General features: G+C 46.9%; 4 protein-coding genes across 4 annotated transcripts; 2 read left to right on the top strand and 2 right to left on the bottom strand.

Annotated features, from left to right (window-relative positions):
* The first annotated feature begins 1,709 nt into the window (after window positions 1–1,709).
* On the top strand, window positions 1,710–5,011 carry LOC125550328 (protein yippee-like). Its single transcript, XM_048713299.1, has 5 exons — window positions 1,710–2,119; window positions 2,254–2,297; window positions 4,289–4,397; window positions 4,483–4,538; window positions 4,641–5,011. Exons 1-5 carry the CDS (start codon window positions 2,024–2,026, stop codon window positions 4,729–4,731), a joined length of 396 nt encoding a protein of 131 aa, XP_048569256.1. The 5' UTR covers window positions 1,710–2,023; the 3' UTR covers window positions 4,732–5,011.
* Window positions 5,012–31,489: 26,478 nt separating this feature from the next.
* Window positions 31,490–34,987, top strand: LOC125550327 (zinc finger CCCH domain-containing protein 24). Its single transcript, XM_048713298.1, has 2 exons — window positions 31,490–31,844; window positions 32,129–34,987. The coding sequence occupies exon 2, from the start codon at window positions 32,155–32,157 to the stop codon at window positions 34,390–34,392; it is 2,238 nt and encodes a 745-aa protein (XP_048569255.1). The 5' UTR covers window positions 31,490–31,844; window positions 32,129–32,154; the 3' UTR covers window positions 34,393–34,987.
* A 1,640-nt stretch (window positions 34,988–36,627) lies between these two features.
* LOC125550326 (alkaline ceramidase) lies at window positions 36,628–40,845 on the bottom strand. The gene is made up of 3 exons (XM_048713297.1): window positions 40,691–40,845; window positions 39,554–39,896; window positions 36,628–37,479 (listed from the first exon to the last, which is right to left on the bottom strand). Exons 2-3 carry the CDS (start codon window positions 39,820–39,822, stop codon window positions 36,963–36,965), a joined length of 786 nt encoding a protein of 261 aa, XP_048569254.1. The 5' UTR covers window positions 39,823–39,896; window positions 40,691–40,845; the 3' UTR covers window positions 36,628–36,962.
* Window positions 40,846–67,815: 26,970 nt separating this feature from the next.
* On the bottom strand, window positions 67,816–68,725 carry LOC125553432 (oleosin 18 kDa-like). Its single transcript, XM_048717216.1, has one exon. It carries the CDS (start codon window positions 68,639–68,641, stop codon window positions 68,063–68,065), a length of 579 nt encoding a protein of 192 aa, XP_048573173.1. The 5' UTR covers window positions 68,642–68,725; the 3' UTR covers window positions 67,816–68,062.
* Between the last annotated feature and the right edge of the window lie 3,013 nt (window positions 68,726–71,738).

Here is a 71,738-nt window from a genome sequence, read left to right as displayed (position 1 = left end):
TCAATCTCGTTACCGGCAAGTCTCTTTACTCATTCTGTAATACATCATCTCACAACTAACATATTAGTTGTAATGCTTGCAAGGCTTATGTGATGTACATTACCGAGAGGGCCCAGAGATGCCTCTCCGACAATCGAAGTGACAAATCCTAATCTCGAAATACGCCAACCCAACATGTACCTTTGGAGACACCTGTAATGCTCCTTTATAATCACCCAGTTACGTTGTGACGTTTGGTAGCACCCAAAGTGTTCCTTCGGCAAACGGGAGTTGCATAATCTCATAGTTATAGGAACATGTATAAGTCATGAAGAAAGCAATAGCAACATACTAAACGATCGGGTGCTAAGCTAATGGAATGGGTCATGTCAATCAGATCATTCAACTAATGATGTGATCCCGTTAATCAAATAACAACTCATTGTTCATGGTTAGGAAACATAACCATCTTTGATTAACGAGCTAGTCAAGTAGAGGCATACTAGTGACACTTTTGTTTGTCTATGTATTCACACATGTATTATGTTTCCGGTTAATACAATTCTAGCATGAATAATAAACATTTATCATGATATAAGGAAATAAATAAAACTTTATTATTGCCTCTAGGGCATATTTCCTTCACTGTGAAGATACGAAGACCGAAGACTGCACCCGTGTCTGGATGGGACTCTCCTTGACGTGGAAGGCAAGCTTGGCGACCGAATATGTAGATTCCTTTCTTTGTAACCGACCTTGTGTAACCCTAGATCCTCCCGGTGTCTATATAAACTGGAGGACTTAGTCCGGAGGGAGAGAGAGACATTATCATAGCCATACACGCTAGACCTCTAGGGTTTAGCCATTACGATCTCGTGGTAGATCAACTCTTGTAATACCCATATTCATCAAGATCAATCAAGCAGGACGTAGGGTATTACCTCCATAGAGAGGGACCGAACCTGGGTAAAACATTATGTTCCCTGTCTCCTGTTACCATCGATTTTAGACGCACAGTTTGGGACCCCCTACCCGAGATCCGCCGGTTTTGACACCGGCAGCGAGCGCTTCCGCGTCGGCTCCGGATCCGGCTTGGGCTCGACAATGGGCAGCGGCGGCGGTGGCGGAGGCGGGTCGAAGAGCGGGGCGTGGACGGAGCACGGGAGGATGAGGCGCCAGGGGTGCACTTGCCCTTGCCGCTGCTTGAGCTGCTGCCGAAGAGGCCCACTGCTAGGGTTTGGGGTGTCGCCGATGAGGAGGCAGGAAGGGGATGGTGGGGGCCTAGATGTGGACGAAAGTGGATGAGGTCGGCCCCCGCCGCGCGCGTGGGTTAAAAAAGGACGCTTCCACTGGCTTACTAATGGGCCCGCTATCGGTGATCGTCATAAATTAGACGACGAGCGGTAGTTGGGTGGCCGTCAAGTGAGACCGTGACGGACACCGAGGAGACGCGTGGCGCATCCGCGCCGACGCATTTCAGCCGCAATTTTGGGTCGGATATGGGTCGGCGCGGACGACTTTTGAGAATGGGTCGGCGTGTGGGGCTGGTGTTTTTGTCAGTGCTGATCCAAACGGATATGGGCGGACGAAATGGGTCGTTACTCTAATAAACCCTAAAATCTAAAGATATTTCAGGAAAAAAAGTTAGTACAAAGCCGTAGGCCTTCGTCGTCGTTGGGCGGCACCGCTCACGTGGCCGGGCCGTAGCCCCTACGTATGCGTCACACGCACACGGCACACTGACTGCAGTGGTGTACTGCACGGCAGCGCTCTTCCTCCTTCTCATCCCTTCCCGTCCATTCCCCACCCCCATCCCCATCCCCGCCACCTACCTGCTTCGGCCTCGGCCTCGGCGAGAGCGCCAACGCCAAGCCCACCACTCCCAAAACCGGAGCACGCCTCCCTCCTCCCGCTAATCTTGGGTCCGTCCGTCCGTCCGTCCGAGGCAGGGGGGCGCGGGTCCGCGATCGATCGCGACGGGAGTGCCGATCGCGCCGCCGGAGGATCGAGGGCGGGCGGTTGGAGCCGGCCGGGGGAGGAGGCGATGGGGCGGCTCTTCCTGATGCACCTCGAGGGGAACGCCTACAGCTGCAAGTTCTGCCGCACCCACCTCGGCCTCGCCGCCGACATCATCTCCAAGGTGCCCCTCTGCCCGTCCCTTCCCTCGTCCGTCCCCTTCTCGGCTCTCGCGAGCGAATCCCCTTCTTGATTGCTTGTTGCGCGGGGTCTCATGGCGGATGTGACTGACAGCGGCGTGTTTTCTCCTCCTTGCAGAACTTCCATTCCAAGCACGGCAAGGCGTATCTCTTCAACAGGGTGTAAGTGTCGCCCTCCCCTTCCCTGCCCCTTGATTTCTTCCTCTGCTTTGCTGAATTTTGAGGCCGGGGGCTGCGCGTCTACCGGAATTTGTGGGGGAAACAATGAGAATCTGCCAGGCGGTTGCTCGTCTCGTCTGGGTGATTCGGCGTTGCTGCAAAACGGATTCGGACGCGGGGAGGCTCGCCTGCTCCGTCCTACAACCGCCAAGAACAATGAGGAATCTGGAACGTGTTGCCGATGCCAACGCATACGCTGCTACTCATAGGCCACAGCCGCTTTTGGGACGAGGGGAAAGTAAATCGGGTAGGACGTTGCATAGGATGGGATCTCTCTCTTTCTCGCTTGACAAGAAATGGTAAAGAATCCAAGGGACAAGGAATGGTGGTTTCAGCCTTTTCGGTCGCAATTTCCTCTCATCTTCTTTTCATGGAGCGATTGATATACCTAGTACTATGTTAGACATTCTGAACCTGCCAAATAAGCATTGATGTTCCAGGAGTAGTTCAGTCAGGCTGGCTCGGATGCTGATTCTACTCTTAACATTCTCCATCCTGGATATAATTGACTTCCGATACAGTCGTTAACGTAATTTGCTTGCATGAACAACACTCCATATGTTTGATCTCCTGTGTGATCCCTAGCAGCTAAAGATACTTCGTACACAACCACTCAATATGTTTGTAGTCGATCCCCGATTCATGCAACTGCAAATCGCTAAAGTTATTAGCATCCAACAATACAGTGATTAGATGTCCATGGACCTTCAGGGCCAGTTTGTTGATGAGTAAAAGATACTATGTCACAACTCACCTAAACTTTTGCCTCCATCTTGTTTGCTAGATCAACAAATCAAGTATCAACTATGTAACCTACTAGTTACCACTGAATACTGATACTTGAGGCTCGCTAGTGGAAAATGGAAGGCAGAGGCAAAATATGCACAGTTTTTCTGCATTATTTGACTCTTGTTCGCTATTTACACTTGCTGGTTGCTTCGGTAGGAAAGGAGTAGGGGAGTGCTCCAACAAGATGCCATTGGGGTCAAAGAGGTTGCCACCTCAACCAGAATTATATCACCCATAATAGTTTAGGTGCCTTGTGCCGAGTTGTCCCCTTGGGTCTCTACCTGGCCTTTTTTCATTTGTTACCTCCTGACCGATTTAGGGGTTTTTCCTGAGCTCAACTCTGTTACCTCAGGTCTCCTTAACTGATTGATGTATTGGCAAAGCACATCAAAAAATACATTGGCAGTGCCCTGTTACCATTGAAACGAGAGATCTGATCTGGGTCATTAAACTGCAAATCAAGGATCTTCCATCAGATACACCAGCTCTCTCCTCAATTTGGATCTTCGATATAAGCTCATCCCTAACCAGGAGACAAAAATGATAGCTTAGTCATAGGCAGGAAAACACATATCTCTGTAGGCTTTGAAAAGAAATACATACCTGAGATATCCATCCATTGCCACTGTGAATACTCCAATGTAGTAGCCTGATAGATAATAATTGGCGGTTATTGTTGAAACTTCAGACGTTGTGGGGACTGTCTATCCCTCAATGAACTGAGAAATGAGAAACAACTACTCCCTCCGTCCCATAATATAAGAACAATTTTAATACTACACTAGTGTCGAAAACGCTCTTATATTATGGGACGGAGGGAGTAGTTCACAGTTGCAATCTTGTGAACTCTGACTTTCTATGTAACAGCTTTGGAAGTGTGCAACTGGCAGATATAGACTTTCTGTGCAACTATTGACTTGATAGCGTGCAACTTGGTCAAGTGAGAAATAAGTGTGGTTGGAAATAGCAATTCCACTAAAATATAAGTGGTACTGTGCTCTTTAATAAGCAGTGATCTAACATTTTAGTGCTTTCTTCACCGGTTTAGCCCAGTAACAAAACGCTGGTATTCTGAGATGAGTTGTACTGTTTACAAAACGCTATCCTCCAGCAGATTTGTGATTAACTCATGTATCCTGTGGCAGTGTCAATGTTACATCTGGTATAAACGAGGATCGCATGATGATGACAGGGCTGCATACCGTTTCCGATATCTTCTGTGTTGGTTGTGGATCCATTGTTGGATGGAAATATGTAAGATCTTGTGATGGTTATTTTGCGATATCCTGTGCATTGCCTGTCCGTCCATCCTCTAAGCTATATGGTGCCCCTGCTCTAGGAGGCTGCACATGACAAGAGCCAGAGGTACAAGGAAGGAAAGTTCATTCTGGAGAGGTGACCACCTTAACTAACATCTTTGTGATGGTGTTGAAACTAACGAATTCAGGTACTAGAGTTTCTAATAGTTGAACCTTTTCTTTGTGGCGGATTGAGCAGGTTTAAGGTGTCGGGCCCTGATGGTAGCCACTACTGGGGGGTGACACATGATGCTCATCATGGGGGTGGAAGCGACACCGACGACTTATGAAGCGCGACGGGCGTGCGAAAACCTGCAGTTCATCTCTGTAAATAACCCTGGAGTCGGGCCTTAGTTACTCCGGGGGGCTCGCTTCCATTCAAAAGCGCGCCCCGGCGTAAAATTGTTAATTCTAGGTGATATTCTCCCAGCAAGCTGTCTGGGAGACCTAATACCTTCTGTATATGAACAAATGTATCATTGTAGCCCCCAAAAGCTGTTTGTTGTGTTGCTGGAATGCCAATAAATTCTGTTTCTGAAGTGATCTAATCTACCAGGCGGTTCAACTGTGTGTTCTATTCTTTTTCTCGAAAAGGGAATTTCGGGCATGTTTGGTTGGGGTGACTTAACTTTGCCACACTATTTTTGCCGCACTTGTCTCTCTTTTTAAGAAGCTTCCTCTTCGATTTTATTTAACTGAAACCAGCATGTCTTTTTACAAACTATCAAAAGAAAGCAGGAGTAAAAGTAGGATACCTGGAGCGCAACATAGAACTCATGTTTTGGGCATCCACAAGCCGGATCATCGCAACATGAAATGGAAATACCCAGGTTTAACAGGCATAACAGGCAACAATTCAGACACTGCCTCTGCAACCATGAGCAAGTACCAAAAACTATACATTACTCCCTCCATTTCATAATGTAAGACGTTTTTTTTTTAGTCAAAGAAAGTCTTATATTATGGGACGGAGGGAGTAGTACATTGCCAACAAAACATTCCCTAAAACGCCAGCACATGAAGTCTATAGCAGAGGTACTGTAACAGACGTACTATAGGAAGAAGCAGCAGCACTTCAGAACCATATACCGTTTTGAAGACTTCACTTGCTATCCGTTTCGAACACTCTTGACTTTCCTGTTTTTTCTGCAAAATCACCCAATCGTTAAATCATCATCTACTTCCTCCATTTCATATTACTTGTCACTGATTTAGTACAACTTTGTACTAAATTAGCGACGGGTAATATGGAACGGAGGGAGTAGCAATCATGTTAACAACAACACAAGGTCTGTCATTATCAGACGCAACACTATTTCTCGATTTCTCAAACTGTAAAAGGACAGATGGTTTCAGTTAAATGAAAATTAGAAAGGAAGTTCTCTTTATTACTCCTTCCGTCTGAAAATATTTATCAAAGAAATGGATGTATAAAAAAAACAGATGGTTTCCAGGCAGCGCGTGATGGTGCGCGCGGACTACACCACTGTGACGGGAGATTGTTCGTGGACGGCTGGTCCTATGTCACTGAGTTCTTGCTCCGACAAAAATTGTAAGGCATCTCTAAAGCCGACCCATAAATCGTTCACATTCGTTCGAATAGCGGAAACCATTTAACGTAGATCTATATCGATTTGCATGACAGCTTGGACGCGTTTTCTCTCACATACCGGAAACAAATGTGGGGGGTTTTGCAGGAGTCCGGATCACTCCTGCGCCTGCTTCTAACCATCCTGGCCCATCAAACCCTTTCCTTCCTCGCCCGCATTCATATCGTTGTAGAGCGCACCGCTCCACATTAAAGACGGCTCAGGACGGAAGCGACCTCTCATTGCGTCCGCCAATTGAAGCAGCACGCCGGCCGAGGGCGCTGCCCGTGACGCGTCTCCGGTGCCCGCGCCTGTTCAGCCAGAGACACATTACTGGGCAGGATGAGACGGATATCTACCACGCACGTTCAATGCCCCATCCGCCCGTATGCCGTCATTAAGCAGGCTCGCCGGCCGAGAAACACACACTTCGGCCGCACATTGAGCACCCGTAAGTCTGGCCTCACCGGAATCCGCTATTTAAAGGCGGCCACATCCGGCTACTCCATGCCACAACACAAGCCCTCTCCCCATCCTCGTCTCTTGCACTGCATCCGTCATGACTACAGGCGGCCAAGCTCTATGGGCGAGCCTTTCCGTAAAGATGAAGCATGCGGTGGTCACCCTTGTCGCCGCCTACCAGAGCCGTTGTGCCAGGCAGATCAAGGCCGGCTTGCCGGCCAGCTCGCCCGAGGTCTTCGACGACGAAGACGACACCACGATGGAGACGGGTTCCGACGACAGCGCCTTGGCTCCCGCGCCGACTTCACCATGGAGCAGGCACACTGTAACGCCACCACGACGGAGGTGCAGCCTGCACCGGCGCCTATGTCGGCGTTCCAGCAGGCGCCGGAGGAACATCGGTGTAGCATGTTTCTCCTGGAGCATCACCGGCTGGTGGAGGGCCAGATCTACGGCGAGCGCATGGGCGAGGAGGCCGTGGCGGCCATGGCCGCGACGAACCCCAACTTCGATGTGAAGCAGCTTGCCATCTATGATGTCGTCCGCGCTCAAGCCGTTACTCGCCAGGAAGCGACCACCGCGAAGGCGCAGCTCCAGAAGGTCGCGGAGGAGAACAACACCAGTTGCGCCTCCGACGCGTCGCTGGCGAACCGTCCGGCGGCCCGGTGGGACGACGACAGCGCAGGCGCCACCATTTCAATCGTGGACCTCATGTCCACCGGCGACGTTCAAGACACGGACTCCTCCGAGGATGAGTAGGGCATGGGAGACGGCAGGGCCTTGTGTTGTCTCATGTGAGCCGGTCCGTCTCGTTCTTCTCTTCCTCGCCTTAGATTGCAGCTTCACTTCATCGGTCTTATCGCTAGTGGTCATAAAGACGATGGATGGAGGACGGGAAGGGCTTGGACGCCGGGCGCCGCCGCCGCAGGATAGGTTTAGGATCGGGTCGTTTTTCTTCTAAATGTTCAAAATCTAATGAAAATGCGCCGTGTTTGTATAAAATCTGACATTTTTATATGAAATCGTGTCATGTTTGCATGAATTTTATCCGGTTTGCTGAAAAATTGTTTGAACCGTATACGGGCAGAGTTGGATGGCAGCATCTCGCATCCATGTCTGTGGATTGACTCTTCCCTGTTCGCGGATGGATGCCAGAAGAAATTTGCTGGTCGCCGTTGGAGATGCCCGTAAGTGATAAGTGATAGTTCGAGGGAAGGTTGCCTGAATTGTGATACGTAGTATTTTTGTGAAATATACTCTACCGCCCCGCCAACGAGCCAAAGAAACAAAAAAGGTTTGCCTTGTGCTTTGATCCAGTGCTTCTCATCGAGCGTTCGGCGACGCATCCATCATACGCTTGGGAGATCTGGTCCAAGAAAACACGCCGTGCCGTGTGCACGTATCCGTGTCTGCACGAGTAGCAGTGATGCATCGCCATCAGGGATGGACACCATAATGCCCTGATGGGGGGCAGTGACGCCGTGTCCCTGCCCAACCCAGCTGCACACATGTCAACACCGCCCCGACCCAGCTACGCTACGCTAGATCGGATGATTGAATGCGGCGCTCTTCTATTTTTGGTGCTTAATGTAATGTCTGCCTCCGCGTACGTACGATGGACCGCGTAGCATTTTGAAAGCAACGGGGAACACTTGAATACACGGCAACATGGGTGGGTCTTGCTGTCCACCATCTAACGTTCAGGCATGCGCCAGTGTTGCTAACCTATAAGTACAAAATGGAAATTTAGGTAGGATAGAACTATAGCAAAACGCATGCGTGCGCACTTAACAAAATTATCCGGCCATGTCGTGCATCTCCAACGCGGATCACCACATAGACATCACCAAATGTCCGCAAACCGTTCAAAACTTGTCTGCAGATATCCGGCTCGACTCCCTACGAGGCCACCAGCACCGCCGCCGTCATCCAAGCCCTCGTCGACACCGCCACATGCGCCGTTGTTGTCGTCGTCGTTGTCATGGCGTCGGTGGTGGAAGGCCCTCCAGGCATCGTGACATCCCTCTTTGGTCGTCGCCTTGCGCCGCTTGTTCTCGGTTTGGAGACAGATGGCTCACTTAGACTCCTCCAGCCCCACTTGGAGGAGTTGGGTGTTGATCCGACGTTGATGACAGCGGCGAGTGTCCGACTCGAGGGTGTGGTACACTGGTACTGGACTGATCAAGGGCCCAATCCTTCGCAAGCGTGAGCTCTACGAGCACCCAAGTTGGCGCCACGTGGGGCTTGCGAATGCCACCAGGCGCCTTGCCACTTGGACGCCAACCCCTTTTGAGGTAGTAGTGGAGCCATGGTGACGGCTTCGATAGTAGGAAGGACGGCTCCACCTTCTTGACAGTTGGGAGGATAGGGCGTCGTGTGCCTGGCTGGCAGTGCGGAGGGGACGACGACTCCTCTTTGATGCGGCATTTGATCTGGACTCCACGGTTGCACGGAGGAGATGATGGATTCTCCTTGGCGCAACGTCCAATGTGAGCCGCGGTTATGCATAGGGGACGACTGACGCAACGCCCGATCTTGATGTCGTGATTGTGCGGAGGGGATGGTGGCACCTCCTTGACGCGACGTCCGATCTAGACGTCGTGGTTCAACGGAGGCGACGACGGCGCCTGACCATGGTCGGTCATCGACCGGCGCATCACCTCCTCCATCTACTACGTGAACTCCTCTTCTGATCGGCTCCACCTTCACAATGGACGGAGCCCTGGATGACGACATGCCCAACGACCAGTGAAGGTACGGGCAGGGACGGATTCAAGGAGGGACGGGGGGGGGGGGGGGGGGGGCGAGACCCCCCTACCGATCACGTTGCCTCGTTAATAGCGATCAATTTTTTGCTATTTTTCCTGCTACCCAACTGTTCATCGCTTACGCAGCCCATCATAGGTGACAAAGGGGCCAATTAGCGGGTAGTTGCACGCAGCCACGCGGTCACGCACACACAGTTCGTGCTATGGCTTCGTTACACAGCCGCCTGCTGCGATTGAGATTCACATCTGCCGCCTGTCGTTGCCTGCTATCGCCTATGCGATCTCTACGCAACTTTGTCGCACAACCATCAAGAGAAGCGGAGAAGGGACGGCTGCGGGCGAGCGCCGATCTGCAGGCTATTTGCCGGTAGCCGGTAGGCTAACCGCGAGGATGAGCCGCAATAAAATGCGAACAAGGTACTTTATTTCAATTGATAGATTCAGGCCTTGATGGCCCCTAATCTCGGGAAGACAGCTTACGAATGACGTTGAGGATGTGGTGACATGGTCATGGGAGAAGGACGGACAGTTTTCGGCTAGATCTGCCTATGCCGCAGGTTTCATGGGGCGTGTGGTCTCCCTATCAGCGACGTTCACCTAGAAGTCGAAGGCGCCCTTGCAGTGTTGTTTTTTCGCCTGGCTTGCCCTCAAGAACAGATGCTGGACATCGGACCAGTTGGCCCGCCGTGGACTACCTCACCAGGACGTACTCCTGCCCTCTTTGCAACCAACATGACGAAACCATTCAACACCTCCTAGTTGGCTCTGTCTTTGCTACGCGCAAAGCCCGAGGGATTGCCCCAAGATTCGACGGACTTCTCGGTTCCCGCCACGGCCGAGATGCCACGATCCGGTTTCAGAGAAAACCGGCACACAGTGGGTGTTGCCGGACCCGACGCTCGCAGAATCCACCTTTCTTAAGGGGGAAACTGTGAAGGCCCACTCATCTGAAGACGACGGACCTTCACAGCTTCGGGGACTACTGTCGGAGGGATGGACCCCGGGCAGGCAACGGAACCCGGATCCTCTTCAAAAAACAATGGGGTTGGCATCGCCCCTCAATACCGGCACGCGCTTGGCCGGTCGCTCGACCCGGCCAAGCCCCGCAAGCTAGCCAGACTAGCCGATCCGGCAAGACACGTCGACTCGGTCCCAACAACTAGCGCAAGACAGCCGAACCCGGCACGACCAAAGCCTCCTCAACAAGCCAGCGCCACCCGTGGTGTGCTACGCAATCTAGCCGCGGGTCAACTCACGTCCCATACAGGCCGTATGATGGGGATGAGACTTCAATCAACAATGACCGAGGCAACAGTGCCCCGCCCATGCCTCTGGTCAGCGGGTACGTGGCAACAGTGCCCCTCACCTACTCGCTGACCAGGGCCGGCGTGGCTACAGTGCCCCCGCCCTCACCGCTGACGACAGCAAGCGGCAACCTGACGGAGAGCACTGTACGTGACTCGACTCGGCCACGCCCTGACGATCGACAAGACGGCGCACAGTCCCCCTAGGCATGGGGGGCCCGCACCTAGGGGAACCCGGCGAACCACAAGCCCTCAGCGGGACCCAGCCCGGGTCCCCGGACACCGACAATACGGACCCACCGACTTGTAACACTACCATTGTACCCCTGGGGGGTTGGACTATAAAACCCCCCGGGAGCCCACGATCATGAGAAATGAATCATCTCTCTGGAGGGCGAGCGAGAGGGCAAACAAAAAACACATACGAGAGAAAAGCAAGTGAGCATAGGGCTAGCCACAAAACAGCAACACCGGAGAGAAGGAGCAGCCCAAGCCTTGGCTAGCTTCCTTCCTCCTCCATACAGCTCTAGGAGCAACATTGTACTATGGATCATCCAACTACACTCGGCAGGACTAGGGGTATTATCTCTCCGAAGAGCCTCGAACCTGGGTATGTCCGGCATCCCGCGCCCGCTCATGCCAACCCCGCCTCTGGAGTCCACCAGCGCCCTTGAGCCTCCTCCTCTCCTTAGCCATCCCTTGGCATCTGCCGTGCGCCCACCACGACATCATTCTTACTATTTAATTCACTGAGCAAATCATTCTGAGCTTTAAGTACTTGTTCTACTTGAGTGGTAACCATAGAGGCATGTTTACTAATAAGATTAAGTTCACCCTTAACACTAGCCATATAATCACTCAAGTGTTCAATCATATCAGCATTGCGTTTCAATTGTCTACCAACATAAGCATTGAAGTCTTCTTGTTTAACCATAAAATTATCAAACTCATCTAAGCATAGGCTAGCAGACTTATAACAAGGAATATCACCTTCATCAAATCTATAGATAGAATTTACGTTTACTACCTGTGTCGGGTTATCAAAACCATGTATTTCTTAAATAGGTGGTAAATTCTTAACATCTTCAGCTTTAATACCTTTTTCTTTCATAGATTTCTTTGCCTCTTGCATATCTTCAAGACTGAGAAATAGAATGCCTCTTTTCTTCGGAGTTGGCTTAGGAGGTGGTTCAGGAAGTGTCCAATCATTTTCATTACTCAACATATTATTCAATAGCAATTCAGCTTGATCAACAGGTCTTTCCCTGAAAACACAACCAGCACAACTATCTAGGTGGTCTCTGAAAGCATTGGTTAGTCCATTATAAAGGATATCAACTATTTCATTTTTCTTGAGAGGATGATCAGGCAAAGCATTAAGTAATCGGGAAGCCTCTCCCAAGATTGTGGGATACTCTCTTCTTCAATTTGCACAAATTTATATATTTCCCTTAAAGCAGGCTGTTTCTTATGAGCGGGGAAATATTTAGCAGAGAAGTAATAAATCATATCCTGTGGACTACGCACACAACCAAGATCAAGAGAATTAAACCATGTTTTAGCATCACCCTTTAATGAGAACGGAAACAACTTAAGGATAAAGTAATAGCGAGCTTTCTCATCATGAGTAAACAGGGTGGCTATATCATTTAATTTAGTAAGATGTGCCACGATAGTTTCAGATTCATAGCCATAAATAGGATCAGATTCAACCAAAGTAATTAACTCAGGATCGACAGAGAAATCATGATCCTTATTGATAATAAAGATAGGTGAAGTAGCAAAAGCAGGGTCATATTTCATTCTAGCATTCAAAGAGTTTTCTTTAAGCTTAGCTAATAATTTCTTAAGATCAGATCTATCATTGTAAGCTAAGAAGTCTCTAGCAATTTCTTCATCCATAACATAACCCTCAGGCACAATAGACAATTCATATCTAGGGGGAGAATCTTCATCATCATTTTCATCAATATTATCAGTTTCAATAATTTCATTCTCTCTAACCCTAGCAAGTTGTCCTACCCTCCCGTGGCAGCGGGGTCCTATTGGAAACTAAGGGATATTAAGGCCTCTTTTAATAGAGTACCGGACCAAAGCATTAACACATAGTGAATACATGAACTCCTCAAACTACGGTCATCATCGGTAAGTATCCCGATTATTGTCACTTCGGGGTAAACGGATCATAACACATAATAGGTGACTATAGACTTGCAAGATAGGATCAAGAACACACATATATTCATGAAAACATAATAGGTTCAGATCTGAAATCATGGCACTCGAGCCCTAGTGACAAGCATTGAGCATAGCAAAGTCATAGCAACATCAATCTCAGAACATAGTGGATACTAGGGATCAAACCCTAACAAAACTAACTCGATTACATGATAAATCTCATCCAACCCATCACCGTCCAGCAAACCTACGATGGAATTACTCACGCACGGCGGTGAGCATCATGAAATTGGTGATGGAGGAAGGTTGATGATGACAATGGCGACGGATTCCCCTCTCCGGAGCCCCGAACGGACTGCAGATCAGCCCTCCCGAGAGAGTTTAGGGCTTGGCGGCGGCTCCGTATCGTAAAACGCGATGAATCCTTCTGTCTGATATTTTTTCTCCCCGAACACGAATATATAGAGTTGGAGTTGAGGTCGGAGGAGCATCAGGGGGCCCACGAGGCAAGGGGTGCGCCCAGGGGGGTAGGCGCGCCCCCACCCTCGTGGAAAGGGTGTGGGCCCCCTGACGTTAATTCTTTCACCGGTATTTTTTATATATTACAAAAATAATCTCCGTTGATTTTCAGGTCATTCCGAGAACTTTTATTTCTGCACAAAAATAACACCATGGCAATTCTGCTGAAAACAGCGTTAGTCCGGGTTAGTTCCATTCAAATCATGCAAGTTAGAGTCCAAAACAAGGGCAAAAGTGTTTGGAAAAGTAGATACGACGGAGACGTATCACTTCTTCATGGACCCTTCATGGGTGGAGCCCTCTGTGGACTCGCGCAACCGTTACCCTTCATGGGTTGAAGTCTCCACCAACGTGGATGTACGATAGCACCACCTATCGGAACCATGCCAAAAATCTTCGTGTCTACATTGCGTTTGCTCCCTCCAAACTCCTCCCTTTACCTTGATGTGCAATGTTTTACATTCTGCTGATATACTCTTAGACTTGCATGTGTAGGTTGATTGCTTGACTAGTGCTAAGTTGCTAAAATCCGCCAAGAATTAAAATTGGGAAAAGGCTAGATTTTTATTTGGTCAAGTAGTCTAATCACCCCCCCTCTAGACATACTTTCGATCCTACATGTGGTATTAGAGCTTTGGTCTCCATTTGCCTTGATTTCCATAGCGTTTGGTGATCACAGCCTTGGTTTCACAACCTAGGAGAGTATGGCGTCTAGTGAGGGAAATTACCACCGTAGAGGTCCTTACTTTGATGGTACTAATTTTGCTAGTTGGAAGCATAAGATGAAAATGCATATTCTTGGACATAACCCCGCCGTTTGGGCTATTGTGTGTATTGGCTTGCAAGGTAAATTATTTGATGGGAGAGAACCAAACCGTGAAGCTACCGCGGAATATTTGAAGATGCTGCAATACAATGCTCAGGCTTGTGATATCCTCTTCAACGGATTGTGCCCCGAAGAATTCAGCAAAATCAGCCGTCTTGAGAATGCAAAGGAAATTTGGGATACTTTGATTGATATGACGAAGGTACCAACTCCGTCAAGGAATCCAAATTGGATGTGCTTCAAAGTCAACTTGACAAGTTCAAAATGAAGGATGGTGAAGGTGTCGCTGGAATATACTCTAGGCTTGCTCTCATCACAAATGAGATTGGCGGCTTAGGAAGTGAAGAGATGACCGACAGATTCATCATCAAGAAGATCCTAAGAGCCTTGGATGGAAAATATAATACCGTGTGTACATTGATTCAAATGATGCCCAATTACAAAGATCTCAAGCCAACAGAAGTCATTGGAAGAATTGTTGCTCATGAGATGTCACTCGAGGATAAGGAAGAGCTTCACAACAAGTCAAGTGGTGCTTACAAAGCCTCATGTGATGCTCCCACATCATCAAGTGAGAAACAAACCTTCGATGAAGAATTGAGCCTAATGGTGAAGAACTTCAACAAGTTCTACAAGAGTATAAGCAAGGAGAGAAGTTCCAAGTCAAGGTCCTACAATGAAAAAAGATCTTCAAGTCGTGAACGAAATTGCTACAATTGTGGAAGACCCAGACACTACTCCGATGAGTGTATGGCTCCCTACAAAAGAAGAGAAGATTCACCCAAAAGGAGAAGTAGAAGAGAAGAATCACCACCTAGAGAGAGAAGGAGTAGAGATGACCTTTATGAACGAAGAACATCATGGAGAAGCAAGGATTCAGGAAGGAAGGACAAATCATCAAGGAGCTACACAAAATGAAGACATCAAGCTCATGTTGGTGAATGGGTATCCGGCTCCGACTCCGACAATCACTCCGAGAGAAGTTATCACTCCGACTCCGAATAAACTCAAGATGAAGGTGTTGCCGATCTAGCACTTGTGTCAACCAACTCCTACGACATATTTGACTCACCAAATGAAGGAATTGGAATATGCTTCATGGCTAAAGGCCCAAAGGCATCACACCCCGAGTATGTTGATTTCAATAGTGATGAAGATGATTTGCTAGAAGATGATGATTTACTTGTTGACAACTATAGTTATGAAAACTATGATGAACTTACTATTAATCATGATAATCAATATAAAACAAATGACGATTATAAGAAGGAGATTGAGCGTCTGACTAAAGAACTAAACACTCTTAAGTTAGCTCATGAAACTACCTTGGAAGATCATCAAGAACTTTTAAAGACTCATGAGAAATTACGCTTTGAAAAGCTCAACCTTGAGCAAGAGCATGAGTTCTTAAAGGCAATCAATGATGATCTTCGCAAGAAAAGTTCTTCTTACATTGCCAAGCGTTTACTCTTGTATACTTACATGCCACAAGTTAAATCTAGCAATAAGAGTAAGAAAGGTTCTTCTCCTGGTAGTAACAAAAATCATGTTAAATCCAATATTGTTGCTTCTAGTAGTTCTCTTGATTCCACTAATGATTCTCTTAGCCAATTTACACTTGAGCAAGAAAATAGCTTATTAAATGGAATTATAGAGAAAGGTGTTTACAAGAGCCTTGTCGGAAGTAAGCAATTTGAGGAAATTGTACGCAAGCAAGGAAGACACCAGAAGAATCAAGGTGTTGGTTTTGAATGGAAGTTCAATGCCAATGAAGTTGAGTGGGAAGAAGATCAATACCCCAAGATGAAGTTTGTTCCTCAACAAGAGAAGTATGATCCTACTTCATTCCAAGGGACACAAGCTCAAGATGATCTTCCACCACAAGACCACAAGCTAAAAGGGAAGGACAAGCTTCAAGAGGAGATTGATGCATTTGAAGAAGCTCCCAAGGCCTTGGTCAAGTGGGTTCCCAAGACTACATCAAGTTCTACCACATCAAGTACGACTACAACTCCAAGGATTCCCATCAAGATGATGTGGATCCCGAAGAAGAAGAACTAGAGAGTTCTTGAGGGTGACTACGCCAACATACTTCACTCATATCTTTTGGCAAGGACATGTGCAAACAACTTCCACATCTTGCACTAGTTCTAGGAGTCACAAACCCTCTTTTGGTAAGACAAGGGACAAGGTAACCTAATGCTTTCATGGACATCATCTTATGTGATCATCACTCTATGTCTATGGATATCCTTGTTTGTTCTTTGTGGGACTAACCCGTGTAGGTATTGAAAGTGCAACCCACTCCACCAGCTTCAACTACATCAACAAATGCCTTCGTCCTTGGAGTTCTCTCTACACCACCTCTCGAAGACCAAGCCTGAGAGATGCATAGCACTATGCATTTTTGAACTTTTTGGTAACTTGTTGCCAAAGGGGGAGAAATGTATAGATCATAGGCTTCGAGAGAGAGTGTGTTTTTGCTTCTTTGTCTCTCTTGATTTTGGTTGAACTTTATTATGTGCTTGGTTGATACTCTATGTTTGTGTGAGATACTTGTTTGATCATATGCTATTTTAATGCTTGCCTGGATGATATTATCTCTTATATCCCTATATGATCATTCACTTTGCTTGGTGATGAGTGCATGTTTTAATTCCTATCATTTTGAGCGCTCCACCAAGATGTATGTGACATGGAAGAGTAACCCATAATCCTAACCGATTGTGCATTTGCATTCAAAAGCAAATTTTAAATAATGCACAAATTTAGGGGGAGCTCTTGCTTATCACATACTTCTCAAAGCGACGATGTACTTTAAATCTTATTATCATTTATCGAAGCTTTAATCTATATGTTGTCATCAATTACCAAAAAGGGGAGATTGAAAGTGCAACTATCCCTGGGTGGTTTTGGTAATTACTAACAACATATAGCTCATTGAACTAATGCTATTTCAAGATGATCATTTCAGAAAGTTCAATGATTGGCATGGCATGGATTAGGAATGTGGACCCCTCAAAATGCTAAGAACACACATTGGCTCAAGCTCAAGACTCTACATTTTCATTTTAGTGATCCAAGATCACATTGAGTCCATAGGAAAAGTCAATACTATTAAAAGGGATGAGGTGTTGCTTAATGGCTTGCTTGCTCAAAATGCTTAGTGATATGCTCCAAAGCCCTCAACCACTTTCTCATATCCACATATGTCCCAAACCAAAAGTCAAACTCGTCCCCACCGAAATGTTCTATCCGACGCCACCGAGTTCATTTTACATAGCCACTGCCACAAACCCTAGTCACTTCGGTCTTACCAATAGGGATCTCGGTCTCACCGAGATGGGATTGCAAACTCAATGTTTCCCTTCATAACGTTTCGGTCCAACCGAGATGAGCGATCGGTCCCACCGAGTTCACAATGCAAACTCTCTGTTTCCCCTTCGTAACGTTTCGATCTCACCGAGATCAGCGAATCGGTCCCACCGAGTTTGCCTGGCCAACTCTCTGGTTAGCTTATTACCAAAATTGGTCCCACCGAGTTTGTGTAATCGGTCTCATCGAGATTACATTATGCCCTAACTCTAATGAAATCGGTCACACCGAGTTGACATGTCGGTCCCACCGAAAAGCCTAACGTTCACATTTTGAACTAAATCGGTCTGACCGAGTTTCATTATTCGGTCCCACCAAGTTTGGTGATTTGTGTGTAATGGTTAGATTTTATGTGGAGGCTATATATACCCCTCCACCCACTCTTCATTCATGGAGAGAGCTATCAGAACATGCCTACACTTCTAACATTCATTTTCTGAGAGAGAACCACCTACTCATGTGTTGAGACCAAGATATTCCATTCCAACCATATGAATCTTGATCTCTAGCCTTCTCCAAGTTGCTTTCCACTCAAATCTTCTTTCCACCAAATCCAAATCAGTGAGAAAGAGTTGAGTGTTGGGGAGACTATCATTTGAAGCACAAGAGCAAGGAGTTCATCATCAACACACTGTCTATTACCTTTTGGAGAGTGGTGTCTCCTAGATTGGTTAGCTGTCACTTGGGAGCCTCCGACAAGATTGTGGAGTTGAACCAAGGAGTTTGTACGGGCAAGAAGATCGCCTACTTCGTGAAGATCTACCCTAGTGAGGCAAGTCCTTCATGGGCGATGGTCATGGAGGGATAGACAAGGTTGCTTCTTCATGGACCCTTCGTGGGTGGAGCCCTCCATGGACTTGCGCAACATTAGAGCATCTCTAGCCGTTGACCCCCCCAGGACGCATAAAAATCGCCCCCTGGGGGCGAGCCGGCGATACAATCGGCGCTGGGGGCGGTTTTGCGCCCAGTCATCGCCCCCAGGCGCCGAAATTGGCCCACTTTGCAGCCCCATTTCGACGAATGAAGGGCCCATATGGGCGAGAATAGGCCCATATTCGGCGTGGTTCGCCGTGTCTCGGCGTTCAATTATCAACACAATTTTTTCTTACCACATATTTCATCATAGAAAAATCAAATACTTCAACAAAATAGTACAACAACAAATAGTTCAATAAAAATTATATAGTTCAACAAATAAAAACTCGTATTTCATCACACGGCGTCCCCCTTGAGCCTCCATAGGTGCTCAATCAGATCTTTCTGCAGTTGATGATGCACCTGTGGGTCTCGGATCTCCTGACGCATACTGAGATAGGCAGTCCAAGTTGCCGGTAGCTGGTGATCAACTTCGGCTAGAGGACCCTGCCTGTAGTTGAAGGAAATATGCCCTAGAGGCAATAATAAAGTTATTATTTATTTCCTTATATCATGATAAATGTTTATTATTCATGCTAGAATTGTATTAACCGGAAACATAATACATGTGTGAATACATAGACAAACAGAGTGTCACTAGTATGCCTCTACTTGACTAGCCCGTTTATCAAAGATGGTTATGTTTCCTAACCATAGACATGAGTTGTCATTTGATTAACGGGATCACATCATTAGGAGAATGATGTGATTGACTTGACCCATTCCGTTAGCATAGCACTTGATCGTTTAGTTTGTTGCTATTGCTTTCTTCATGACTTATACATGTTCCTATGACTATGAGATTATGCAACTCCCGTTTACCGGAGGAACACTTTGTGTGCCACCAAACGTCACAACGTAACTGGGTGATTATAAAGGTGCTCTACAGGTGTCTCCGAAGGTACTTGTTGGGTTGGCGTATTTCGAGATTAGGATTTGTCACTCCGATTGTCGGAGAGGTATCTCTGGGCCCTCTCGGTAATGCACATCACTTAAGCCTTGCAAGCATTGCAACTAATGAGTTAGTTGCAGGATGATGTATTACGGAATGAGTAAAGAGACTTGCCGGTAACGAGATTGAACTAGGTATTGAGATACCGACGATCGAATCTCGGGCAAGTAACATACCGATGACAAAGGGAACAACGTATGTTGTTATGCGGTCTGACCGATAAAGATCTTCGTAGAATATGTGGGAGACAATATAAGCATCCAGGTTCCGCTATTGGTTATTGACCGGAGACGTGTCTCGGTCATGTCTACATTGTTCTTGAACCCGTAGGGTCCGCATGCTTAAGGTTTCGATGACAGTTATATTATGAGTTTATGAGTTTTGATGTACCGAAGGAGTTCGGAGTCCCGGATGAGATCGGGGACATGATGAGGAGTCTCGAAATGGTCGAGACGTAAAGATCGATATATTGAACGACTATATTCGGACATCAGAAAGGTTCCGAGTGATTCGGATATTTTTTGGAGTACCGGAGAGTTACGGGAATTCGCCGGGGAGTATATGGGCCTTATTGGGCTTTAGGGGAAAGAGAGAGGAGAGGTTGGGCGCCCCCCCAAGGCCTAGTCCGAATTGGACTAGGGGGAGGGGTTGCGCCCCCTCCTTCCTTCTCTTCTCTCTTCCCTTGCCTTGACTCCTACTCCTACTACTTGGAAAGGGGGGAATCCTACTCCCGGTGGGAGTAGGACTCCTCCAGGGCGCGCCATAGGGGCCGGCCCTCTCCCCCCTCCTCCACTCCTTTATATACGTGGCCAGGGGGCACCCTAAAGACACAACAATTGATCCTTGAGATCTATTAGCCGTGTGCGGTGCCCTCCTCCACCATAATCCTCGATAATATTGTAGCGGTGCTTAGGCGAAGCCCTGCGACGATAGAACATCAAGATCGTCACCACGCCGTCATGCTGACGGAACTCTTCCCCGACACTTTGCTGGATCGGAGTCCGGGGATCGTCATCGAGCTGAACGTGTGCTAGAACTCGGAGGTGCCGTAGTTTCGGTGCTTGATCGGTCGGGCCGTGAAGACGTATGACTACATCAACCGCGTTGTGCTAACGCTTCCGCTTCCGGTCTACGAGGGTACGTAGAATGGATTTCAAGGAATTTAACTATGAAAATTGCTCTTTGATTGATTGTATTTCCTTGTTGCAATCCGTGCTAAAATCTCCTCATGCTTATAGTCAAAATAAAGCGTTTACTAAACATATCGTTGATGCCTTGATGCAATCTTATGAAGAAAAACTTGAATTGGAAGTTTCTATCCCTAGAAAACATTATGATGAGTGGGAACCTACTACTAAAATTAAAATTAAAAATTATGAGTTTTATGCTTTGTGTGATTTGGGTGCTAGTGTCTCTACTATTCCCAAAACTTTGTGCGATTTGCTAGATTTCCGTGATTTTGATGATTGCTCTCTAAACTTGCATCTTGCGGATTCCACTATTAAGAAACCTATGGGAAGAATTAATGATGTTCTTATTGTTTCAAATAGGAATTATGTGCCCGTAGATTTTATCGTTCTTGATATAGATTGCAATCCTTCTTGCCTTATTATTCTCGGTAGACCTTTCCTTAGAACGGTTGGTGCAATTGTTGATATGAAGGAAGGGAATATTCGATTCCAATTTCCATTAAAAAAGGGCATGGAACACTTCCCTAGAAAGAAAATAAAATTACCATATGAATCTATTATGAGAGCCACTTATGGATTGCCTACCAAAGATGGCAATACCTAGATCTATTCTTGCTTGTTATGCCTAGCTAGGGGCGTTAAACGATAACGCTTATTGGGATGCAACCCAATTTTATTTTTATTCCTTGATTTTTGCTCCTGTTTATTAATAAATAAATTATTTATACTCTGCTTTGGTTGTGTTTTTTGTGTTTAATTAGTGTTTGTGCCAAGTAGAACCGTTGGGAAGACTTGGGGAAAGTCTTGTTGAACTTGCTGTAAAAAACAGAAACTTTAGCGCTCACGAGAACTGTTGTCATTTTTATTTGAAGAGTGATATTTAGTTAATTATTTTTGGAGATTATTAATAGATAAATTCCTCACGTCCATCAATTTATTTTAGAATTTTTGGGGTTCCAGATCTTGCGCTAGCTACAGATTACTACAAACAGTTCTGTTTTTGACAGATTCTGTTTTTCGTGTGTTGTTTGCTTATTTTGATGAATCTATGGCTAGTAAAATAGTTTATAATCCATAGAGAAGTTGGAATACAGTAGGTATAACACCCATATAAATAAATAATGAGTTCATTATAGTACCTTGAAGTGGTCTTTTGTTTTCTTTCGCTGACGGAGCTCACGAGTTTCTACTTTAAGTTTTGTGTTGTGAAGTTTTCAAGTTTTGGGTAAAGATTAGATGGACTATGGAACAAGGAGTGGCAAGAGTCTAAGCTTGGGGATGCCCATGGCACCCCCAAGATAATCTAAGGACACCTAAAAGCCAAAGCTTGGGGATGCCCCGGAAGGCATCCCCTCTTTCGTCTACTTCTATCGGTAACTTTACTTGGAGCTATATTTTTATTCACCACATGATATGTGTTTTGCTTGGAGCATCTTTTATGATTTGAGTCTTTGCTTATTAGTTTACCACAATCATCCTTGTTGTACACACCTTTTGAGAGATCCATAAATAATTTGGAATTTGATAGAACACTGTATGTGCTTCACTTATATCTTTTGAGCTTTATAACTTTGCTCTAGTGCTTCACTTATATCTTTTAGAGCACGGTGGTGGATTTGTTTTATAGAAACTATTGATCTCTCATGCTTCACTTAGATTATTTTGAGAGTCTTAATAGCATGGTAATTTGTTTAATAATAATATGCTTGGTATTCAAGATTTGTAAAACTTTCTTTTGAGTGCGTTGAATACTAAGAAAAAATTGATGCTTGATAATTGTTTTGAGATATGAGGATGGTGATATTAGAGTCATGCTAGTTGAGTAGTTGTGAATTTGAGAAATGCTTGTGTTAAAGTTTGTGATTCCCGTAGCATGCACGTATGGTGAACCGTTATATGATGAAGTCGGAGCATGATTTATTTATTGATTGTCTTCCTTATGAGTGGCGGTCGGGGACGAGCGATGGTCTTTTCCTACCAATCTATCCCCCTAGGAGCATGCGCGTGATACTTTGCTTTGATAACTTCTAGATTTTTGCAATAAGTATATGAGGTCTTTATGACTAATGTTGAGTCCATGGATTATACGCACTTTCCTTCCTTCCACCTTTGCTAACCTCTCTAATACCGCGCACTTTTCGCCGGTATCATACACCCACCAAATACCTTCCTCAAAACAGCCACCATACCTGCCTATCATGGCATTTCCATAGCCATTTTGAGATATATTGCCATGCAACTTTCCACCGTTCCGTTCATTATGACACGCTCCATCATTGTCATATTGCTAGCATGATCATGTAGTTGACATCGTATTTGTGGCAAAGCCACCGTTCATAATTCTTTCATACATGTCACTCTTGATTCATTGCATATCCCGGTACACCCTCGGAGGCATTCATATAGAGTCATATCTTGTTCTAAGTATCCAGTTGTAATTGTTGAGTTGTAAGAAAAATAAAAAGTGTGATGATCATTATTTTTAGAGCATTGTCCCAAGTGAGGAAAGGATGATGGAGACTATGATGCCCCCACAAGTCGGGATGAGACTCCAGACGAAAAAAGAGGCCATAAAAAAGGAGAAGGCCCAAATAAAAAAATGAGAGAAAAAGAGAGAAAGGACAATGTTACTATCCTTTTACCACACTTGTGCTTCAAAGTAGCACCTTGATCTTCATTATAGAGAGTCTCTCATTCTGTCACTTTCATATACTAGTGGGATTTTTTATTATAGAACCTGTCTTGTATATTCCAATGATGGGCTTCCTCAAAATGCCCTAGGTCTTCGTGAGCAAGCGAGTTGGATGCACACCCATTTAGTTTCTTTCGTTGAGCTTTCATGTACTTATAGCTCTAGTGCATCCGTTCCATGGCAATCCCTACTCACTCACATTGATATCTATTGATGGGCATCTCCATAGCCCGTTGATACGCCTAGTTGATGTGAGACTATCTTCTCCCTTTTTGTCTTCTCCACAACCACCATTCTATTCCACATATAGTGCTATATTATGGCTCACGCTCATGTAGTGCGTGAAGATCGAAAAAGTTTTGAAAATGTCAAAAGTATGAAACAATTGTTTGGCTTGTCATCAGGGTTGTGCATGATTTAAATACCTTGTGTGGTGAAGATAGAGCATAGCCAGGCTATATGATTTTGTAGGGATAGCTTTCTTTGGCCATGTTATTTTGAGAAGACATAATTGCTTTGTTAGTATGCATGAAGTATTATTATTTTTATGTCAACATGAACTTTTGTCTTGAATCTTTTGAATCTGAATATTCATACCACAATTAAGAAGATTTACCTTGAAATTATGCCAAGTAGCACTCCGCATCAAAAATTCTGTTTTTATCATTTACCTACTCGAGGACGAGCAGGAATTAAGCTTGGGGATGCTTGATACGTCTCCAACGTATCTATAATTTTTGATTGCTCCATGCTATATTATCTACTGTTTTGGACTATATTGGGCTTTATTATCCACTTTTATATTATTTTTGGAACTAACCTATTAACCAGAGGCCCAGCCCAGAAATGCTGTTTTTTGCCTGTTTTAGGGTTTCGAAGAAAAGGAATATCAAACGGAGTCCAAACGGAATGAAACCTTCGGAAACGTGATTTTCTCATCAGATAAGATCCAGGAGACTTGGACCCTCCGTCAAGAAAGCCACGAGGCGGTCACGAGGGTGGAGGGCGCGCCCCCTGCCTCGTGGGCCCCTCGAAGCTCCACCGACGTACTTCTTCCTCCTATATATATCCACGTACCCCCAAACGATCAGATACGGAGCCAAAAACCTAATTCCACCGCAGCAACTTTATGTATCCACGAGATCCCATCTTGGGGCCTGTTCCGGAGCTCCACCGGAGGGGGCATCGATCACAGAGGGCTTCTACATCATCATCCAAGCCTCTCCGATGAAGTGTGAGTAGTTTACTTCAGACCTACGGGTCCATAGCTAGTGGCTAGATGGCTACTTCTCTCTTTTTGGATCTCAATACAATGTTCTCCCCCTCTCTCGTGGAGATCTATTCGATGTAATCTTCATTTTGCATTGTGTTTGTTGAGACTGATGAATTGTGGGTTTCTGATCAAGTCTATCTATGAATAATATTTGAATCTTCTCTGAATTCTTTTATGTATGATTGGTTATCTTTGCAAGTCTCTTCGAATTATCAGTTTGGTTTGGCCTACCAGATTGGTTGTTCTTGCCATGGGAGAAGTGCTTAGCTTTGGGTTCGATCTTGCGGTGTCCTTTCCCAGTGACAGAAGGGGCAGCAAGGCACATATTGTATCGTTGCCATCGAGGATAACAAGATGGGTTTTTTATCATATTGCATGAAACTATCCCTCTACATCATGTCATCTTGCTTAAGGCGTTACTCTGTTTTTAACTTAATACTCTAGATGCATGCTGGATAGTGGTCGATGAGTGGAGTAATAGTAGTAGATGCAGCATCGTTTCGGTCTACTTGTCTCGGACGTGATGCCTATATACATGATCATACCTAGATATTCTCATAACTATGCTCAATTCTGTCAATTGCTCAACAGTAATTTGTTCACCCACCGTAGAATATTTATGCTCTTGAGAGAAGCCACTAGTGAAATCTATGGCCCCCGGGTCTCTTTCTCATTATATCAATCTCCATCACTTTATTATTGCTTTGCTTTTACTTTTTTACTTTGCATCTCTATATCAAAAATACCAAAAATATTATTTATCATCTCTATCAGATCTCACTTTCGTAAGTGACCGTGAAGGGATTGACAACCCTAAGCGCGTTGGTTGCGTTGAGCTATTGTTTTTGTGTAGGTACAAGGGACTTGTGCGTGGCCTCCTACTGGATTGATACCTTGGTTCTCAGAAACTGAGGGAAATACTTACGCTACTTTGCTGCATCATCCTCTCCTCTTCGGGGAAATCCAACGCAGTGCTCAAGAGGTAGCAACGTCTGCCTTAGCTTCCTCCTCCAGTAGTGCGGCGAGCGCTTCCTCGTCATCCGAGTCCATCACCGAGGCAGGCAAATCGTCGAACACCTTGCGCCCGGTAAGCGTGTACCCGCCGTTAAACTGCTCCTTCGCGGCCGGGAACGGCGGCCGGAAACGCCCAGCTGCTGTTGAAGGGGCTGCCGCTGCGAAGCGCTGCTATTTTTCCGACGGGGAATGGCTATTTAGCGGTGAAGGGCGGCGGGCGGCGCCGGGATATAGCTAGTGGTGGCCGAGGGCGCGGGGGGTGGGAGGCGAGTCGGGGAAGAAGACCTTGACTTTTCCCCTGACGGCATGGGCCAGCCACGCTTTTCCCTTGCGCCGGAGCCCCCAACTGCTCCCCAGTTGGCTTTAGACTTATTGATGTATTACTTTGTGCAGTTTTGTTAAGTCTCGGTCGACCGAGTCTTCGTTATTTCTCAGTCGATGCTATATCCCCCTTGATCTTGCATGGAGATTCATACAATTGTTTATTTTCTTTTTCTTCTTATTATTATATACTATGTCATTTGGCTGAGACTTGATTTAGACCTAGGCACACCCAACTTTATAAGGTCTTGACGAATAATTAATAAAATAAATTTATGCATTACCCTGATGCGGAGACCGGCTTTTCGAAGAAGAAAAACCAGTCTTCAAAATAATAGACTTGTGAAGAGTGATGCCGATATAAAGCCGGACGAAACAGGCGCGCGCACCGATACTTCGACCAACAAAATCCTATGAAGAGACGATGACTTCTTCGAAAGAGCACCCTTGATGTAGACTCGGCTTACGTTACGAGATTTCGGACGTCCGAACGGTCTGACACGATTCGGTGATCCGCGTCAAAATCGTAAAAATGCTCGGACGGCACAGCCCGACCTAAGCATTTACGGGCGTTTTGATGGTTCAACATTGGAGATGCCCTGTGCGTTCATAGGGGTGAGTGTGCGTGCGTGTATACGAGCGCTTGTGTCTGTACTGTGTTTAAAAAAACGTCGGAGATGCCCTGATGTGCAGCTAACCCGAACGCGTCTGCGCTGTGAGTCTGTCGCACGGAGTGGTCGAGACCGCATGAGTGCAATTTGCACCGGCGTAGGTGGAGAAGACTACGGCGTTACGGTCCCTTGACGATGGCTCGAAACCTCGCCACCAGCTGCCGGGCGCGCGCCGGTCCGCGGCCGGAAGAGAGCTCGGTCTACTCCTGCTTGTCCTCGGGTGCCGCCACGGCCACGCACCAACGAACCAGTCACCTACGTAGGCGTAAGCGCCGCGCGTACGCGTGGCGGGCGAGGGACACGCGTCGTCCTGTCTTCACTGCGCCGCCTGTGAGGCATCAATGGAGGAGGCTGACCGGCGCGGCAGCTTTGGCATCGATTCCGCCACGGGGACCGAGGCGATGAGGGCGACGAAGCGGCGAGAAGAGCCGAGTCGCTGCCAAGGAGGGTCCACCGATTTTTGCGCCAAAAATGTTTCGGCTGGCGTCCCCCAGCGCGTCGGGTTCGGCCTGGGTCGGCCAGCGTCAATTTCGACCCGAGCCGGCGAAAAAAGGGCCTTTGGGGGCACGACTGGGCCGATTTTTCGTCGCCGGCGGCCGAAAAATCGCCCGGGGGGCCTTCTTGGGGCGCGGCTGGAGATGCTCTTAGGCCAATTCCACCGCGCGACGCCATCCCGTTCGGTCCCGTCCGTTTGGGGTAAAAGGGACAAATCAGACGGCCTAGCGCGTGACGGCCTTGACCCATCTGATCCGTTTTGTGTCCGGGCCGACCCATTTTGAGCGCAAATATGCGTCCGGTTTGGGTCACGACGGACAGCAAACGGACGCGATGCTCGTCCGCGACGGGGCCGCGTGACAGGCGACCACCTACCTCCCACCCTCCCACATCAATGCGCATGCGTGATCGGCCCTACCTGTCATCCGCCCAGGTGCACAGTCATCGTCCTTCTTAAATGGGGAGGCCGTGGACCGGTCGTCGTCTACACTTCCACTTCCAGCCACCTGCCTCCTCGAAACCCGACACCCCTAAAATCCTAGCCTCTCCCCGTCCTCGAGCTCGTCGGCCGGCCGCCTCGCAGCCATGGGGTTCTGGAACCACGGCCGCAAAAGGAAGCACGGCTGCGAGGCCAGCTTCTCCTCGGGATGCCGTCGCGGCTCCGTGAAAGAGGAGGCCGCTTCGCCACCGTGTAGGGCCCCCGCGCCTGCCCCGTTCAGCATCGCCCCTAGGGCCGCCGGCGAGCGCGACCGGCAGTAGCTGGGCATGGACGTATGCCGGCGTTATTGGGAGACGCGGACGCCGGTCATGTGGAGCGACGTCCACCTGCCCAACAACTGGTACCTCTCCGCCGACCGGGTCCCAATCCCGCCGGCACAGATGAGCGGGCGTGCGCGCCACGATGAGATCGCGCGCCGACGCCGCCTCCTCCCCGACGACCTCTACTACGACGAAAGGTACGCCCCCGACTCCGGGCTCTGGGAAACGTGGCTCCAGGACGAGCACGACGTGCGGCGCGCTTCCTACTTTGACGACACGATGTCAGGGCCGCGGCGGCCACGTCGGGAGGTGCGCGGGCGTACGCGGGTGCGCGGCCTCACGCCCACGCCGTCGCCGTCCCCATCTTCGTCGCCACCTTCACCTCCTCGCATGACTGCGGAGGAGGAGGCCCGGCTCATGCAACGTGTCATGGAGGACTCCATGAACACGCACGATGAGCGCCAATGGCCGGGCCTCGAGGAGACGATGGCCCTATCTGCGGTCGGCGACGTCGCCATCCCCGTGCTGGATATGGCGAGGGCGGAGGAGGAGTTGGTGACCGCGTTCCACCCGGCCCTGGTTGGGCAGCACTGGAGCTGGTTGTGCTCGGCTCCGGAGATGGCCGACGCCGTGGGGTCGCGAACTGGTGCCCCACGCCGCCGCGGTCACCGGAGCGGGACGCGTCGCCACGGGAGGAGGTGGTGCAGGCACCTCCCGCCTTCCAGCCCACCCCCGTCCACCACGCTCCGCCGGCCCACCTCTGGATGCCGCCTAAGTAGCTCGGCCTCGTCAGCGACGATGACGACACCGGTGGCCACTAAAGACAGCGACGGCGACGGCATTGACAGGCACGGCAGGAGCGCGCGGGCGGCGGCCATTTTTATTTTATTTTTTATGTTAATTATGGCAATGTGAACCGTGAAACTGGGCCGTTTTGTGGCCGTGAACCCGAACTTATGTTTTAAGTTTTTTTAACTGCGTTTATTTACTTTTCTTAATCATTTTATTTTAGTTTTTCTGTTTTTTTAATCACGTCCAACACATACATGATTTGGGGTGCGGCCACGCTTGGACGCACCCACGATCCAACGAACAGACACGGACATGGGCGAATCCATTACTGCCACAAAGAAACAAAATCCGGCCAGATCGAATGTTTGTTTGGGGTCGTGCGATGGAGTTGGCCTTAGGCCTTGTACAATGCAAAGGTGTTTAGAAAAGATGTTTGAAAAAATAAATCAGGCTTTTCTTAAGCACCGGTGCTTATTTACACAGGGTAGACGCTTAATTAGGCGTCTCTCCTGTAGAAATAGGCACCGATGCTTTAGAAAACCTGGTTTATTTTTCTAATCATCTCTCTGATCACCTAGCATTGTATAAGGCCTCACGGTCCCTCGACGATGGCTGGAAACAGGTCCGTCAGTCGCCATTGCCGCTGCATGCTCCGGCACCGTGGCTCGAAACATCGCCACCGGCTGCCGGAAAAGAATTGTATGAGATCAGGTCTCACGCGAGGCCCATTCTGATGGTTGACACGTGCCATTCACAAAACCACAAAGCATCCCCCACTCCCCATTTAAAATAGAGGGGAAAGAGATTAGATGCTTTTCCATATGACGGGTCTCACCTGCTAACCACGTGTCATTCATCAGAACGGATTTCACCTGCTAACCATGAGACCTGGTCTCGTATAATTTTTTTCCCCGGCTGCCGGGCGCGCCGGTCCGCGGCCGGAAGAGAGCTCGGTCGGCTCCTCCTTGTCCCCGGGTGCCGCCACGCACCAACCGAACGAGTCACTCGCTCGCCCCTGGCGCGACGTCACGCCCATTGTCACAGGGGACACGGACGTGGACGTGGACGTCCGGTGGAAAAGGCGTCGCGGCGCAGCGCAAGCCGACGAGACGGTGCGGTGCGGACAAGCGGGGCGACGTGAGTTTCGAGAAGGAAGGCGCGACGCGACAGACAGGGACGCCCCGCACCGCACCGCCCGCACTCGCGCTGCCGTGCCGTACGTGGGGTGGGGGATGGCGCCGGTTATGGAAACGTGGGGGTTGCCCCGTGCGGCGGCCGTGCCGGATGCCCATACGCGAAGGAGGCCCAGCTGGTGCAGGGATCAGCGTGCCCCGTCGGTCGATCCGATTGGTATTTTTCCCGGTTCCAAACTGGTTGGTTCTACACAACGTAATAACTTGAGCCTACTGAAAAGTGTAATTCTACATGTAGTATAAACATCCACATGCACGGAAAAATGTTCCTAAGTACTCTCAACCATCCCAATCCTACGAAATCATTTTTTTTTGAATTAAACAGGGACTAGCTCGTACCACCACGGTCGTGCAACCTCCAACCAACCAAATACCTACTCCCTCCGTCCCATAATATAAAAACATTTTTTATCTCTAATATAAGAGCGTTTTCCTCTTGGTCTATTCAATAACGAGCTTGCGGATGAACATAACAAACAAAATTGCAATCCTAAAGAATTAGTAGGTTCTTCTTTGTTGCTTGTATTTTATGGGGTTGTTGCCTTTTCTATATCTAGCCTACCCACTAATACTAAAACACAACAGCTCTTCAAAAAAAACATATATTAAAACACAACATGTTAGCAGAAGTAAGTATATATTTATAAGAAGAGTGAGAATGTTGTACGTGAGATTCTTGATGTAATCATGTCACAGAGAAAGCTATTGCAAGTTTTGTTTTGCTTTGCGCCTTCAGGCACTAGACATACTATAGAGCTGTCAAATTGTGGGAGGCAGGCATACACATCATTTTGGCGAGTCTAGATTAAAGGGAAGAATTCCGCATAGGGCCACGCCTGGCGCGCCATATATTGCCTTATGTTATTGTTACCGAGTACTTATGTCAGAGTTTCCCAAAGTCTTATTTCAAAATGAGTAATAAGCTTAGCATAGAGCTACACAGACCAAATCATAAACAAAGCAAATGATGTTTTAGCTAAGACATGATATGTGTTTTTTTGGCGGGATACTTGCCTAACTCTAAATGCAGCTATTTTTAGCCTGTTAAGCCTAATAAAGACACGGAATATCGTTTGTGAACTTACCGCCGGCATTTATGGAAAACAAAACACTGCACCTAGAACAGCATATGCAACGATGATGATTTTCTTTCGCACCATGCCGAACGTTGTTCATGACATTACTAAATGTATCTTTTCAAGACCGCCTAAATCAACCGATTGTTATTACGGTCTCAACCGGTTATGTCATAACCGTTAGGTGTCAATCCAGCAGCCTCACTGTTCATCTTCTTCCTCACGGCCCCCAACCACAACCCTCCCCCCCCTCTGATGTCGACTGAATCGGCGTTTGCCACCCCCGTGGCCGGCGAGCATCGCCGCCCACACCCCCGTCCTACATGAGCCGCCGCCTTCGCCCACCCTGGACCATCCCCTTATACCCGCCATGACCCTCGTCGCCATCGACCCCCCCCCTCCTCCCCTCCCGAATCGTCAAGTTTCCGACTCGTCTTCACATGCGACACCGTGCGCCGGCCATGACGTCCCCGTCTCTGCCTCGACCGCGGCTAGCAGTCGACCGATGCGGTAAATTTTCATGCAACGAAGGAATAGCCATGCAATTTTGCTAAACCAAGCAACTACTACTTGTGCACACACTCAACACTAGGCAGCACAACCAAATTATCCATTTGATGCACGTTCACAGGGGAGAGGGGGGGGGGGGGGGGGGGGGGGGGGGGGGGGGGGGGTAGAGAGAGGGTGTGTGTGTCGCCGCGAGAACTCCACTCCGATAGCCACACCCCCACTCCCTTTCTCTCTCCTCAACTTTCCCCTTTTTTACTGCCCTCTCTCTCTCTCCTCCCCGCACACACCCCATGCTTCCGCTTCTTCTTCCCCCATCAATCGCGAACCGGATAGGGGATAGTAGATAGATCGCCCCCAAATCTTTGCCCTGAACACCGCGCCGGCCGGCCGCTTCCACCCACCACCACGCCCTCCCGCTCTCCCCAGATTCGGCTCTCCGTGGAGATTTCCGGGATCTTTCCGCCGGCGACGTCGCCCATGGCGTGCTACTGACATGGTCCGCCGCGCCACAAGCTGCCGCCGTGCACAGGTCAGGCTCCGCTCCGTCCCCCTCTCCTCGCTCCGATCTGCCGGGTGGCGGCTCCGGCCGAGGGCCCGAGCTTTGACGGGCTCCTGATCTAGCCAAAGATTGGTTTTTGCTTCCCCGGAGATCTTTCCGTGGATTCGGTCGCCGCGCTTCCATTTTTGTAGCCTCGGTTTTTCCTCCCTTTCCCGTTGTATTTCGCGTCCGATTCGGCAGGTTTCTAGTCCATCTCGCCGTGCTATTTCGGACCTCGCTTGACTGGCTTCTTGACTCATGTTTTTTTGGTTCAGTCGCTTCGATCCGGCGAGCCAAGAAGATGAACGGCGCGCCGATCCCCGCGGCGGCCGGCGCCGACGCCGCGACGACGCCCAAGAAGAATGCGGTCGCCGAGATGGCCAGGCACCTCACCGTCGACACGGACGACGCCTTCGCCGGCCTCCTCGAGCTCGCCGCCGACGACGACGCGGACGGCCTGCGCCGCGCGCTGGAGCGCGCGCCCCCCGCCGCCGCGGACGAGGCCGGCCTCTGGTACGGCCGCCGGAAGGCCCTCGAGCAGCGCACCCCGCTCATGGTCGCCGCCACCTACGGCAGCCTCGCCGCGCTCCGCCTGCTGCTGTCCGTCCCCTCCGTCGACGTCAACCGCCGCTGCGGCCCCGACGGCACCACCGCCCTCCACTGCGCCGCCTCTGGCGGCTCGTCCTCGGCCGTCGAGGCCGTCAGGCTGCTTCTGGTGGCCGGGGCTGACGCCGATGCCGCAGATGCGTCCGGGTGCCGTCCGGCCGATGTGATCTCTGTGCCGCCAAAGATGATTGATGCGAAGATCGCCCTCCAAGATCTGCTTGGGCTCCCAAAGTCTGGGCATGGCGTGCTCCGGGTGGTGACCAGGGCCACAAACCTGACCTCGTCGCCGGTGTCATCACCCACCGCCGAGGACGCCCGGTCTCCATCAGCTGCTGTGATGATGATGTCAAAGTTCCCAGACCTGCCGAGGGTTGCAACCTCAGAGAAGAAGGAATACCCAGTGGATCCATCCCTGCCGGATATCAAGAACAGCATCTATGCCTCTGATGAGTTCCGCATGTACTCCTTCAAGATCAGGCCGTGCTCCCGGGCATACTCGCATGACTGGACCGAGTGCCCCTTTGTGCACCCTGGGGAGAACGCTCGGCGCCGCGATCCGCGCAAGTATCACTACAGTTGTGTTCCATGCCCTGACTTCAGAAAGGGTGTGTGCCGGCGTGGAGACATGTGTGAGTATGCTCATGGGGTGTTTGAGTGCTGGCTCCACCCAGCGCAATACCGCACTCGCCTTTGCAAGGATGGCACCGGCTGCAATCGCCGCGTCTGTTTCTTTGCGCACACCACCGATGAGCTCCGCCCGCTGTATGTCTCCACTGGGTCTGCGGTGCCATCCCCTAGGGCCTCAGCAACAGCTGCAATGGAGATGGCAGCAGCAATGGGCTTGATGCCCGGTTCTCCGTCATCGGTCTCGGCAGTCATGTCCCCATTTACCCCACCGAGGTCTCCTTCTGGCAATGGGATGCCCCCTTCTCTGGGCTGGCAGCAGCCAAATGTTCCGACGCTACACCTTCCGGGCAGCAGCCTTCAGTCGAGCAGACTCCGAAGCTCACTCAATGCAAGGGATATGCCTGTGGATGACTACTCCCTGTTGCAGGATATTGATTCCCAGCTTATAAACGATCTGTGCTACTCGCGTCTTGGTTCATCAGCAGGAGGGAACCACAGTTCTCGGACCAAGAGTCTGAACCCTTCAAACCTGGATGATCTCTTCTCTGCTGAGATGGTCTCGTCCCCAAGGTACAACAATGCTGATCAGGGTGCTATGTTTTCACCTTCCCAGAAGGCTGCTATCCTTAACCAGTTCCAGCAACAGCAGCAACTTCTTTCACCAATCAACACAGGGTTCTCGCCAAAGGCTGTGGATAACCAGCAGATGCATTCACGCTCATCCCTCCTGCAAGCATCACTTGGGATATCCTCCCCTGGCCGGATGTCCCCCCGCTGCGTCGAATCTGGGTCACCGATGAACTCCCACCTAGCTGCCGCCCTTGCCCAGCGTGAGAAGCAACAGCAGCAGCAGCACCAACAGCACCAGCAGACAATGAGGAGCCTCAGTTCTCGCGATCTCGGGCCCAGTGCTGCAAGAGCATCGGCTGCTGTTGGCTCTCCTCTGAGCTCATCATGGTCCAAGTGGGGATCTCCTTCAGGGGCACCGGATTGGGGCGTCAACGGTGAAGAATTGGGTAAGCTTCGCCGGTCATCTTCCTTTGAGCTGAGATCAGGCGGCGACGACCCAGATCTCTCCTGGGTGCACACACTGGTCAAGGAGTCTCCACCAGAGAAGCAAGTGACCACAGCTGAATCCATCAACAACTCTGTTAGACCTTCACCTCAAATGCATCCCGGTGTAAGTAATGGTGAAGGCCCCAGTGTGAGCACGCAGCTGAACCGACATGACCAAGCCGCGGTTATTGGAGCGCTGCTCGAGCAGATGCAGCTTGACGAGCAGATTGGTAGTCTAGCAGCAACATAGACGAACAACCAGACGAGCCCGGGGGGGAGGTGCGAGAAGAAGTTACCATTGTTAGCTAAAGAAGAATTGCAAGTATTTTTTTGATTTTCTGTTCATTGCGGTGGTCAGTCAACAAGCAAGCAAGCAAGCGAAAAGGATGGATGGATAGCTGAAGGCGGTGATTCAGGGATTGGTTTTCGTTAATTTTTGGGAGGTAAATCAATACACAACTATTGAGTTTCCATTTCCAGTAGGAGGTTAAATTAAAGAGTGGAGTTACCTACCTCAGTTTGGGGCCGAACGGAGGTAGAGAGAATCGCACCCCGGCAGCTTCAGTTCATCTCATCAGCCAAAAAAGATTTAGTTGTCTATTCTGTTAATTAACCCTGTTATATTAAATTTTAAAAGAAGAAGGCTCATGTGCCATGCCAGAATTCTTTCCTTTTTTTTTTACCTTGGTGGTTGCTGTTTATTTTGTTTATTGTTGTGATGACATGGATACTTGATGTACTGACGGGGTATAAATGGTTACCCGGGCATGCTATAGTTCCAGGTCCCCAAATATGTTTTAATTTTAATTCTTCCTTCAACATGATTTGTGAGAGGATTTACACCATGGCCTTGTTTTTGGTCAGAAGATGTTGTTGATTCCTCTATTGTTCATGGATGATAATTGCAATGATAATAATGTGAAATCGTTTCGGTTTATTTTTTTCGCTGTCGAATCTTGGTTCATCTCAAGTGCTCCTGAATTTCTTGTGACTGGTGGTCGATGCAACCAGGGTTTTGTTTCTTGACTGGTAGATAGATGGAATTTCAGGGGTAGTGGGGTGCACGTGGTGGAGTCGGTTGTGGGTGCATTTTTATTGGCCAAGTGTGAGCGAGATAATGCGCCGACTAGTCAGTGTGGAGATCGTGGAATCTTATCCCCGTTTTCACCCTAGATCTTGATTCGAATTCGTGCCGGCATTCGGAGGACGCGTAGCCGCGATATGATTCTTATTATTGCACCGGTTTTTGACAGTGAGGCGGTTCTAGAGGTAGAATATTGTTTGGAACGTACTTTTTCTCCAAGGGAGGTCACCAAAACGAACCTCCTCAAATGTCCGGATGTGTTTGCGGACAGCGATGATGGTGCCGGCCTTCCAACAAATATCCGTCCCTTGTCCAATGCAGAGATCACAGAAAAGAAAGATGGAAAATGAGTTTATATGATGGATTCAAGGCTGAGTTCGTGTGTCCGGACTTCCCCAACCCTTCCATAAGTTCGGGGCGGTTTGTGGTTGGTCTGAGGCTGAGTTAGGGTGTTTGGACGCCCCCAAACCTCCTCTAAGTTTGGGGGCTGTTGGTGGGGTTTCAAACGTCCAGGTTAGCATTAGAAATATCCGTCCCTTGTCCAATGCAGAGATCAGAGAAAAGAAAGATACAAAATGAATTTATGATGGGTTCAAGACTGAGTTCGTGTGTCCGGACTCCCCCCATCCTTCCCTAAGTTCAGAGCGCTTTGTCGTTGGTCTTAGGCACAACCTCCTATAAGTTTGGGGGCTGTTTGTGGGATTTCAAACGTTCAGGTTAGTTTACAGATATTTGAGGACTGCCTGTGGATGGCAAAAATGTCCGAACACGCTGCTTCAGACATTTGGCGACTCCCGTTTGGAGTTGCCCTTACGATCCCCTTTCCTTCAATCCCTGTCCCCAAAACTAACTACTGTGTCGATTTCCACTCCTTCCTAGTCGGCAGCCTCATAGACATGGCTCATGGGCTGAAGCATTGATTCGACATTGGCACTCAAGGGTCCCATCATTCCATCAAGACTATCACTAGACAAGTACAGGCATGACGTGCACAGGCCAGAAGCATGGTATAGGGTGATGACACCATGAGCAGAATTTTCTTCTCCTAAACGGAGGCAAAAGTGTTGCCCCATCAATCAAATTAATTAAGAAGAGAATCGCCCAGTTAATTCAAAAACCGGGAGAAAACCAATGGCGAGCAGAAATGTGTGCGTTTCAACCTTCGTTTTCAACTTTCAGCACCTTGATGGCTACCCTTTTGCCTGTGTGAGCAAGTTCAATGAACAATTAGGAAAATAAAATTGCTCTAAGACTCGTAGCCATGCTTCCACAATCAGCAGGTGCACAAAGATCAAACGTAATACACACCAGCCTTCAGGCACTAGTTCACAAATAGCATCGATTAACCAAAGAATCAACTGTTACCACGAACATGAATCTGACACCATCCAACCCCAGCAGTAAGTTAAACTAATACAATTCAATCCCATTTCAAGTCAAATTCAAAGAATAAAAATATGAAGTCCTATAAGTTCGCAAAGACAAACTGCTGCAAGATTGAAAGTAAGAGACGGACACTCCAGCTAATCTCTGGTTGAAATCAAGTATGGTACAAAACAGGGCGTTAGTTAAAAGTTACCAAAATCAATCGAGACATCACTGACTGACATTCATTTGTAGTCCGTAATCACTTGGAAGCCCATTTACAAAAAATGCCACCGCTTGTTTTTTTGCGCGCTTGGTGGGCATTAGATTTCTGGTCCTGGAGAACACCGCTGATCGACTCGACAGATGACTTACTCCCTCTTTCTGGATTTCTGAATCTTGACATAAGGCAAAAATCCAAAGAGGTGGATAATGCGCGGCTCCCACCCACGCTGCTGAGCTCGGCAGAACATCAAGAATGTGTTTGCAAAGTACGAGTTGAAGCCCATAAGCACATGCCACCATGCGTGTCCCTGCGGGTTGATGACCCAGAGCGAGAGCTTCTTACAGAAGATGCGATCAACTAGCCAGCAAACTGTCGCCAGGAATATGGTAAGAACCCACAGCTTCGCGAGCCTCTTGGCAGCCAGGTCTTTCGTCTGAATGTAGTACTTGTACATCCGCGGGATGCACAGAAGGCAGAGGCCAATGTAATGCAACTTGAATACTACTTGGAATCGCACGAAGAAGTGAACTACAGCAAATGCAGCACCGTATAGGACAAGGAAAGTAGGCATGGTGCTCCTGTAATGCCAGTCTGGTGAATAAAGGACATACAGATATAGGAGGATTTCCCACACCATTGGAGTCTCATCACTCTGCTGTAAGCTGGAAAACAAAATATGGCCAACACAAATCAATATGTTATATTATATATTGCATGCAGTAAAGCAAAAAAGAAAGAAAATAATATGAAGAATTTGGCTGAAGTTAGACATGCTGAAACTGAGAAGCACACCAAGAAAATGCCTGTGATGATCCATGAGGAATCAAATGCACAGCCTTTACTCAACAGATTAAGAGAGAATGAATTTTAACTTGCACATCATGGTCTTAATTACAGGAATGCATCCCCTCTACATAGTACTTGAAGCAACTCACTGATTGTGATAGTGATGTAATGGATATGGTATTTATAATTCAAAGTACATGCAGCACAGACAGTTGTTAAGGAGGTAAGTGGTAACTAATGATGTGCATCAGGCTACTTCCAATGCATTGGTGCTTACATGAGGTGCTAAGCACATTAAAAACTTTAGCAACTAAAGCCCCAATGCATAGGTGCTTAACTTGTTGGTGCTAAGCATCCTTCATTTAATAATTTTGCAACTAAAGTTCTTCATGTATTGGTGGGATTCTTCCATTTAAATGTTTTGCCTAGGTTCTCGCGCTTGGCATTGTTTCTTCCTGGGGTCACCACTCACCTCTCTCCTCTTAATTACCTTGCCACATCAGACTTTTAGCCTACATGGCAGCCTTAGCACCTGTACAAGGTGGAGCATTCGGAGGGGCCTCATGTGTCCACCAAAACACGTAAGTTGCTTTATCCGGGAGACTTCCAATTTACTAATTTGCCAACCAAAAGGCAGCTAGATTACCCTAATGCATTTTTTGAAGGACCAACAGGAGTGGCAAATAGTGAACGCCTGTAACTACTGAAATTTTGTCATAAACATAAGAAAACCATTTAACGCAGACACCATTTCAGCAATGAACAGCTGCACCAGTTGTTGATGGTCAGCCAGGGCATAAGTACAAACATGCCCAATTTTTAATTCAAAACATTCCAAATAAATCACTCGTTGGGGTGCGCAAGTGCATATTCACTCATCAGTGCATCACATCAAATAAGCATAGAATTTTGAAAGCAAGACTCAATGGAGAAAACAATCTAATGTGGCTTGTAATTTATCAATGCAACCTTCTGTACCCAAGTTTTCAACCTATAAAGAAGGTCCTGTTTTGTTTGTAATTTGCCTGTATTTTTGTAACTTCTCAGAGTAGGGAAATTTTCAAATTATTAAAGGGAACGTTCACCAAAAATTTACAAGGTGCTCTAACAGAATCACATAGAAGTAACAAAGAATGTATTGTTTATGGCTTTTGGCTTTGTGCAACGGATAATAACAACACTGTTGTAAGCAATAGTCAGCGGAAGTAAAATGCACTTGTTTGAATATCCACAGCAGCGAGATCAAAGAAAAATTCAGGTCAAGAACGGCAAGATAACAATCACAATAGCAGGGCGCAATATATTATAGTACTAATACAAACTTAACACAAATTCATGTTAACAAAATATCTTCTGCAAATGATTCAAATGGCAGTAAATATAGGTTCATAAAAGGTGCATTTATTTTCTGTAATCCGAAACTCTCAATCAAATGCAAGCTCGAGTCGCTAAATGTAAAAGGTGTGTCATGGGAGATAGTACCTAACAAACTCAGATCTACAAATAATGATACGTTCTCTGTATTTCAATAATTTATAGTCGCCAATACTACATCATGTTCACTTACTAAGCTGTAACCACTGTAGAGAGAACATCAGCCAAAAAGATAATGAAAATGGTCACGGTGAAGGAAGAAACCACCTCTGAGCAAATTAACAACTGGCGTTGTAGAGCTTTTTTCTCCTCAAAATGGTAGGGAGCTTAAATTTTAACTTTGATGTTTTGAAGCAAAGCCATAACTAATAAAAAAGAAAGAGGAAATTACCCTAGTTTCTACCACATGAGATAAAATGTTGTAACCAAAACCCACTCAATCATTGTGTGCACAATTTGCAAGATGCGCGTAGTAGGAAAGAACAACATTCAACAAGCAAAAGGGCTAACTCCCAGAATTGCATGATTACAATTAATACCAACCGAGAATACCAGTACAGTTAACTAAAAACTTACACATGTTGCAAGGTTGCATGGAAGATGATACTCCCAATAGAAAGTATCATATTGGATATGTGCAGGACGCTGAAGCGCTTCTCAAAACGCTGGCGGAGAGCATTCACGAGCCCAATAAGCGCCAGAAGAATGCACGGGGCATTAGAGAGAGTATTGTAGAACTCTGCGATGTATGACGAGCGCGCATAGTTCTCCTCGCACAGCTCAGTGGTTGATGTAACCGGCCCCCAGAAGCTCGCCACCATCGAATCCGCCATGGAATCGGCCATGATTACCTCTTGACTTGGTATGCTATCAAGAGGCTATGTCACAGCACGGTGTTGGAGGGCAGCAAACCAAAGACCTGCAGAAATGAAACGTAACTTTGTTAAGACCGACACAGTTCTAGTGGTAGTTAATCATACTCCTGCGTGTACAAGGTGTCAAAAATGTCGGCATGTGGCGGGTACAGCAGGTAAAAAAGTCGTTAAAAGGTAATTGACGCTTCCATCAATTATCCTATTCATCCATAAAAGGCAAGGGTAATTTTCCCAGTAATGCAGTAACATAATAATAATAAAGGCGCAACACCTCCTCTTGGCGCAAATAATCCAAGTCAACATCATCAAACGGCTCGCAGCAAGCACAACTACACTCTACATAACTCTTACTCAGCGAGGGCTCGAAGGAGACCTAACAATTAAACGCAACTGCAACCACCTTAAGGTGGGCGCTCTTACAACAGAATCCAGCAGCACCCGCAGATCCCGTCAGAGGTGCAGATTCGCCATAGCAAAATTCGGCATCGACGATTCTGAATCCCCCGGCCAACCCCCGCGGCACGGGCAGAACCTCGATCAGACCTCTAGACCGAACCCCACACGCACGCTTCCGAACAGATCTGCCAGCGGCGGAGGCCGAATCAGCGGAGAAACGCGGACCACTCCCCCGCCGCGGCGATTGGCGGGCCGCCGATCCCGACACCGTCGGCGCGACCGCGACACCCCACTCCTCGTGGGAGACCGCCCGTGCAGAAATTCAGATCGCCGAGACCAGACGGAACGACCGGAGGGAGGGAGGGGGCGGGGAGAACCCGCGGCTAGGCTAGGCTAGGGTTTTGATCGGAGGGGAGAGGGATCGGGGGGGGCGGTTGGTTACCTCGGGGCGGGCAGGGAAGGGGGGAGGGGAGCGGCGCGGCGCGGCGCTCCTGCTGGTGGGCTGTGCCGTGCTGTGCGCGCTAGGGCATGGAGAAGGACGGTGAGGTCCGTGGGGCGCTTTTGTTCGCTTCGCTCGCTCCCGATCGATCCGTCGCTGTCTTCCTTTTTTTTTAACCTTTTCCCTTTTCCTTTTAACTTTCCTCCACGCGTCTTTCTCTTCGGTGCGCGCTGGCTCCTTGGAGTTATTTTTTGTTATAAAAAGAAAATTCGCCGTGGCCCGCGGGCCTAGCGCGTGGGGCCCGCTGGACGGGAGGGGGCGACAGTCGTCGGCCGGCCTTCCGCGGTGGCCGGCGGCCGTGCGCCGGGGCCCGTACGGCGGTACACGCGTCCGGCCGTGTATATGCCCCCTAGCTAGCAAATTGTGTTTTTTTTTTGAGGGATAGCAAATTGTAAATAGATGGTGCCGTGTTAAGTCCGATTTAAATGCCTTCTCTTTTTTATACGTTTTTTTGTCACATGCTTCATAAGTTTATCTTGTTTTAAAATATATAAACTGACAACATATACGTTTGTTTTTTCAAACGCACGTTTATATGTTTGTTTTAATAAACAGGGTTTCTCGTGATAACTCACAGGACATCGTCTAGTTTCCCAAACAAACGAGGATAAAATCTTTGATCTTGTGTCAAAAACATTGTAAAGGTGCGGTTCGTATGCCTCCGAGGCACCTGTCATCTGTCATCGAGGCGCGCAACATCTCGAAAACAATTTTACAGGCATCGCATCGCATCGCCGACATCTGATTATTGTTGTTGATTATGACTTGGTACAGGTGTCGGCCCATTTTTGCAACTTAACATTATCACACATTTGTATTTGGCGCAGGTGGATGTGGACCATTTTTCCAGTGATATGTCTCATCATGCCACATAATTATTCGGATTATGTCAGAGTATTTTCCCAAAAAGACAAGTGAGGTTACATCTGAGATCTTGTGTATCAAAAACACTGTAAACATGTGGTCCATGTGCAAGCCGCTTTTCACCAAGAAATCTAATTTAGCTGGCCTCACCGGCATATAATTTTCTTTTTTGATAATGACTTTTTCCTTTCTTGATAACGACCCATTAGAGGAGCCGAATCATTTTGTGGGCTTCGCATTCTAGCACTACAACTACGTAATATATATTTTCTTGAAAACAACTCATAAGAGTAGTTGTGATGATCGATGAGGGCATGGGTTCTCTACTCTTCGTGCTGAATCTACTATATTAAAATAAAAGCCCCCCATTACATGATTTTCCTGCCCTCACACTCAGCCACATCGCCACAAATTAGTTCATTCGAACGATTAATCATGGATGGCCACAAGTTAGTCGTAAATTTGCTTTAGTGTATCCATGCATGCCTTTTCTGGGAAATCAGCTCATGGATGTCGATCACAACTGTTTGGGTTCATTTTCGTATGGTCATGGGTGGTACATGTTTCGGATGCTTGCGGCGAAATATATAGTGTGCTTCATTTTTTTTAAGATGACGTCACGTTATGTTTGATTTAGATGTCTTCTCTTCTTCTTCTTCTTTTTTGAGCAACTTCTCTTCTTTTAGTGCGTGATGGTTCAGATTAAAAATCGTCGTGGCCCTTCCGTCGGCAGGCCTGGCGTGTGGGGCCCGCTTGACAGGAGAGGCAGTGTGTGGAATCAGCTGCCCTTTCGCAGTGGCCGACGGGGACCAGCTACTCGTATGGTGGTACACGCGTCCAGCCGTCGCGTGTGCCAAATTTGTATTTGGAAGAGACGAATGGTCAGGTACCATTTCGTGCAGTGATCCCGTCGTCTAGCTATTATCAATGATGTGCCACATTACCAAATTGGAATATTTCTCAAACAAGTGAGGATGAAATCTTGGAAATCTAATTTTCCAGGCATCGTCGACTGGTGATTCTCTTTCTTGATAATGACTTGCTAGAGGCGCCGACTCGTTTTGTGAGCTTCAAATTATCACGAATTGTATTTGGCACAACAGACAGGGACCATATTCCAAGTGATATGTCAGTCTCGCTATGTCGCATTATTATTCAGATTATGTCGGAGTATTTTCCCAAAAGGACAAGTGAGGTTACAGCGTGGGTCTTGTGTCGAAGCACTGAAAACATGTGTTACATGGGCAAGACACTTGTCACCAAGAACATAATTCAGTAGGCCTCGCCGACATGTGATTTTTTACCTCTGTTAGAAATAACCGATGTGGTTTTAGTTAAAACTAAAAGTAAAATCCCCTCAAACAAATTCAACTAAAACCGCGTCAATTATTTTTGAATGAAGATAACCACTTGTTAGATGGGTCGATTCATTTTGTGGGCTTCATGTAACACAAGAAACAATCATGCGCTTTGCCGCGTCGTTCTTCGTCATGAGTCATTTTTTCCCCAGGGTTGGTCTCTGGGTTGTGGACTTTAGTTACACTGAGCTAGAAGGTTTTCCTTACCCAACTATGAACCGTACGAGCACATCCTCTGTCACCCCCACCGCGCTTACGGCTCTATACCCCAACCCAACTTGCTCTGGCCCTGGGTCCTCCCGCATCTCTTCTTCGGTAAGCGGACCGTGGAAACTGGGGAGTATCCGCTTGGGACTGATAGAAAATAGTATATCTTTCCCTCCCGACCCCTATAAAAATCTAGTGGAAGCCCGGTCGCGTCGGAGGCATCTTTATCTGATTTTTTTTTGAAGAGGATATTTATCTGATTTTGAGGCTTCGTCGTCCGGCTCCTCCAAAATTATGTTAGGAGATGGTGCCGTCCTCCACGTTTGTTAGAGGTCGGTTTTAGATGTGAGAAAAAAGACATCGTTTAGTTACATACAGCACTCTTCTAAAAAAAGGTTAAATACGACGCGTGTTTTAGAGAAAATTCACACTTGCGCTGGCCATAGAGCCCCAACAGCACAAAACTTATCGCGGATAGGACCCTTTATAGCGCCCGCTACCTTATATATTGGGACGGCCCATTAGCATAGGTTGGTCAGATGTTCCCTTTTCTTTTTGTTTGTTATTTTTCTTCACTTTTATTTCCTTTTAAGAAATGACTACGCATTCAAAAAATGTTCACGTGGTTATAAACTGTGCTCAAGTATTTATTTATTTTGAACGTTCACGCATTTAGGTATTCACATATATGAAAAAAATGAGTTTTAAAACTTGATCTTGAGATTTTAAAAAATGTTCATGCATTTTTAATAAGAAATGTTTGTGTATTTCTCCAAAACAATTGTGTCTGCGCGCATGTGTGTGGTTCAACAATATTTCATAAAAGTAAAAAAGGAAAACCTAAAGCAAAAAATATGAAAAAAAATGTAGAATGAAGTTAAAAGAGAGAGAGAGAACGAATCAAGCGATTTTATATATTGATATGAAGAGTATATATATATATCCATATTGAGGGGTTGCTTCAAGAACACACCCCTTTACTAATGACATTCGTTAATTAGTATTTCCTTATAAGCACAAGCTATTTATATCTTACATTTTTCTGTATTGCATCAGATTTGCCTGCCTTCATTGTTTGGGCATTTTGCTATTGGCTTTTTTTTGGCGCTCTTGTTGTTTATCGGCTGGACGTATCTTTTTTATTTTTCTTGTTTTGTTTGCGGTTAAGCCATGGTAGGATGGATGGCCATTTTTTATTTTGGTGGTGGAGTTACATAGCTGGATCTGATGTCAAGAGGTGGTGAAAGTGCTAAACATAGCCGGCCTGATGTCTCTAGGGAAGGAACACTGCTATGCAGACGACGCTTTTCAGTGGATGCATGCACGATGCTTCACATTCAGCCTTCCATTCACAGAATAAAGTGCGGCACATCCATCAGGTTACCACAGTGTCGTGTGTCTAGTAGTTTCGCTAGGAAGTGCTAGACGCAAGCGAAACGAACACAAGGGGTACACACGTATGACATGCCTGACATCATAGGCCCTCCCGCCTACAAGGCTCATGACCCACCAGGTAGCTTTATTTTAGGGGAGCTTAGTATTTTTATATATATGTTTCTTCTTGAAAGCACCTCATAAGAGTAATTGTGATCATCGATGAGTTTATGCATTCTCTACTCTTCGTGGTGAATTTAGTAAATTTCAAGTTGTATATAAAACAAAACTACAAATATCTAGAAAAATGTGAAGTGTGAGGTCTCTTTCTCGATAGCGGTCTGCCATGTACTTCCCGTGGGCAACACCCAAACGCCCAAACCTTAACCACTACTACGTTGATCTCTTGTACTCTCGTGGTAGCTGTGGGCAAAGGACGAAGCTAGAAAAAAACTTAGTGGGATCATGTCTATATTAGTGGGGTCATCATCTATAAATGAATAATGATTAGTACTAAATTAGTGAAGGATTTTCTAACTTCATTGGGATCAGTTGACCCCATTGCTTACAAGGAAGCTCCGTCCATGGTTGTGGGTTTTGGGATGCACGATAGACTCCAAAGGACACACATGCATCATTCCTATTTTGAAGGATTGGCCTTGAAAAGAGTTATCGAGGTTTTGTTCACCATTAAATGAGTCAGTCAAAGGCAACGCACTAATATCATCTTCTTTGTGAAAACATTATAGCCTTCTAAAATTGTTTACTTCTTTATACCTAGGTGGCTACGTTGGATGTATTATGTCTGTTTGATGGATACATGAATAACATGTTATCATATAGGGCAACAATGATGTCATACTATAAGAAAAAATATAAAAGGGTATGTAAGAAAAGAGGAATTTTCATAGCGGTTTTTTATGATTCCTATTTGTATGAAATTTTAATGTTTTCAAGACACTTTTTATTAACATTTTATTTTTTAATATATTTTTTCTTGATATTTTATCTTATAATTGAAACCCTCTATGTTCTTCCTTTTACTTGTTGATGACCACGTTGAATGGATTATCGTTTGAACGAAGACCATGGTGTTGTTTTCGCCGATGTGGGCACGTCATGTCTTTTTAATGGAGGCAAAAGTTTTTCTTCATCATATTAATAATGAGAAGTGTCGAATCTGATCCTAGAGTGCTCGCCAGATCATACACACAAGTAGTTGTTGCTCCACCGGCGATGGATCAGAGATAGGGGAATCATCACCCCCTCCCGTCGTTACCCACCTCATCTGGATGGGCGGGGTCACGGTAGATTCGGTCTGGATCAAGAAAGGTGAGAAGAAGGTCGAAGATGGGACGAAAATAAATGGCGGCGAAGTGGTGGTGTAGAACAAACGAAGGGAGGATGAGATCTGACTGGCGAAGGAGCGTTGCTGCACCGAGAAAAGGAAGACAAACGAGGAGAGGCGCTTGGCGTTGACTTGCATGGAAGATGAGTTGGTTGCTAGATAGCGTGCTCTGATGAGTGTGCAAAGACGAGAAGAGGGGGAGCGAGGCAAGTATAAGTTGCCACCTCCTCAAGTACGCGTCAGGACTGCGATGGCGACAACGATGGCTACGACGTCCATTTTAACTTCAGTGGAAATATGGACTAGCAATCAGGAAACACCTTGTGGCCTGATTCTAGAGCAACTAGCAAGACTTCTATTGCCTCCGTCCCAAATTAGTTGATTTAGATTTGTCCAAATATGAACGTATCTAACACTAAAACATGTCTAGATACATCTGCATGTAGACAAATCCAAGTCAACTAATTCGGGAAGGAGGGAGTACTATAGTAGGTCAAGGGGCTATGGTAAGTAAGATTATTATTAATGTGACTGTTGTGCCCACCAGGGAGATCTCTCTAGTGACGGTTGTTAGTGTTTTGATTGAGAATGCAAGAGGGGTTGGTAATTTGAGCTCTTCAACTACAACATCCACCCCTCTGGGGTGTAAGGATGGCAATTTTACCCATGGATACGGGTACCCGCGGGTACCGTACCCGCATGGGTAGGGTATGGGCGCAACTTTATACCCACGGGTAGTACCCATACCCTACTGTAAGTGCATCTAGTGCCACCCCTAGTTGGTTTTGGAGTATTGACGACAAACCTAGTTGAGGGACTAATGTGTTTGTGAGAATTGCAGGATAACATAGGTAGAAGTCCCTCATTGATTCGGTTTTACTACCAGAGATGACCCCTAAAAATGTATGAAGACATTGAAGTCAAAGGTGGTATATGAAGATATTCACATTGAAGACTATGACAAGAGAAGACACTATATGAAGCCTATGGAGCTCAAAGACTTAGATCTGTCGTAGTTCTTTTTCTTTTGTGTTGAGTCATAGGAACCACCGTACTGTTAAGTGGGGTCCAAGAGAACCAGTCAGAATGACTGAAGTGATGCCTAAACCAAAAACCTATGTCTTCGAGTGAAGACTATGAGAGCGAATCTTGTCCAGAGTCGGACAAGTCAGCTTTGCTTGTAGCCCAAGTAAAGTTGTCGTGTGAGTTTGAAATCTGACCGTTGGAACACGTGTCAGTTCCTTAGTGACCCAGGGTCATTTCGGACAAATCAGGCCGGGTTGCCAAGTGGCTATAAATAGCCCACCCCCTACAACCATAAACGGTTGGCTGCTCAGATTGATAGTACGGCTTTTGTCGTTTGAGAGCAACCCACCTCGAAGCCTTTGAGAGAGAATTCCTTGCGAGGATAAAGCCCTAACCACCAGAGCCAGAGAGAATTGGGCATCACTTAAGTCTTCTTGTCTGTGTGATCTGAAGACTTATTACACTTGAGGACTGTGCATCCTCCAGCCGGTTAGGCGTCACGTTCTGAGCATCCAAGAGACATTGTGGATTGCCGGTGAACAAAGTCTGTGAAGGTTTGGGAGTCTACCTTGAAGACTTACCAGAGTGGTTGGGCGAGGTCTATGTGACCTTAGCTCAAGAAGAATACGGTGAGGACTGGGTGTCCTGAGCTGCGTGTTCAGGACTGGGTGTCCGGGACTGTGTCTCCTAAGGTTTAAATACCTAGCCGCTCCAACCAGACGTACAGTTGTCACAGCAACTGGAACTGGTTCCAACAAATCATTGTCTTCAACGAGTCACTGGTTTCATCTTCACTTCCCTTTACTTACTGTTACTCCTTGTGAAGTCATTGTATGTTTGCACTATCATTTGTCTTCACTGAGTGACTGCGTGTTCTGTTTGGCTTCACAATATCTTCCTACCTGATCCTTACTACCTAGCTGCTATTAGTCTTTGTGCTTTCACTTCATTGAATACTTGACTATGGTTTGCCTAGTGTAGTCTACCTTCCGCTGCATGGTAATAGGTTTAATTTTATCGTTTGTCTTCAAAACTTCATGTTCTGAAGACTTTCATAAAAATCGCCTATTCACCCCCCTCTAGTCGATATAACGCACTTTCAATTGGTATCAGAGCAAGGTGCTCCCTTGTTCTGTGTGATTCGGTTTAACCACCTGGAGTTTTAGCTATGTCGACTACAGGGATAATTAAAGTCTCCGCTGCGTGCCCCGTCTTCGATGGAACTGAATATCCCTACTGCAAAGAATAAGATGCGCATGCATCTTGAAGCCATTGACGTCGACCTATGGTATGTCGTCGAGAACGGCGTTCCCAAGGCTGGAGAAGGTGTCACTGCTGCTGATGTCAAGAAATTCGTTCATCTGGACTCTACTGCCAAGAATATGATCTGTGGTCATCTGACCAAAGGACAGTATGGCCGTGTGAGTGCTTTGAAGACATCCAAACTGGTCTGGGACTGGCTCTCCAAGGTCAATGAAGGCATCTCAACCCAGAGAGATCAGAGAATCAGTGTCCTTCGCAACCTCTTCAACCGCTTCAAGTGAAATGACAATGAGAATGTCCAGCACACATTTGACCGACTCACTGACATCACAAATGAGCTTCAAGCCCTCGGCGCCACTGAGATTACCAAACACGAAGTCATCAAGACGCTGCTGAGATCACTTGATAGTTCGTTTGACATCCTGGCTCTGATGATTCAAGAACGTCCTGATTTCAAGACACTCGATCCGTCTGACATACTTGAGAGGCTCAACACACATGAGTTTCAGCTTTCGGAGAAAAGAGATATCTACGGTCCAAACTATGGGCGAACTCGTGCCTTGAAGGCAAAAGCTGTCTCCTCATATGAAGAAGAATCTGACAGCAGTTCTGATGATCCTGAAGACATTGGAAGGGAACTTGCTATGCTTGTCAAGAAGTTCCAAAAATTCACCAAGAAGAAAGGCTTCAGAAAGTCTTCCCGATCAAGTTCAAGGAATGATGAAGTTCTTGCTCATGACTACAAGAAGAAAACATGTCACAAGTGCAAGAAACTTGGCCACTTCATCTCTGAGTGTCCACAGTGGGACAATGAGAACAAAAAGAAGAAGAAGAGCAAGGAATATGACTCTGACGACAAGAAGAAGAAGAAGAAATACTTAAAGTCTTCTTCCAAGTCTTCCTCAAAGTCTTCATCACACAAGAAGAGCTCATCTGGCAAGGCACGTGCGTTTGTTGGCAAGGAAATGGATTCAGAGGAGGAGTCTGCTTCTGAGGAGGCGGAGGTGGAGTCTGAGGAGGAATCCGACTCAGGTGTCGCAAGTCTGGCTACAGCATACGTTGCCAAGTCCATCTTCAACACTGAAGACAATGACTTCATCACCGACACCGATGCAAATGACAAGGACTACTCCGCTTCTACCTACTGCTTCATGGCACGCGGTGCCAAGGTAAACACACGCACTACTCACTATCAAACATCTAGCGACGATGACTCTGATTGTGGTTCAAAACCTAGCTACAAAACACTTGCTAAAATTGCAACTGAACAACAGAAAGCTATGGAACATATTCAAAAACTGTTAGACAGAAGCGATGATCTGTTAGGTGCTGAAATGACTCGATCTGAATCCTTAATTGAAGACATAAAAAATCTTCACGTTAAGTATCAGGAACTTGAAAGTCGTCATGAAACTCTCTCAACAACTCATGAAAAGCTTTCCTATGATTATCTTCAAAGGAAGCAAGATCTTGAGAAATTGAGAGCGGTTCATGAAGATCTTCAAACGGAAAACGAGTCACTTCGCGCCAAACAGATCAGTCCCGCTCAGGAAGGATTTGAACCACCATGTCTTAAATGCATTGAGCGTGATAATGCTACTTCTGTTGCTGAATGTTCTACTGCTACTGCTGTTGCAATATCTTCAATTGTTGATGTGGTAACTAACCCCTCTCCTGAGGATACCACCGCTATTGCTGATGAGAATGCTAGATTGAAAACATTGCTTGAAACAGGGATGTACAAAAGTCTTAAAGGGCATCAGACGCTATGTGATGTCCTGAAAAAGCAGATTCTGAACCGAAACCCTAGGAAAGAGGGTGTAGGGTTCGTAAGGAAAATGAATGCAGATGGCTCTTACTGGAAACCTGAGTAGTACCCCAAAACCATGTGGGTTGCTGCAAAGGAACCTTCAGCAGATCCGTCCAATCTATCTGGCTTCACTTGTGCTAACCCCATTATCATTGATGAATCCTTTGATGCAAACTATATACTGTTTAAGAATCAGAATGGTGAAGTGTTTGCCAGGTACATTGGTACGAACTGCAGGAATGGACCGCCTATGAAGAAGATCTGGGTTCCGAAAAGGTGTCTGGAGAGTCTTCCTGTGAATGTCATCATGACACTTCACGTGAAGAAGACAAACCTTAGACCAAAGGCTTCATACGGTCCAAAGGCTTCATACAGACAGAGGACTCACCTGAGTCGCACTAACGCAAATGTTTTGCAGGGAAACCATACTCAGGCATATGAATATGAGAGCGGTTCATCAAACCGCCATGTTCATAAGACCAAGAACTATTCTGCTTATTCTTATGAGTACTATTGTCCGCCTGCAAGACTGTTTGCTAAGGCTTCAAAGCCAAAATTCTCAGATGCTGCACTTAGACTTATTGCTTCTAAGCCGCCCTTGATGTGGGTGGCTAAGAAAGCTTAACTCTCTTTTGCAGGGAAAGGTCTCCAGCAGAAAACCAAAATCGTCTGACGCTATTGCTGGGGACCTTAAACATCTTGTAGGGCGCAAGATCAAATGCCCAAATGGTCTTACTATGTACTTCGTACCTGAATCGCTTGCTACTCTCCCTATTAGTCCTAACCTGGATCTAAGCTTTCATAACCCACTGGTTCGTCGAATGTTTTTGCTTCACAATGCTCTTGGTGAAGCCTATCCCCCTAACTGCACTGTAGGGTACGACACCAGCGTCTTCAGAATGGATTATTGACAGTGGGTGTACAAATCACATGACTGGCAAAAGAAGTCTTCTTATGGACTCAACCTTACGTCCATCCGACAAGAGCCACATCACATTTGCTGACACTGGTAAAAGTAAGGTATTGGGTCTAGGTAGAGTTGCAATCTCAAGGGATCAACACATGGATAAAGTCATGCTTGTTGAATCCCTTGGCTTCAACTTAATGTCTGTCTCAATGCTTTGCGATTTGAACATGATCGTAATGTTTGGAAAATATCGTTGCCTTGTACTAATGGAATCTGACAAGTCTCTAGTGTTTGAAGGGTATCGAAAAGATGATTTATACGTGGTAGATTTCTCAGCAGGGCCACAACTTGCAGTATGTCTTCTAGCAAAGGCTTCAGAATGATGGCTCTGGCATCGGAGGCTTGGACATGTTGGCATGAGGAACCTCCACACCCTTGCGAAGAAGAAGCATGTCATAGGCATCGAGGGCGTCAAGTTCAAGAAAGACCACTTATGCGGTGCCTGTGAAGCAGGGAAGATGACGAGGGCCAAACATCCCTCGAAGACAATCATGACCACTACTCGACCCTTCAAACTGCTTCACATGGATCTTTTCGGTCCCACTCATTACTCAACTCTAACTACTACTGCTTGCCTCTATGGCTTCGTTATTGTTGATGATTATTCTAGATATACTTGGGTGCACATAATCCTTTACAAGACTGAAGTGCAGGATGTCTTCAGACGCTTCGCCAATCAAGCTATGAACAATTTTGGCGCCAAGATAAAGCACATCAGAAGTGACAATGGCACTGAATTCAAGAACACTGGCCTTGATACATATCTTGATACCTTGGGCATCACACATGAATTCTCAGCCCCGTACACGCCACAGCAGAATGGCGTCGTCGAACGCAAGAACAGAACACTAATTGAGATGGCCAGAACGATGCTAGATGAATACAAGACCCCAAGAAAATTCTGGCCCGAAGCCATTGATACTGCATTCCATACAATCAATCGTGTTTATCTTCACAAGCTACTGAACAAGACATCTTATGAGCTCCTTACTGGCAAGAAGCCAAATGTCAGTTACTTTAGAGTATTTGGCGCAAGGTGCTGGATCAAGGACCCACATCACACCTCAAAATTTGCACCAAAAGCACATGAGGGTTTTATGCTTGGATATGGAAAGGATTCGCACTCCTACAGAGTCTTCAATCTCTTTCATTACAAAGTGGTTGAAACAGTGGATGTGCAGTTCGATGAGACCAACGGTTCACAAAGAGAGCAGCTGTCAAATGTGCTAGATGAAGTTCCATCCAGTGAATCAATCAAGCTAATGGGAACTGGAGAAATTATACCTTCTGAAGCTCATCCTGAAGAAGAACTTATCATTTCAGCACCTGATCAACATGAAGACAATGCTCAGCCTGAAGACATTCCTTCCAACAACGACAATGAACAGCAAGAGCAAAATCTTCGCCCTGTACATCCTCGCGTTGCCAATGAAGTGCAGATTGAAAAAATAATTGATAGCATCAATGCACCTGGTCCACTCACTCGTTCAAGGGCAACTCAGCTAGCAAATTTCTGTGGGCACTTCGCATTCGTCTCAATAGCAGAACCCAAGAAAGTTGAAGAAGCCTTCATGGAACCTGAATGGATTCAAGCTATGCAAGAAGAGCTTCAACAGTTTGAGCTGAATAATGTATGGGAACTGGTTAAGCGTCCTGATCCACGAAAGCACAATATAATAGGCACCAAATGGATATACCGCAACAAGCAAGATGAGCATGGTCAAGTTGTCAGAAACAAAGCTCGTCTCGTTGCTCAAGGATATACTCAAGTGGAAGGCATTGACTTCGATGAAACATTTGCTCCTGTGGCTAGACTTGAAGCCATACGCATACTGCTGGCCTATGCAAATCATCATAACATATTTCTATATCAAATGGATGTGAAGAGTGCCTTTCTCAATGGCAAGATTGAAGAAGAAGTGTATGTTGCACAACCGCCTGGCTTTGAAAATCCAAAACATCCTGACATGGTATAAAAGCTCAACAAGGCACTGTTTAGCCTCAAACAAGCCCCTCGGGCCTGGTATGACACACTCAAATACTTCTTGAAGAGCAAAGGCTTCATACCTGGTTTCCTAGATCCCACTCTTTTCACGAAGACATATGATGGTGAACTGTTTGTGTGCCAAATATATGTGGATGACATTATCTTCGGCTGCACCAATCAGAAGTACAGTGAAGAGTTTGGATATATCATGCAAGAGCAATATCAGATGTCCATGATGGGGGAGCTGAAGTTCTTCCTCGGTCTTCAAATACGACAACAACGCAATGGCATCTTCATATCTCAAGAGAAGTATCTCAAAGATTGCCTGAAGAAGTTCGGTATGCAAGACTGCAAAGGCTTCACAACACCAATGCCAGCCAAACATCATCTGGGTCCTGACGACAATGGTAAAGAGTTCGATCAAAAGGTATACTGCTCCATGATTGGTTCTTTACTTTATCTATATGCATCTAGGCCAGATATTATGCTTAGTGTTTGCATGTGTGCTCGATTTCAAGCGGCACCAAAGGAGTCGCATCACTTAGCTGTGAAGCGAATTCTTCGATATTTGGCTCACATCCCAACTCTAGGATTATAGTATCCAAAGGGCTCAGAGTTTGATCTGGTTGGATTCTCGGATACCGATTATGCTGGTGACAAAGTTGATCGCAAGTCTACATCAGGCACATGTCACTTTCTGGGACGATCACTTGTATGTTGGTCTTCAAAGAAGCAGAACTGTGTATCTCTCTCCATTGCTGAATCTGAATACATTGCTGCTGGATCTTGCTGCACTCAGCTTCTGTGGATGAAGCAAACACTCAAGGACTATGGCATTCATTTGAAGCAAGTGCCACTTTACTGCGACAACGAAAGCGCCATCAAGATTGCCAACAACCCAGTTCAGCACTCAAAGACAAAGCACATTGAAATTCGTCATCACTTTCTCAGAGATCATGTTGTGAAGGAAGACATTGATATCATACATGTCAACACTGAAGAGCAATTGGCAAATATCTTCACCAAGCCCTTGGATGAGAAGAGGTTTTGCAAGTTACGGTGTGAGCTAAATATCCTGGAATCCTCAAATGTCCTGTGATCAGGCACACATCCTAACCCTTATGCATATTAATGACTTAGATGTGCAACACACGAAGTAAAGTATATCTTCAATCAATGAAGACATACATTCTAAGTGTGAATACATTAATGTGGAATTTGACTTCGGAGTGCCACGATAATTGTGCGCCGTGTCTGGGTCTAATAATTCCTATACGGTGGGTAACGCCACCACCAAACGTTCTATCTTGAAGTGTTTCACTCATGGCGTTACCTTGCAATGTCTTCACATTTGGTTTGGCTTCGATCTCAACATATATTCATGATTATCTTCACTATGTTGATTATATATATATATATACTAGTGTTCTGTCCTCTACATCATTCACTTATAGCTATGTCTTCGTGTTGAATCTTTTGAACTAAGTGAATGTGATCGGACCCTAACCTCTCTATGCTTTCTATCTCAAACTCTATCTCCCCAAGTCATATGCATTCTATTGAAACTGTCGTATGTCTTCTCTGCGTCCTTGTCAGCAGAAGATACAGAGACAACCATTGAGTCCGTTTTCAATGCTCATTCCTCCACATGAAATCCGGAGAAGTAGGAACGACCACCCGACAATCCAGGCGTGCGTGGGACGTGGAACAAACCCCAAAATTCCGCATAATGGCCACGTGTTCCTCAGATGCGAATCGCCAGGGGCACCTGTGTAATAGCACAGTGCCGCCCCTGTGCCTATAAATACACACTCACAGCGGTCATTATCTCTTCTTCCACCCTCGCACGAACCCTAGCGCCACCGCTAGCCCTCGACGACGCCGGCGACGAAGCGCTTCGCTGCCGCAACCTCTCCGACGCCGTCTTCACGCCGACTGCGGACATCGTCCTCTCCGCCGTCGCCGTAGGTGTCCTCCGTCGCCAACTTAGGGCACGGAAGATCGAACTGCTCGGCCTCATCTTACACTCCGTCTAGCAGTTCTTAGTGTGGTAAATAAAACTTCCTCTTTTTACAGCACCATTGATCCTATGGATTTGTCACTTTCTACCACAAGCAGTTTCTGTTCACACAAGTTAAATCTCTCTCATACTGCATCTCATAACATGCCTAGTATATTCACTTGTGCTTCACAAAGTAGTTAGATTCCTCACTTGTACTGATCTGTGGATTCGTACAAATCTGGAACCAACTTCTTATCTGTGAGTGAATGTCTTCGCACGATGAGGTCAATGTCTTCTAAACTGATTTATCTTCGAAATCTTCTGAGAATGCATATGACCTCTTCCCCTTCCCTCGCACCTTAATGCTGTCACAGGTATATGTCCGTGGGAGAATCCTTTGGTTCTCATAGTCTGCATTCATTTGCAGAATTCTTACAGCATCACATAAATTCTCCCGAAGCCAGTTCCTGTTGGTCCAGCAAACGAAAACATTTAAAGCCTTTGAACGTCTTGAAGCCTTTCAGGTTAAAGTTTATGGCTTCAGAGAAAGAAGCAAGGAAGGGTGGCAGAAAGCGTCGTGGTGAGACCTCCAGAGATCTGCCAGATGAACTCTCAGAAATGTACAAGACAGATCCTGAAGAGGATTACAGTCAGCGCAAGACCCAAATCCAATGGATTCGAAGATATTGGGCAGAACAATGGTTCAAATACAGATTTGTGACCCAGGAGTATGCTGAGAAAAACACCATCAAGAGACCGTGGGGAGACATCCTATTCAAGAATCTTCTACCCAGGTCCAGAGATGAAGCCATTGCTCAAGGCTTCTATCCATGCATGGTTCGTGGACCACAGCCTGCTGATGCACACTCGTCGTCACTGCTATGGTGTCGTGACGACAATCTGTTCAAGCGCAACTTCCAGTTTGCTCAGAACTCAGCGAAGCAGAACAAGAAGACTTTTGGGTTAGACTTCAACCCTGGTCCGTCATCTCCAAGGGCAGATGGCACACGACATGCAGAACCCAATGTCATCGGTCCTTTCGCCAACCTTGAAGGCCTCATCACCTACATCTTGGTTTAAGGGACTGCAGCGAATGAGCCTGCAGCTGACATTGAGTCTGATGACGCGCCTGCAGTGCCGAAGCCAAAGCAGTTGAAGAAGCCAAAAGCTTCAAAGCCGGCCCCTTCACCAAAAATCTCAAGGGCGAAGCCATTGGCAACTGCACCTCCTAAAGACAGTGTGCAGTCTGAAGACTTATCACGCGTCTCCAAGCCCCAGAAGGCCAAGATGCCTCTGTCTCACACTGGCAAAGAGCTAACAGCTGCTGCCATTCTGTGCAATGACGACATTGATCTATCAAGTGATGAAGATCTTGCAGATGACGCTCTTGAGCAACTCATCAAGAGCAAAGAAGAAGCAGAAATCTTCAATGATCTGCCTCTCTTTGATGTCACCATCATCCACAACTTCATTGACGAGTGGTTTGACACGCCAAACATCAGCTTTGAAGATCTGCAGCTACCCATTGGCCTCAGTGTCGCCTTCCAAGGCGCCATTGCTTCAGAACTTGCTATTGCCCAGCGCATTGTTGAACTGAAGCAGAAGATTGACTATGAAAAGGCTCAGTTCAAGAAGCATATGGCCAAGCTCAGCGTGCAAGAAGTGAAGAACTTCAAGACAATGATGCACGAGCTCAAGGAAGCCTTTGTGAAGAAGCATGCAGAAGCTCAGGGTTCGCGTGAGCGCATGAAAACTCTGGCTGACAGATGTGTCCAAGCCTATAATGAGAATGAGAAGCACAAGGCACTTGGGCGTCCTGGCATCGACCCCAGGATGGCCGCAAAGAAGAAGAAGCCTGCTACGGCTGAACCTGATGCACCAAGGCAAGAAGCAGTTCCAATTGTCTTCCCAACCAGACTGACTGGCTCGAAGCCAAAAAGTCGGTCAACAGCTTCAGAGTTCAAGAAGACAAGGACTGCTGAGGCTGAAGACAGGAAGAGGAAACACTCTGAAGCCTCACCTACAGCCCCCTCCAAGAAGAAGAGGAAGACCAAGAAAGCTCGGGCTGCTTCCACAGAGCACTTGATAGTTGAACCCATTTCTATGGTCTATCCTGAAGCTGAACGACAACTGACAATTCATGAGCCTGCTTCCACAGAGGCTCATGAAGCTGAAGACATTCCAGCAGCTGATCCCATCGCTGCTGAAGACATTGGTCAACATGACAATGTAGAAGATGGTGCAGTCCTTCCTCAGCATGAAACACATTGAACTCATCAGATTGGTCGTCCACTGACGCCAATTGCACATGATGCTTCATGGGCGGATTGCCCACAAGAGGAAGAAGACTATGAGGCCCAGCCCACTCCAACTCCACAGGCGTCGTATGCGCTCCGCAGGCTTCGCAAAGGTCCAAGGCCTCAGGTCTCTGCTGAAGACATTCTGGCTGTTGGAAATATGCCCTAGAGGCAATAATAAAAGGATTATTATTATATTTCCTTGTTCATGATAATTGTCTTTTATTCATGCTATAATTGTGTTATCCGGAAATCGTAATACATGTGTGAATACTTAGACACTAACATGTCCCTAGTAAGCCTCTAGTTGACTAGCTCGTTGATCAACAGATAGTCATGGTTTCCTGACTATGGACATTGGATGTCATTGATAACGAGATCACATCATTAGGAGAATGATGTGATGGACAAGACCCAATCCTAAACATAGCACAAGATCGTATAGTTCGTTTGCTAGAGTTTTCCAATGTCAAGTATCTTTTCCTTAGACCATGAGATCGTGTAACTCCCGGATACCGTAGGAGTGCTTTGGGTGTACCAAACGTCACAACATAACTGGGTGACTATAAAGGTATACTACGGGTATCTCCGAAAATGTCTGTTGGGTTGACATGGATCAAGACTGGGATTTGTCACTCCGTATGACGGAGAGGTATCACTGGGCCCACTCGGTAATGCATCATCATAATGAGCTCAAAGTGACCAAGTGTCTGGTCACGGGATCATGCATTACGGTACGAGTAAAGTGACTTGCCGGTAACGAGATTGAACGAGGTATTGGGATACCAACGATCGAATCTCGGGCAAGTAACATACCGATTGACGAAGGGAATTGTATGCGGGATTGATTGAATCCTCGACATCGTGGTTCATCCGATGAGATCATCGAGGAGCATGTGGGAGCCAACATGGGTATCCAGATCCTGCTGTTGATTATTGGCCGGAGAGTCGTCTCGGTCATGTCTACGTGTCTCCCGAACCCGTAGGGTCTACACACGTAAGGTTCGGTGACGCTAGGGTTATCGAGATATTAGTATGCGGTAACCCGAAAGTTGTTCGGAGTCCCGGATGAGATCCCGGACGTCACGAGGAGTTCTGGAATGGTCCGGAGGTAAAGATTTATATATGGGAAGTCTTGTTTTGGTCGCCGGAAAAGTTTCGCGCATTATCGGTATTGTACCAGAAGTGCCGAAAGGGGTCCGGGGGTCCACCAAGGGGGTCCACCTGCCCCGGGGGGTCACATGGACTGTAGGGGTGTCTGCCTTGGCCTATATGGGCCAAGGGCACCAGCCCCAAGAGGCCCATGCCCCAAGAGATAAGGGAAAGGAAGAGTCCTAAAGGGGGAAGGCACCTCCTAGGTGCCTTGGGGAGGATGGACTCCTCCTTGGCCGCACCCTTCCTTGGAGGAAGGGCCAAGGCTGCGCCCCCCCCCCTCTCTTGTTCCTATATATAGTGGGGGGAAGGGAGGGCAGCCGCACCTAAGCCCTGGCGCCTCCCTCTCCCTCCCGTGACACATCTCCCTCCTCCCGCAACGCTTGGCGAAGCCCTGTTGAAATCCCGCTACTTCCACCACCACGCCGTCGTGCTGCTGGATCTTCATCAACCTCTCCTTTCCCCTTGCTGGATCAAGAAGGAGGAGACGTCACTGCTCCGTACGTGTGTTGAACACGGAGGTGCCGTCCGTTCGGCGCTAGGACCATCGGTGATTTGGATCACGACGAGTACGACTCCATCAACCCCGTTCTCTTGAACGCTTCTGCGCGCGATCTACAAAGGTATGTAGATGCAATCCGATCACTCGTTGCTAGATGAACTCCTAGATGGATCTTGGTGAAACCGTAGGAAAATTTTGTTTTCTGCAACGTTCCCCATCACCGGCTGCATCAGCCGCAGAAGAAGGAGTCTCACAAGATCCCACTTCCCTGTCCCACCAAGAAGCAGTTTTCCAGGAGAATGTGCTTGTGACCGACCCTCCAGCTAGTCAAGTGGAGGATGAAAATCGTGAGGTTGCCACAGCCACCAATGAAGCTAATGTGGAGCCCTCCCCAGCAAAAGCTTCAGAAGACAGCGAAGCCACTGATCCCGCCACTTCTGTTCCTGAGTCTGCTGCCGGTCCTCAATTCAACTATCATGTTGAGCACAGGCCTCAGGTCCAGAAGTCAATCCCAAGACAGCCAAGGTTTCCAGGTCCTGCATCAGCACCTGGCTCCTTCAACATCAATGGCTTCAGAGCAGACAACACGTTCTTCAATAGCTCCAGGAACCCCTACTCAAGGGAAAGGATACCATCTGATCGATTCTGGAGCTATCCTCAACGAAGCTATTACTCTTGCATTCTGTACAACCAAGGTCGCATCTTCCCACACAAGCTCCTTGACGTTGAAGCTATAGCTGGTCTGCCCTGTCTGGAAGAAGCTTTAGATTGCTTCAAGGAAGTTGGACTGCTGCCGTTCATTACTGACGAAGAGCATTGGAATGAAGAGCTGTTGCTTCAATTCTATGCCACACTTCACATCAGAGGGTATAGCAGAGATCCGAAGACTTGGGTCCTGGAGTGGATGACTGGCAACGTTCATCACGAAGCCAATGCATTTGACATCATTGAGCTCACTGGCTTGCCCACTCCTGGCGATCTCTTCGAGCAAGGCTGTCAGCTGCATACTGAAGCTATTGAGAGCATCTTTCAGTGGCCAGAACCTGATATGAGTCAGATGCTCAGCATGATGAAGCCATTGCCCCAAGATGTTGCTTATCCCACAGAGTTCTTCATTGAAGACCTTGAGTATCTGCCAAGAACCATCTATCACATCATCAGGCGAACTCTCTGGCCTATCAAAGGGCACTCTCCAAATGCCAAGCTTCAGGGTGCAATGAAGACTTTGGTCTTCTATATACTTCATGGCAAATGCTTCAATGCACATGACTTCTTCATACGCCAACTTGCTGCATCAGGCATTGATCTGTTTGGTTTGAAGTTCTACGCCCCTTGGGTCATGCGGCTGATCAAGCTACACTCTGCCATCTCGTATCAGCCCTCAGCCCGCAATCATCGGATCTTCTTGCCTGATGTGGACATGTCTACTGAAGCCATATATTCTAAGCCTGCCAAGCAACCTCTAAGTCTTCAGAATGCAGAACATCGGAGTTTTACTCAGAACGTTGAAGGAGTCGAAGCAGTTTCTCGGGTGTATCCTTTGGCTAGCACTACACGTGCACCACACCCTACTTCCACTGAAGCCACTGACAGTGCCACTGCTCCAAGACCCAAGAAGCGCACTCGTGTTCTCAACGACCGAGAGCTTCTTGTGGCTCTACATCAGAAGCAGGATAGGCATCATGACTGGCTGAAGCGTCAGATGAAAAGCCTCTTGGTGGATGTTAATCACACTCGAAATCTTGCCACCAAGAATGCTTTCGTTGCCCATGAAACCTGTCGCCGCACATGGAAAGGGCTCACGATGATGTGTTCTGAAGTTGATCTTCAAGAGGATGGCTTCACTGAGAGATTCAAGTTTGACTCCACACCTCCTCGAAGGGCTGTGCTGCTAGGAACTCCATCCCTTGAAGACTCTGAGTTCTCTTCCTCTGCTGCCATAGTGACTGCCAGAATTATTGAGGAAGAAGATGATGCTACTTCACCGCCACCTCCTTCAGCACCTCCAAGATCTTCTGCACCGCCAAACAACACCAACAACTCTGCTACTTCACCTACTCCTCGTGGGAACGAGTAGAGGCTCTATGTCTTCAAACCTTTTTGGTCATTACTGACAAAAGGGGGAGAAGCATATGAGATTGATAGTCTTCAAGCGGGTCCATATGGGCGGGTGCTTTATATTTTGCTTCGTGCTTACAACTCTCGTTTTTGCTACATTTGGTTCTTATGAGTTGTAACACTTAAACTAGATGGTCGTCTGCTACTTATTTGCCACCGTGTTTTGCGAAGATAAATTCCGCATGTGCGACGATAAATTCCGCACTTAGCTCATTCTGCAGACGTCCATTTTCCATTATGCATGTCATTATCTTCATATACTTTCACATGCATAGTGGATTGTCATCATAAGTTGAAGTGGATCTCCACAAGTACAACCTGCCATGTGCATTTGCATTCCAAAAGCAAATTAACTTATATGCACATCTTCAGGGGGAGCCCTTGCAACTTATGAAGACAATTCCTTATCTTTTAAAATTGCACAGATTATATTCCCCGTTGAAAACTTCAACTAGTTTGTCATCAATCACCAAAAAGGGGGGAGATTGTAAGTGCATCTAGTGCCACCCCTAGTTGGTTTTGGAGTATTGACGACAAACCTAGTTGAGGGACTAATGTGTTTGTGAGAATTGCAGGATAACACAGGTAGAAGTCCCTCATTGATTCGGTTTTACTACCAGAGATGACCCCTAAAAATGTATGAAGACATTGAAGTCAAAGGTGGTATATGAAGATATTCACATTGAAGACTATGACAAGAGAAGACACTATATGAAGCCTATGGAGCTCAAAGACTTAGATCTGTCATAGTTCTTTTTCTTTTGTGTTGAGTCATAGGAACCACCGTACTGTTAAGTGGGGTCCAAGAGAACCAGTCAGAATGACTGAAGTGATGCCTAAACCAAAAAACCTATGTCTTTGAGTGAAGACTATGAGAGCGAATCTTGTCCAGAGTCGGACAAGTCAGCTTTGCTTGTAGCCCAAGTAAAGTTGCCGTGTGAGTTTGAAATCTACGTTGGAACACGTGTCAGTTCCTTAGTGACCCAGGGTCATTTCGGACAAATCAGGTCGGGTTGCCAAGTGGCTATAAATAGCCCACCCCCTACAACCATAAACGGTTGGCTGCTCAGATTGAAAGTACGGCTTTTGTCGTTTGAGAGCAACCCACCTCGAAGCCTTTGAGAGAGAATTCCTTGCGAGGATAAAAGCCCTAACCACCAGAGCCAGAGAGAATTGGGCATCACTTAAGTCTTCTTGTCTGTGTGATCTGAAGACTTATTACACTTGAGGACTGTGCATCCTCCAGCCGGTTAGGCGTCGCGTTCTGAGCATCCAAGAGACATTGTGGATTGCCGGTGAACGAAGTCTGTGAAGGTTTGGGAGTCTACCTTGAAGACTTACCAGAGTGATTGGGCGAGGTCTATGTGACCTTAGCTCAGGGAGAATACGGTGAGGACTGGGTGTCCTGAGCTGCGTGTTCAGGACTGGGTGTCCGGGACTGTGTGTCCTAAGGTTTAAATACCTAGCCGCTCCAACCAGACGTACAGTTGTCACAGCAACTGGAACTGGTCCAACAAATCATTGTCTTCAACGAGTCACTGGTTTCATCTTCACTTCCCTTTACTTACTGTTACTCCTTGTGAAGTCATTGTATGTTTGTACTATCATTTGTCTTCACCGAGTGACTGCGTGTTCTGTTTGGCTTCACAATATCTTCCTACCTGATCCTTACTACCTAGCTGCTATTAGTCTTTGTGCTGTCACTTCATTGAATATTTGACTATGGTTTGCCTAGTGTAGTCTACCTTCCGCTGCATGGTAATAGGTTTAATTTTATCGTTTGTCTTCAAAACTTCTATGTTCTGAAGACTTTCATAAAAATCGCCTATTCACCCCCCCCCCTCTAGTCGATATAACGCACTTTCACCTACCCGTTAAGTCATGGGTAGGGAACGGGTATAGCCGTTTACCCATGGATATACCCATACCCTACCCATTTTATACTGACATGTGAATCTTATCCATGATTCACAATCACAAGTGTACATATGTTAAAGTTGTGTTGTGAGCTTATGAACCTATATTAAAGTTGTTACCAATTGTCAATTTGAATTGAGATAATTTTCATCTACTCGGCTATTTGTTATTGAGTTGAGATCAATGCTTTTTTGTCAAATGTGCTATAGATGAATGTAAAATTGTGAATAGCTTGTGTACTATTTGAACTTTCCGTTGGGTACCCAATGGGTATGGGTACCTGTCGGGTATGGGTACGGGTAAAGTATCATACCCATGGGTACATGTATGGGTAGAATTTTGTACACATTGACTACACGGGTATGGGTATGGTATTGCTCTACCCGCCCCATACCCTACCCATTGCCATCCTTACTGGGGTGTGATGGCTTTGGGCTGGGACATAATGTGTTGAATTGTCCAAAGAGAAAACCATGGGAATTCTTTCCTGGGTTTTTTGGTTTTCAGGATCTCTTTTTCTCAACTAGGAAGGTGTTGGACCCCCCAAGTGTAAGTATTTATAGCAAGCAACAATTTTCCCTTAAAGTGGATGACCCTAAGGTTTATTGAATTAGTAGGAGTTTGCTAAGAAGCCAATGATCAATACCTACACACACAAATACAAAACTGCCTTGATCCCCAACGAAACTAGCAAGGTTGTCAATCTTACTAGCCTTGTCAGTTACAATGATTAATGCAAGTGTGTATGGGAGGTTAAAGTTCCAAAGAAATAAAATAGGGAATTTTAAAGAGCGTTGTTGGAGGTTGAAAGCAATAGGAAGAAGAATGGACCGGGATCCATAGGTTCACTAGTGATATCTCTCCAAAAGAAGTAGAAAGGTGTGATGAACAAAATACACTTGTTCATCGATTAAATTATAGTTTTTATGAGTATGATTATACATGGTATAGTTGCATATCACCATCACGTCCAAAGATCTATAAACCATCATCCTACTGCATCTATAGCTAATACTCCATCCCAAGACCGTTATCTAACATGCATATCAAAGTATTAAGTTAAAGAAATAGAGTATTGCATTAAGTATAATGACACGAAGTATATGATACATTGTCTTCACCTCGCGTTCAAAAGAACAACTACACAATCATATTTTTATCCCTAGTGGCAACAATACAATACAATACAATACAAGCCTTTTCCACTTCCTATCACTGCAATAGATTACTTACAAGATTGAACCCAACTTCCTTTTGGAGATCATCCATCAAACTTGGCCAAATAAAGATAAATAGACCGGTGAGCATATGTGAGTAAGAATTATGCAACAAAGAAACCAAATTGATCTCAAAAGAATTAATGGATAGACCTGGTCATACAGTGAAAAATCATCACATGGCAACAAATGCATTAGCAAATTACACTAAATGGATCACAATTATGTAGGGAAGCTCATGTGATATTTGTATTGAGAAGCAATAGAGAGAAAAACCAACTAGTTATTGATATGGATCCATAGTCCAAAGAAAACTACTCACGAGCGATCATGGTGGCCTTCAAGTTGACGTAGACATTGAGATGATTTCCTCCTCCGACAGAGCACCGGAAAAGGCCTCTAGATTGTATCACTTTGAGATAGAGAGGTGTGGTTGTGGAAACAGAAAGACTCCTCAATGTATAGGGGTTTTGGAGCGAACAAAAAAATATACGTTTTCAAAGCCACATGGGGCCACATAGCTGTACCACGCGGGCACCTTGGCTGTGTGGAGTCCTAGATGGGACCCAAGTCCTTTGGAAACTTCTCGTTGAAAAATGTTTTCTAGAGTTTTTTGAAAGGATTTTGGAGCTCCGTAAAATTGATGTTCCTGAAAGTTCAAAAACATGCAGAAAACAACAACTGACACTTGGCTGAGTAAATAGGTAGTCTAGAAAAATAATAAAGGTTGATGCCAAATTATGCCAAAATGATACTCCCTCCGTTCCTCTATGCAAGGTGTATTATTTTTGTCATGGTGGTAAAGGCACATAATTATAGACATGTTAGGACGGAATTACCCTTGGCAAATTTGTTGGTTAGTGGCAGGTAAATCAGTTAGTCCAGGAAAGTAAGAGATGCAATCGACATAGAGATATTTTCCTTCTTTTGCTACAAGGAGAGATACAGACAATCAGGAGAAAGATAGTTTTCTTTTTTCTGGTGGGCGGACAAGGGAACTATGAAGAATTATAAGAAATACACCTTAGATTCTAGAATTTCATCAAAAAACAAATCCACCTTATATAAAGGAACGGAGGGAGTATAAACCTAGCGTGAAACAATCAAAGAAATATACATATATGAGAAGTATCAACATCACCACGTTAAATCCATACTTGTCCTCGAGCAGATAGATGATAACAACATAAATTTTGATTGTAAATGCTACAAACATGAATTATAATCAATATGATGTAATTTAGGTATGACGGTAAAGAACAACGTTGCAATGCAATGTTTTATAGTTGATAAAAGAAGATAACATAAAAAAGTGCAAGTAAAATCACTCGCTTTTCATGGATCAATGCTTTCATATCAAATACACCAATGCCTTTTAGGTTCAGATACAATGTTAGGTGTATCATGAAACCATAGTATGCTAAGTCTTAATTGTATCAGAAATAATTTTATCATAAAGTGGCCAGAGTGTTGGTCAAGCATATCAATTACACAATCTCTTGTTTCAATTAACTTAGAGTTATGCATTTTCTAGCGCGAGCCTTAATCTTTACACTTAAACAAAAAGATAAATAAATAATGGAGGTTAATAAGAAGTCAAAAAGGAAGAAAGTATGGCATCAACGCGACTGATCATTAGGTAATGGAGAAGCCATATAATCGATGTTGATGCATGGAGTAGCGATTGTCATGCAATGGATTCACTAAAGCTATGAATAAATGAAAGCTCTCCAAATGACTTAGTGGAGACGTGCATCAAACTTCGCTTGTTTATAAACACCTAAAGTGTTTGAGAAAGCTCATCCAACTTTGCTTGTTCTACAGTGAAAAAGTACCAACTAATATGTAAACATGAAGAATATGAAATGCAATGGTGCTACTTTGAGTAATATGTAAACATGAAAGGTATGAAATGCAATGATGGTAATTTGAAGCACTAAGGGCATCTCCAACGCCGATCCTCAAACTGCCCGCAACCGTTCGAGCAGTGTGGTCCAGACGTGTTGTGCCATTCAACTTGGGCCCGTATCGTTCTGCATGGCGGTCCGGACATGCTTTCTCCTGCAAAGTGGAGACAAAATGGGGTGGGGGGGGTTGCGGGAGTCCGGCATGTAGCCACGTAGGACTCCGGCACCCGAGACCCACTAACCCCCCCCCCTCTTGGTCCCATTTTCTTTCACTCTGCCCTTATCGCCCTTACATTGCATCGGCACCCTCCATCTCCGTCACGGCCCTTATACCTCTCCGATCGTCACAGAGACATTGCCGAACGTCTGCAACCAGCATCGGCGCGCCCGCTCGCCTTTATGACGGCGTTGTCCATCCTAGAGTCGTTTGTACTCAGGTACACTCCGCCCCCTGTCGACAACCTCCACGGCAGACACCGCGCCCGACATGTGTTCGATCAAATGCCATTTAGCTTAATTTTGGATGCGATGTCATTCTTTCAGAGTACGAAGGATGGCGGGGTACTCGACCGTGGAGGATGAGCTGTTGTGCGATACATGGTTGGCCGTATCCATGAATTTTGTAGGCGGGAGTAGAGGAGGACCTTCTGGCAGCAAGTACATGAATTATTTCACGCCCAAAAACACATTGCTCCCTACAACATGCACATTATTCAAGAACGCATGTGAGATCATTACCGTATCGCTGGTACGCTATTCAGACTAGTGTCACCGTGATTACTCAGCTGGAGGAAAGATGACCATTGCACGGTCATTTAAGTACACACGGTTAACTGAAGGGGCAGTATGTATGAGACGACATAATTCGTTGATGAAGCTTATTGGACATCCGGTGTTGAATTTGAGACATTTTGATGAAGCTTATTGGACATCCGGTTTTGAATTTGAGACATTTTGTACTAGACGACTTATTTGTATGCTATGTACGGAGGATTTATACTATTTTCTATAGACGACTTATTTGTATGCTATATATGGAAGATTTATACTATTTTCCATCCTAACTGGATAAATGTCGGCTGATTTAGCAGCGTTGGATGACGGCCCTCGGCCTCCGACAGCAGTGTCCCGTCACCGTCAGCGTATTCCCTAACGTATGAAAAAGAACCCCCCTAAAAAAACGTATGAAGAAGAAAATGCAAAAAATAATAACGTTGGAGATGCCCTAATGTATGCAAAAAGTAGTGGGGTGCCCTAAAGTTATGTCCGCCGAACAATACACCTTACGCATGTGTGGTTTCTGTATTCTCCTGATCCAATTTGCATGCCCTAGAACTTCATTGTGCAGTAAAGCTCCGCCATTCACTCCAAAAAATACAAAAGGGTGCAGCGGCCAGCAAGCCATGGTGTATATTGTTGCCTTGCTTTGGGAGATGGTTTCAGTCCTGCACCTGACGTGTGTACGTGTTTATTTTTGCCTCCGGCACGTAGTACGTCTGTAGTGGTGATGTGTCACTAAGTTTGAGCGGTGGGATAATCGTCTTGCACGCTTCGCATTCAACGAAGACAGAATCTGAGCTTCGTTTCAGAAAAGGAAGACGGATTCTGAAGTATTCTCGTACGAAGGATGGGCCAAATGGTGAATTATCCTCGTCGATGTCAAATGATCGGCAGCGTGTAGTAAAACAGTAGAACATCACACACACACACACACACACACACACACTGAAGCAGCACAGAAGCAAATGCATGGACAGACGAAGCGGCCCGGGCCTTTTCTTATTCACAACTCGGTACTAAACCGATCGATCGGACGAACACGAGCAGTACTAAAACAGTAGAAACATCACACACACACACACTGACACGCACGAACGCACACACACTCGCTCGTGTAGACACGTACGAAGGCGCTAGCACACATAGAGCAGGTAGTAGCTAGACGACGCGCGCCCTGCTGCGCGGCACGGCGGACTGACATCGGCCTGCTGGCTCCGGCTTACGACGACGCCCTGGTGCCGGTGCCGGCGCCCGCTCCGCCGGTGGCGCCGGTGTGGCCGCCTCCTCCTCCGGCGCGCGCCTCCTCCGCGCGGCTCTGGATGGCGTGGCCGGCCTGCTGCGTCTTGTGCCCCGCGGCCGCGGCAGCGTCGGCCATGCGCTGGCGCGCCTCCTCCACGTAGTCCGGGGTGCGCTGGAACGCCTGGCGCGCCGTGTTGGCGAGCACGGTGAGCGAGGAGAGGCCGCCCAGCCCCAGCGCGCCGGAGGTGAGGAACCCGGTGACGGCCAGGCCGATGGTGAGCGCGGCCGGGACCAGCACGGGGCTGAAGAGCAGGAACACCGGCGTGGCCACGGCCAGCCCCACCACGGTGCCCGCCAGCGCCAGCCCGGACAGCACCAGCAGCAGCCCGCCCAGCGGGAACAGCGTCGCCACCGTCAGCGCCTGCGACGCCGACGGCGCCTTCTCCTGGAGCATGCCCTTCATCTGCTCGCCCATCTGGCGCCCGTGCTGCTGCCCGCCGTGGTGCCCGCCGCCGTACTGCCCGTGCTGCACCTGCACGTAGCCCCCGCGGTCCGCCATTGCTCCTCCCTCGCTTCGCTGCGTCCGCCGGCGGTGAGTGAACCGAGATCTGTCGAACTCGAGAGCTGGAGGGGATTGAAGTGAAGTGAAGTGAGGTGGAGAGGGGATCGAGGCTAGCTAGGGTATATATAGGTGGAAGAAGCGGCGACACGTAGGGAAGGGGCGGGGTACGTGGAGGGGGTGGAGGCTTGCATGGGCTACACCAGGCGAGAGGGCTGACACGGCGCGGCGCCTGAGGCAGCCGCTGTGTCGGGAGGATGCGGTGCGTGCGTGGCAGCTGAGGTGGGTCGTGACATTGCGAGTTTGTGACAGCGTGCGTGCGAGACGCGGACCCTTTGTTTGCTTCCCGGAGTGCGTTCGTCGGCTCGTCGGCCGGTGAGCTCGTGTTTACCGGAGTTTGGTGGGGATCGGTGAAAAACCTTGTAGTTGGTGTGGCATTTCGTTCCATCGAAAAAGAAGGTGTGACATTTCGCATGGTGCATGGCTGATCGCCGCTGGCCTGCTATTCTCGTGGTCGCTCAACTTTTAACATGGCGCGTTTTTTTTTAAACAAGGCAAAGGATTTACCATTTTTATTGATTATTAAGGGAGAAGTTTTAAGACAAATGACCGCGAAGTGGTAAACAAACAACTACTCCCGCGACATTATAATACTCAAATGGATGGCACTGACAATAGCCCAAAGATGGGCCGTCAATTTTATCTTCGCGACGAGCATCATGGTCGTAGCGGCGGTACTACGAAAAATCCTTACATTACGTTCTTTCCAAATCCCCCAAAACATAAGCATGAACAAGGAGGCGAGAGCCTTTCTCTATTCTCCACTCTGAATCACATTTTTAATCCACAATTCTCGAATCGAAGCCTCATTTCGTCAGCTCATCACCGCATCACCATGTAGACCAAACCATGTTACAAACTCGATCCAGACACGTCGGGAGAAGCTGCATTGAAAGAGAAGGTGTGTCGCGGTTTTCTAGACTTGCTTGCAAAGCGGGCAAAGGTTGTAGTTTGGCCATCCACGACAGTGCAATCAATCGGCCGTCCAAACTTTGTTTTGAATTATCAACCAAGCAAAAAATGCATTTCGGAGGGGCCCAACCCTTCCAAACAACGGTATGCACGATGTTTGTCGTGTGTCCCGCAAACTGCGCCATATAGGCAGTCGACGCTGAGTATCTCCATGAGAAGAACTTCTATAGGATAATATCATGCACGTCATTGTCAAGAGTAGTAGAGGGTAGCTTCTCCCAAAGCAAGGTAAACTCCTAAATATGCTCCATGATGAGCCCATGGTGGGTATCAATCTGACTGACCCAATAATTGTTGAGGCAAGCTTTTTGGACCGAGCAAGATTTCTTTCTTAAGAGGTCAAATGTTGTTGGAGCAATATCTTTAGGTCTCATACTGTCGAGCCAAGATGATTCCTAGAACTTGGCCTTACATCCATCTCCAATACTAACCCTGGTGGCTGCCGTAGAAAGGTCTCTATCATCATCATTGCGTAGAGTTCCTGTCCCAGCCAAAGTCTTGGGGAAAAGGCGGTCAGCTCATTCGTACCAAAGCCATCGCAACCGAAGGGGGGTAGCAAACTTCTCAAGGTTGAGAATGCTCAAAACCACCAAAGATCTTCGGCTTGCAAACGAGTTCCCAGTTGACATTGCATTTTCCACTGGTCACCTTATCATAACCCGCCCAAAGATAGGCATGACGCAAGCTGTCAATCTTCTTCCTCACTTCCACCGGTAGCGTTCTTCCTTTTTAGTATTTATTTTATTTACAAGCAAGCAAGCAACCTTTGTTCATCCGGGGATGCTTTCAAAACCTTTGTAAAAACATTTACAACTGGACTCCCACTTCCCACAAACATCATGCGGATAGCCCGGACACTGCCTAAACCAAAATGGTAACCGAACCAGGGCCCTAAACCCAACTCATACGCCTGGGTTGTCCGGCACCCCCTCATACCATCCCATATGTGGGGAGATATGGAGACGCCGGGACGCGTCCGTCACATCATACTAATGGGCAGGACCCACATGGAAACCCTTCGGTCGCTGGTTTGATGACCGCATTCATCTGTTTGAGGAACCTTAGCCACAGAGTTTTCCTCCCTTTCGTGTCACCACTGGATCCCCTGCAACCTTCCCTTCCGCTCCTACCTCCATGTCCGCCATGGTTACTAGCTACAAAATGCTAATGCCCGAGCGTCGGGCAGATATCGTGTGGGAGATGAGCGTCGTTGAGGAATGTCGCGCAATGGGTGCACACCACGCCGCTAGCCTTACGGACAAGGGTCAGGCGGAGACGGAGGTGTCAGAGCAGGAGGAGGAGAAGGAGGAAGAGGAGGCGGGGGAGGAGGCAGCGGGCACGGACGTCGAGCCCGGCAGATTTGGGATGGAGGAGGCAGAGAGGCAGTTCCACCTTGCCCAAGCCGAGGAGGCGGAGACGCGGCTTGCGCGTGGTCTGGGAAAGGGTCCAACCACTTTGGATCTTTTGTACACAGTTTTTCCCTGCATTTGTACAACAGGTTGTTTCTAGGACTCGAATCCATGACCTCATGGTCATAAGGCAACAACTTTAAGGGCCAGTTCTTTTGGGCGATTCTACTAGAATCGCCCCCCTCCCCAGCTTCTCCCAAAATCACCACTCTATATGTTTTTTACAATCCTAGCTAATTAGACCTTAACTAGATAGGATTGTAAAAAAAATATGAAGTGGCGATTCTGGGAGAAGCTGGGGAGGGGGGCGATTCTGGGAGAATCGCCGAAAAGAACTGGCCCTTACTGTTGCACCAAGGCTCTCCTTCCTGTTGAGATAGCATTCACAATCAAAAAACAATTATCATCTACCTACTCGAGGACAAGTAAGATTAAGCTTGAGCATGTTGATACTCTCAAATGCATATATAGTTTTTGTTATGGTCATGCTACTTTTATATCATTATTACATAGTTTTGACACTTTACACAATTTTAATGTACTAATCTATTAATCTAGTGCCCATTACCGGTTACACTTTTCTACTTTTTTTACTTTGCACAAAAATACTTTTTTGGAGACCAAAACAATAAAATAAAAATACATCGTGAAGATTG

Source organism: Triticum urartu, chromosome 4 (assembly GCF_003073215.2).
Source record: "Triticum urartu cultivar G1812 chromosome 4, Tu2.1, whole genome shotgun sequence".
In the NCBI taxonomy this organism is placed as follows: Eukaryota; Viridiplantae; Streptophyta; class Magnoliopsida; order Poales; family Poaceae; genus Triticum; species Triticum urartu.
Note: the sequence above shows the minus strand (reverse complement) of the source record. Positions and strands in the feature narration are given on the sequence as shown.

What these genes read in the sequence shown, in the direction of transcription:
- LOC125550326 (XM_048713297.1), bottom strand. Translation starts at nt 39,822, where the DNA reads ATGGCCGATTCCATGGCGGATTCGATGGTGGCGAGCTTCTGGGGGCCG. An exon ending in CATGCAACCTTGCAACATGT is followed by an intron (nt 37,480 to 39,553) that starts GTAAGTTTTTAG and finishes TTTGTTTTCCAG; the next exon opens with CTTACAGCAGAGTGATGAGA.
- LOC125550327 (XM_048713298.1), top strand. Translation starts at nt 32,155, where the DNA reads ATGAACGGCGCGCCGATCCCCGCGGCGGCCGGCGCCGACGCCGCGACG.
- LOC125550328 (XM_048713299.1), top strand. Translation starts at nt 2,024, where the DNA reads ATGGGGCGGCTCTTCCTGATGCACCTCGAGGGGAACGCCTACAGCTGC. An exon ending in CCGCCGACATCATCTCCAAG is followed by an intron (nt 2,120 to 2,253) that starts GTGCCCCTCTGC and finishes TCCTCCTTGCAG; the next exon opens with AACTTCCATTCCAAGCACGG. An exon ending in GGAAAGTTCATTCTGGAGAG is followed by an intron (nt 4,539 to 4,640) that starts GTGACCACCTTA and finishes CGGATTGAGCAG; the next exon opens with GTTTAAGGTGTCGGGCCCTG.
- LOC125553432 (XM_048717216.1), bottom strand. Translation starts at nt 68,641, where the DNA reads ATGGCGGACCGCGGGGGCTACGTGCAGGTGCAGCACGGGCAGTACGGC.